The sequence below is a fragment of the Ranitomeya variabilis genome, chromosome 5 (assembly GCF_051348905.1).
Source record: "Ranitomeya variabilis isolate aRanVar5 chromosome 5, aRanVar5.hap1, whole genome shotgun sequence".
Lineage (NCBI taxonomy): Eukaryota > Metazoa > Chordata > Amphibia > Anura > Dendrobatidae > Ranitomeya > Ranitomeya variabilis.
Window position 1 is genome coordinate 215,808,939 of NC_135236.1, and position 72,089 is coordinate 215,881,027.

The 72,089-nt window shown below is 47.6% G+C and overlaps 1 protein-coding gene across 1 annotated transcript; it reads right to left on the reverse strand.

Annotated features, from left to right (window-relative positions):
- Window positions 1–26,503: 26,503 nt before the first annotated feature.
- On the reverse strand, window positions 26,504–60,192 carry LOC143774940 (retrovirus-related Pol polyprotein from transposon 17.6). The gene is made up of 3 exons (XM_077262755.1): window positions 59,476–60,192; window positions 31,854–31,992; window positions 26,504–26,847 (listed from the first exon to the last, which is right to left on the reverse strand). The coding sequence occupies exons 1-3, from the start codon at window positions 60,190–60,192 to the stop codon at window positions 26,504–26,506; spliced, it is 1,200 nt and encodes a 399-aa protein (XP_077118870.1).
- Window positions 60,193–72,089: the final 11,897 nt, after the last annotated feature.

The window sequence follows — 72,089 nt, forward strand, 5'->3', positions numbered from 1 at the left end:
CTCCTCTGTTATTGGGGTTCAGTAACGTCAGCTGTTCCCCTGCTGTGTGTGTGGCAATCCCTCCTACCTCCTCCAACCTCCTCCAACCTCCTCCTCCTCCACCTGTCCCTGGGCTCCAACACCGCCAGTTGCCGTCCAGAAGTGCTGTACGCACAGTCAACAGTCGCTCCTCTGTTATTGGGGTTCAGTAACGTCAGCTGTTCCCCTGCTGTGTGTGTGGCAATCCCTCCTACCTCCTCCAACCTCCTCCAACCTCCTCCTCCTCCACCTGTCCCTGGGCTCCAACACCGCCAGTTGCCGTCCAGAAGTGCTGTACGCACAGTCAACAGTCCCTCCTCTGTTATTGGGGTTCAGTAACGTCAGCTGTTCCCCTGCTGTGTGTGTGGCAATCCCTCCTACCTCCTCCAACCTCCTCCAACCTCCTCCTCCTTCACCTGTCCCTGGGCTCCAACACCGCCAGTTGCCGTCCAGAAGTGCTGTACGCACAGTCAACAGTCCCTCCTCTGTTATTGGGGTTCAGTAACGTCAGCTGTTCCCCTGCTGTGTGTGTGGCAATCCCTCCTACCTCCTCCAACCTCCTCCAACCTCCTCCTCCTCCACCTGTCCCTGGGCTCCAACACCGCCAGTTGCCGTCCAGAAGTGCTGTACGCACAGTCAACAGTCGCTCCTCTGTTATTGGGGTTCAGTAACGTCAGCTGTTCCCCTGCTGTGTGTGTGGCAATCCCTCCTACCTCCTCCAACCTCCTCCAACCTCCTCCTCCTCCACCTGTCCCTGGGCTCCAACACCGCCAGTTGCCGTCCAGAAGTGCTGTACGCACAGTCAACAGTCCCTCCTCTGTTATTGGGGTTCAGTAACGTCAGCTGTTCCCCTGCTGTGTGTGTGGCAATCCCTCCTACCTCCTCCAACCTCCTCCAACCTCCTCCTCCTCCACCTGTCCCTGGGCTCCAACACCGCCAGTTGCCGTCCAGAAGTGCTGTACGCACAGTCAACAGTCCCTCCTCTGTTATTGGGGTTCAGTAACGTCAGCTGTTCCCCTGCTGTGTGTGTGGCAATCCCTCCTACCTCCTCCAACCTCCTCCAACCTCCTCCTCCTCCACCTGTCCCTGGGCTCCAACACCGCCAGTTGCCGTCCAGAAGTGCTGTACGCACAGTCAACAGTCCCTCCTCTGTTATTGGGGTTCAGTAACGTCAGCTGTTCCCCTGCTGTGTGTGTGGCAATCCCTCCTACCTCCTCCAACCTCCTCCAACCTCCTCCTCCTCCACCTGTCCCTGGGCTCCAACACCGCCAGTTGCCGTCCAGAAGTGCTGTACGCACAGTCAACAGTCCCTCCTCTGTTATTGGGGTTCAGTAACGTCAGCTGTTCCCCTGCTGTGTGTGTGGCAATCCCTCCTACCTCCTCCAACCTCCTCCAACCTCCTCCTCCTCCACCTGTCCCTGGGCTCCAACACCGCCAGTTGCCGTCCAGAAGTGCTGTACGCACAGTCAACAGTCCCTCCTCTGTTATTGGGGTTCAGTAACGTCAGCTGTTCCCCTGCTGTGTGTGTGGCAATCCCTCCTACCTCCTCCAACCTCCTCCAACCTCCTCCTCCTCCACCTGTCCCTGGGCTCCAACACCGCCAGTTGCCGTCCAGAAGTGCTGTACGCACAGTCAACAGTCCCTCCTCTGTTATTGGGGTTCAGTAACGTCAGCTGTTCCCCTGCTGTGTGTGTGGCAATCCCTCCTACCTCCTCCAACCTCCTCCAACCTCCTCCTCCTCCACCTGTCCCTGGGCTCCAACACCGCCAGTTGCCGTCCAGAAGTGCTGTACGCACAGTCAACAGTCCCTCCTCTGTTATTGGGGTTCAGTAACGTCAGCTGTTCCCCTGCTGTGTGTGTGGCAATCCCTCCTACCTCCTCCAACCTCCTCCAACCTCCTCCTCCTCCACCTGTCCCTGGGCTCCAACACCGCCAGTTGCCGTCCAGAAGTGCTGTACGCACAGAGCCAAACACCTCGCCAATGTGTTAGTGGGGTTCAGCACCGCCAGCTGTTCCCCTGCTGTGTATACGGCAACGTGTACTGCGACCGCCACGCAGACACAACAAGTTAAATGTAAGGGAACCTGACCCCCCCCCCCCCAGGCGTTTGTTACTGAAGGAGCCACCTTGTGCAGCAGTAATGATGCAAAGGGAAAAAGTGCCTCTTTTCGTGATGCTCCTTGCACATGCTGAACCTAACACTTATGAAATGTGTCCCCACACAGCGTTAAACCGTCCGGTAGGTGGAACTTTCCTTTGTCGTGTGACGCAGCACAGCCATCATTTTTACCCCCTTGGCGCCGTGCGCCCCCTCCTCAGCGTGGTTTGAATCTGTCCCGGAGCCTGCGCTGTTAGGTTAGCCCTTGGCCATGCACACATGTTGCGCTGCCCGTCTTCTGACCTCATTTGGTGTCAGGCTGGCTGCGCCTGTGCGGGTGCGCTGGCCGAGATCCCGCCTCGCAGTGTCGTCTAATGTAATCCCACCGCGGGCCTGTGATCCGTGCCCGTGCGCAGTGCATATCCTCTCCTCTCACTCCCCTCCCTACGGCTTCTTCAGACTGTGCGATGTCAGCTGGTCCCTAATAGCATGCCACGGCCGTGACACCGCACAGTCTGAAAAAGCCGTAGGGAGGGGAGTGAGAGGAGAGGATATGCACTGCGCACGGGCACGGATCACAGGCCCGCGGTGGGATTACATTAGACGACACTGCGAGGCGGGATCTCGGCCAGCGCACCCGCACAGGCGCAGCCAGCCTGACACCAAATGAGGTCAGAAGACGGGCAGCGCAACATGTGTGCATGGCCAAGGGCTAACCTAACAGCGCAGGCTCCGGGACAGATTCAAACAACGCTGAGGAGGCGGCGCACGGCGCCAAGGGGGTAAAAATGATGGCTGTGCTGCGTCACACGACAAAGGAAAGTTCCACCTACCGGACGGTTTAACGCTGTGAGGAGACACATTTCATAAATGTTAGGTTCCGCATGTACAAGGACCATAATTAAAAGAGCTAAGTTTACCTTTTCCAGCATTAGTGCTGTACACAATGGCTCTTTCAGCTACAAACGCCTGGGGGGGGGGGGGTTAAAGGTTTCCTTTCAACTTGCTCGAGTGCAGGCTTCGGCCTACACTCCGCTCCCCCTGCTCCTCCTGCTGACCCTGGGCTCTAACACCGCCAGTTTTTGCCCAGATGTGCTAGCTGCACAGAGAAAAACACCAGCCAATGTGTCAGTGGGGTTCAGCACCGCCAGCTGTTCCCCTGCTGTGTAGCCGGCAACGTGTCCTGCGACCGCCACGCAGACACAAGAACTGAAATTGAAGGGAACCTGTCCCCCCTCCCCCAGGTGTTTCTATGTTTTACAGCTACCTTGAACAGCAGTAATGCTGCATGTGTTCAAGGTGGCTCAGAAACTTATTCTCCTTGCCCATGTTGAAGTGAACACGTCTAAAATGTGTCCTCTGTGACCATTAAAACGTCCCTCAGGTGTGATTTGACTTTGTATTGACACACGCAACAAGCTCCTTGGTAACGCTGCCCGTCTTCTGGCATCATTGTTTGGCTGGCTGCGCCTCTGCGGCCGCCCTGACCCACACAACGCCCCTCGGTGTCTTATTTATTGGGACTGCGAGGGTGTGATTGATGGGCAGGATCAGTGCATCAGTTCGCCTGTCCCTCCTCTCCTTCCGCCTTCTTCGGACTGTGCGGCTTCATGGCCGTGGCATGCGATAAGGGATCAGATGACGCCGCACAGTCTGAAGCGGGTGTAAGGACCCGAGTGTGAGAGGCCAACATATGTGCTGCGCCAGGCCCTGAATCCCAGCCCCGCAGTGTTTTAACAATGTTAAGACACTGCGGGGCTGGGATTCATGGGCATCGCGAACCGCACCGGCCGACATTACATGATGCCAGAAGATGGGCAGCGCTAACGGCGCTAGGCCAGGGGATAACACGACAGCGCAGACTCCTGTACAGCAAATAACAACGCTCGGGAGGCTGCACCCAGCACCAAGGTGGGATTCTTGACACCTGTGCTGCGTCTCATTACAAAGGGAACTCTCGCCTCCATTACACAGTTTGACTGTATAAAGGGCTGAATGTTATACGTGTTCCATTCAGCGTGTGCAAGGAGAAAAATTACAAGAGCAACCTTTGACTTGCGCAGCACTGCTGCTGCATAAGCTGTGGCTCTTCTACTTTGTAACCCCTGAGGGGGGGTTAAAGGTGACTTTTGAAATCGGTTCAAGTAGGCTTCGGCCTACACTCTGCTCCCCCTGCAGAGCCCGGGCTCCAACAACGCTAGTTGCTGTCCGGAAGTGCTGGCTGCACAGAGCCAAACACCTCGCCAATGTGTCAGTGGGGTCCAGCACCGCCAGCTGTTCCCCTGCTGTGTAGCCGGCAACGTGTCCTGCAAAAGCCACGCAGACACAACAGACCCAAAGCTGCCGCCAGTGCAGGCTTCGGCCTACACTCCCCTCCCCCTGCTCCTCCTCCTCCTGCTCCTCCTCCTGCTGTCCCTGGGCTCTAACACACCGCCAGTTGGGGCCCAGATGTGCTAGCTGCACAGAGAAAAACACCAGCCAATGTGTCAGTGGGGTCCAGCACCGCCAGCTGTTCCCCTGCTGTGCAGCCGGCAACGTGTCCTGCAAAAGCCACGCAGACACAAGAACTGAAATTGAAGGGAACCTGTCCCCCCTCCCCCAGGCGTTTTTACGTTATCCAGCCACCTTGTACAGCGGTAATGCTGCATGTGTGCAAGGTGGCTCAGAAACGTATTCTCCTCGCACATGTGGAACTGAAAACACGTCTGAAATGTGTCCTCTGTGTGACCATTTAACCGTCCCGGTGGTGTGACTTTCCTTTGTAATGACACGCTGCAACCCCCTTGGTAGCGCTGCCCGTCTTCTGGCATCATTGTTTGGCTGGCTGCGCCTCTGCGGCCGCCCTGACCCACACAACGCCCCTCGGTGTCTTATTTATTGGGACTGCGAGGGTGTGATTGATGGGCAGGATCAGTGCATCAGTTCGCCTGTCCCTCCTCTCCTTCCGCCTTCTTCGGACTGTGCGGCTTCATGGCCGTGGCATGCGATAAGGGATCAGATGACGCCGCACAGTCTGAAGCGGGTGTAAGGACCCGAGTGTGAGAGGCCAACATATGTGCTGCGCCAGGCCCTGAATCCCAGCCCCGCAGTGTTTTAACAATGTTAAGACACTGCGGGGCTGGGATTCATGGGCATCGCGAACCGCACCGGCCGACATTACATGATGCCAGAAGATGGGCAGCGCTAACGGCGCTAGGCCAGGGGATAACACGACAGCGCAGACTCCTGTACAGCAAATAACAACGCTCGGGAGGCTGCACCCAGCACCAAGGTGGGATTCTTGACACCTGTGCTGCGTCTCATTACAAAGGGAACTCTCGCCTCCATTACACAGTTTGACTGTATAAAGGGCTGAATGTTATACGTGTTCCATTCAGCGTGTGCAAGGAGAAAAATTACAAGAGCAACCTTTGACTTGCGCAGCACTGCTGCTGCATAAGCTGTGGCTCTTCTACTTTGTAACCCCTGAGGGGGGGTTAAAGGTGACTTTTGAAATCGGTTCAAGTAGGCTTCGGCCTACACTCTGCTCCCCCTGCAGAGCCCGGGCTCCAACAACGCTAGTTGCTGTCCGGAAGTGCTGGCTGCACAGAGCCAAACACCTCGCCAATGTGTCAGTGGGGTCCAGCACCGCCAGCTGTTCCCCTGCTGTGTAGCCGGCAACGTGTCCTGCAAAAGCCACGCAGACACAACAGACCCAAAGCTGCCGCCAGTGCAGGCTTCGGCCTACACTCCCCTCCCCCTGCTCCTCCTCCTCCTGCTCCTCCTCCTGCTGTCCCTGGGCTCTAACACACCGCCAGTTGGGGCCCAGATGTGCTAGCTGCACAGAGAAAAACACCAGCCAATGTGTCAGTGGGGTCCAGCACCGCCAGCTGTTCCCCTGCTGTGCAGCCGGCAACGTGTCCTGCAAAAGCCACGCAGACACAAGAACTGAAATTGAAGGGAACCTGTCCCCCCTCCCCCAGGCGTTTTTACGTTATCCAGCCACCTTGTACAGCGGTAATGCTGCATGTGTGCAAGGTGGCTCAGAAACGTATTCTCCTCGCACATGTGGAACTGAAAACACGTCTGAAATGTGTCCTCTGTGTGACCATTTAACCGTCCCGGTGGTGTGACTTTCCTTTGTAATGACACGCTGCAACCCCCTTGGTAGCGCTGCCCGTCTTCTGGCATCATTGCTTGGCTGGCTGCGCCTCTGCGGCCGCCCTGACCCACACAACGCCCCTCGGTGTCTTATTTATTGGGACTGCGAGGGTGTGATTGATGGGCAGGATCAGTGCATCAGTTCGCCTGTCCCTCCTCTCCTTCCGCCTTCTTCGGACTGTGCGGCTTCATGGCCGTGGCATGCGATAAGGGATCAGATGACGCCGCACAGTCTGAAGCGGGTGTAAGGACCCGAGTGTGAGAGGCCAACATATGTGCTGCGCCAGGCCCTGAATCCCAGCCCCGCAGTGTTTTAACAATGTTAAGACACTGCGGGGCTGGGATTCATGGGCATCGCGAACCGCACCGGCCGACATTACATGATGCCAGAAGATGGGCAGCGCTAACGGCGCTAGGCCAGGGGATAACACGACAGCGCAGACTCCTGTACAGCAAATAACAACGCTCGGGAGGCTGCACCCAGCACCAAGGTGGGATTCTTGACACCTGTGCTGCGTCTCATTACAAAGGGAACTCTCGCCTCCATTACACAGTTTGACTGTATAAAGGGCTGAATGTTATACGTGTTCCATTCAGCGTGTGCAAGGAGAAAAATTACAAGAGCAACCTTTGACTTGCGCAGCACTGCTGCTGCATAAGCTGTGGCTCTTCTACTTTGTAACCCCTGAGGGGGGGTTAAAGGTGACTTTTGAAATCGGTTCAAGTAGGCTTCGGCCTACACTCTGCTCCCCCTGCAGAGCCCGGGCTCCAACAACGCTAGTTGCTGTCCGGAAGTGCTGGCTGCACAGAGCCAAACACCTCGCCAATGTGTCAGTGGGGTCCAGCACCGCCAGCTGTTCCCCTGCTGTGTAGCCGGCAACGTGTCCTGCAAAAGCCACGCAGACACAACAGACCCAAAGCTGCCGCCAGTGCAGGCTTCGGCCTACACTCCCCTCCCCCTGCTCCTCCTCCTCCTGCTCCTCCTCCTGCTGTCCCTGGGCTCTAACACACCGCCAGTTGGGGCCCAGATGTGCTAGCTGCACAGAGAAAAACACCAGCCAATGTGTCAGTGGGGTCCAGCACCGCCAGCTGTTCCCCTGCTGTGCAGCCGGCAACGTGTCCTGCAAAAGCCACGCAGACACAAGAACTGAAATTGAAGGGAACCTGTCCCCCCTCCCCCAGGCGTTTTTACGTTATCCAGCCACCTTGTACAGCGGTAATGCTGCATGTGTGCAAGGTGGCTCAGAAACGTATTCTCCTCGCACATGTGGAACTGAAAACACGTCTGAAATGTGTCCTCTGTGTGACCATTTAACCGTCCCGGTGGTGTGACTTTCCTTTGTAATGACACGCTGCAACCCCCTTGGTAGCGCTGCCCGTCTTCTGGCATCATTGCTTGGCTGGCTGCGCCTCTGCGGCCGCCCTGACCCACACAACGCCCCTCGGTGTCTTATTTATTGGGACTGCGAGGGTGTGATTGATGGGCAGGATCAGTGCATCAGTTCGCCTGTCCCTCCTCTCCTTCCGCCTTCTTCGGACTGTGCGGCTTCATGGCCGTGGCATGCGATAAGGGATCAGATGACGCCGCACAGTCTGAAGCGGGTGTAAGGACCCGAGTGTGAGAGGCCAACATATGTGCTGCGCCAGGCCCTGAATCCCAGCCCCGCAGTGTTTTAACAATGTTAAGACACTGCGGGGCTGGGATTCATGGGCATCGCGAACCGCACCGGCCGACATTACATGATGCCAGAAGATGGGCAGCGCTAACGGCGCTAGGCCAGGGGATAACACGACAGCGCAGACTCCTGTACAGCAAATAACAACGCTCGGGAGGCTGCACCCAGCACCAAGGTGGGATTCTTGACACCTGTGCTGCGTCTCATTACAAAGGGAACTCTCGCCTCCATTACACAGTTTGACTGTATAAAGGGCTGAATGTTATACGTGTTCCATTCAGCGTGTGCAAGGAGAAAAATTACAAGAGCAACCTTTGACTTGCGCAGCACTGCTGCTGCATAAGCTGTGGCTCTTCTACTTTGTAACCCCTGAGGGGGGGTTAAAGGTGACTTTTGAAATCGGTTCAAGTAGGCTTCGGCCTACACTCTGCTCCCCCTGCAGAGCCCGGGCTCCAACAACGCTAGTTGCTGTCCGGAAGTGCTGGCTGCACAGAGCCAAACACCTCGCCAATGTGTCAGTGGGGTCCAGCACCGCCAGCTGTTCCCCTGCTGTGTAGCCGGCAACGTGTCCTGCAAAAGCCACGCAGACACAACAGACCCAAAGCTGCCGCCAGTGCAGGCTTCGGCCTACACTCCCCTCCCCCTGCTCCTCCTCCTCCTGCTCCTCCTCCTGCTGTCCCTGGGCTCTAACACACCGCCAGTTGGGGCCCAGATGTGCTAGCTGCACAGAGAAAAACACCAGCCAATGTGTCAGTGGGGTCCAGCACCGCCAGCTGTTCCCCTGCTGTGCAGCCGGCAACGTGTCCTGCAAAAGCCACGCAGACACAAGAACTGAAATTGAAGGGAACCTGTCCCCCCTCCCCCAGGCGTTTTTACGTTATCCAGCCACCTTGTACAGCGGTAATGCTGCATGTGTGCAAGGTGGCTCAGAAACGTATTCTCCTCGCACATGTGGAACTGAAAACACGTCTGAAATGTGTCCTCTGTGTGACCATTTAACCGTCCCGGTGGTGTGACTTTCCTTTGTAATGACACGCTGCAACCCCCTTGGTAGCGCTGCCCGTCTTCTGGCATCATTGCTTGGCTGGCTGCGCCTCTGCGGCCGCCCTGACCCACACAACGCCCCTCGGTGTCTTATTTATTGGGACTGCGAGGGTGTGATTGATGGGCAGGATCAGTGCATCAGTTCGCCTGTCCCTCCTCTCCTTCCGCCTTCTTCGGACTGTGCGGCTTCATGGCCGTGGCATGCGATAAGGGATCAGATGACGCCGCACAGTCTGAAGCGGGTGTAAGGACCCGAGTGTGAGAGGCCAACATATGTGCTGCGCCAGGCCCTGAATCCCAGCCCCGCAGTGTTTTAACAATGTTAAGACACTGCGGGGCTGGGATTCATGGGCATCGCGAACCGCACCGGCCGACATTACATGATGCCAGAAGATGGGCAGCGCTAACGGCGCTAGGCCAGGGGATAACACGACAGCGCAGACTCCTGTACAGCAAATAACAACGCTCGGGAGGCTGCACCCAGCACCAAGGTGGGATTCTTGACACCTGTGCTGCGTCTCATTACAAAGGGAACTCTCGCCTCCATTACACAGTTTGACTGTATAAAGGGCTGAATGTTATACGTGTTCCATTCAGCGTGTGCAAGGAGAAAAATTACAAGAGCAACCTTTGACTTGCGCAGCACTGCTGCTGCATAAGCTGTGGCTCTTCTACTTTGTAACCCCTGAGGGGGGGTTAAAGGTGACTTTTGAAATCGGTTCAAGTAGGCTTCGGCCTACACTCTGCTCCCCCTGCAGAGCCCGGGCTCCAACAACGCTAGTTGCTGTCCGGAAGTGCTGGCTGCACAGAGCCAAACACCTCGCCAATGTGTCAGTGGGGTCCAGCACCACCAGCTGTTCCCCTGCTGTGTAGCCGGCAACGTGTCCTGCAAAAGCCACGCAGACACAACAGACCCAAAGCTGCCGCCAGTGCAGGCTTCGGCCTACACTCCCCTCCCCCTGCTCCTCCTCCTCCTGCTCCTCCTCCTGCTGTCCCTGGGCTCTAACACACCGCCAGTTGGGGCCCAGATGTGCTAGCTGCACAGAGAAAAACACCAGCCAATGTGTCAGTGGGGTCCAGCACCGCCAGCTGTTCCCCTGCTGTGCAGCCGGCAACGTGTCCTGCAAAAGCCACGCAGACACAAGAACTGAAATTGAAGGGAACCTGTCCCCCCTCCCCCAGGCGTTTTTACGTTATCCAGCCACCTTGTACAGCGGTAATGCTGCATGTGTGCAAGGTGGCTCAGAAACGTATTCTCCTCGCACATGTGGAACTGAAAACACGTCTGAAATGTGTCCTCTGTGTGACCATTTAACCGTCCCGGTGGTGTGACTTTCCTTTGTAATGACACGCTGCAACCCCCTTGGTAGCGCTGCCCGTCTTCTGGCATCATTGCTTGGCTGGCTGCGCCTCTGCGGCCGCCCTGACCCACACAACGCCCCTCGGGGTCTTATTTATTGGGACTGCGAGGGTGTGATTGATGGGCAGGATCAGTGCATCAGTTCGCCTGTCCCTCCTCTCCTTCCGCCTTCTTCGGACTGTGCGGCTTCATGGCCGTGGCATGCGATAAGGGATCAGATGACGCCGCACAGTCTGAAGCGGGTGTAAGGACCCGAGTGTGAGAGGCCAACATATGTGCTGCGCCAGGCCCTGAATCCCAGCCCCGCAGTGTTTTAACAATGTTAAGACACTGCGGGGCTGGGATTCATGGGCATCGCGAACCGCACCGGCCGACATTACATGATGCCAGAAGATGGGCAGCGCTAACGGCGCTAGGCCAGGGGATAACACGACAGCGCAGACTCCTGTACAGCAAATAACAACGCTCGGGAGGCTGCACCCAGCACCAAGGTGGGATTCTTGACACCTGTGCTGCGTCTCATTACAAAGGGAACTCTCGCCTCCATTACACAGTTTGACTGTATAAAGGGCTGAATGTTATACGTGTTCCATTCAGCGTGTGCAAGGAGAAAAATTACAAGAGCAACCTTTGACTTGCGCAGCACTGCTGCTGCATAAGCTGTGGCTCTTCTACTTTGTAACCCCTGAGGGGGGGTTAAAGGTGACTTTTGAAATCGGTTCAAGTAGGCTTCGGCCTACACTCTGCTCCCCCTGCAGAGCCCGGGCTCCAACAACGCTAGTTGCTGTCCGGAAGTGCTGGCTGCACAGAGCCAAACACCTCGCCAATGTGTCAGTGGGGTCCAGCACCGCCAGCTGTTCCCCTGCTGTGTAGCCGGCAACGTGTCCTGCAAAAGCCACGCAGACACAACAGACCCAAAGCTGCCGCCAGTGCAGGCTTCGGCCTACACTCCCCTCCCCCTGCTCCTCCTCCTCCTGCTCCTCCTCCTGCTGTCCCTGGGCTCTAACACACCGCCAGTTGGGGCCCAGATGTGCTAGCTGCACAGAGAAAAACACCAGCCAATGTGTCAGTGGGGTCCAGCACCGCCAGCTGTTCCCCTGCTGTGCAGCCGGCAACGTGTCCTGCAAAAGCCACGCAGACACAAGAACTGAAATTGAAGGGAACCTGTCCCCCCTCCCCCAGGCGTTTTTACGTTATCCAGCCACCTTGTACAGCGGTAATGCTGCATGTGTGCAAGGTGGCTCAGAAACGTATTCTCCTCGCACATGTGGAACTGAAAACACGTCTGAAATGTGTCCTCTGTGTGACCATTTAACCGTCCCGGTGGTGTGACTTTCCTTTGTAATGACACGCTGCAACCCCCTTGGTAGCGCTGCCCGTCTTCTGGCATCATTGCTTGGCTGGCTGCGCCTCTGCGGCCGCCCTGACCCACACAACGCCCCTCGGTGTCTTATTTATTGGGACTGCGAGGGTGTGATTGATGGGCAGGATCAGTGCATCAGTTCGCCTGTCCCTCCTCTCCTTCCGCCTTCTTCGGACTGTGCGGCTTCATGGCCGTGGCATGCGATAAGGGATCAGATGACGCCGCACAGTCTGAAGCGGGTGTAAGGACCCGAGTGTGAGAGGCCAACATATGTGCTGCGCCAGGCCCTGAATCCCAGCCCCGCAGTGTTTTAACAATGTTAAGACACTGCGGGGCTGGGATTCATGGGCATCGCGAACCGCACCGGCCGACATTACATGATGCCAGAAGATGGGCAGCGCTAACGGCGCTAGGCCAGGGGATAACACGACAGCGCAGACTCCTGTACAGCAAATAACAACGCTCGGGAGGCTGCACCCAGCACCAAGGTGGGATTCTTGACACCTGTGCTGCGTCTCATTACAAAGGGAACTCTCGCCTCCATTACACAGTTTGACTGTATAAAGGGCTGAATGTTATACGTGTTCCATTCAGCGTGTGCAAGGAGAAAAATTACAAGAGCAACCTTTGACTTGCGCAGCACTGCTGCTGCATAAGCTGTGGCTCTTCTACTTTGTAACCCCTGAGGGGGGGTTAAAGGTGACTTTTGAAATCGGTTCAAGTAGGCTTCGGCCTACACTCTGCTCCCCCTGCAGAGCCCGGGCTCCAACAACGCTAGTTGCTGTCCGGAAGTGCTGGCTGCACAGAGCCAAACACCTCGCCAATGTGTCAGTGGGGTCCAGCACCGCCAGCTGTTCCCCTGCTGTGTAGCCGGCAACGTGTCCTGCAAAAGCCACGCAGACACAACAGACCCAAAGCTGCCGCCAGTGCAGGCTTCGGCCTACACTCCCCTCCCCCTGCTCCTCCTCCTCCTGCTCCTCCTCCTGCTGTCCCTGGGCTCTAACACACCGCCAGTTGGGGCCCAGATGTGCTAGCTGCACAGAGAAAAACACCAGCCAATGTGTCAGTGGGGTCCAGCACCGCCAGCTGTTCCCCTGCTGTGCAGCCGGCAACGTGTCCTGCAAAAGCCACGCAGACACAAGAACTGAAATTGAAGGGAACCTGTCCCCCCTCCCCCAGGCGTTTTTACGTTATCCAGCCACCTTGTACAGCGGTAATGCTGCATGTGTGCAAGGTGGCTCAGAAACGTATTCTCCTCGCACATGTGGAACTGAAAACACGTCTGAAATGTGTCCTCTGTGTGACCATTTAACCGTCCCGGTGGTGTGACTTTCCTTTGTAATGACACGCTGCAACCCCCTTGGTAGCGCTGCCCGTCTTCTGGCATCATTGTTTGGCTGCCTGCGCCTCTGCGGCCGCCCTGACCCACACAACGCCCCTCGGTGTCTTATTTATTGGGACTGCGAGGGTGTGATTGATGGGCAGGATCAGTGCATCAGTTCGCCTGTCCCTCCTCTCCTTCCGCCTTCTTCGGACTGTGCGGCTTCATGGCCGTGGCATGCGATAAGGGATCAGATGACGCCGCACAGTCTGAAGCGGGTGTAAGGACCCGAGTGTGAGAGGCCAACATATGTGCTGCGCCAGGCCCTGAATCCCAGCCCCGCAGTGTTTTAACAATGTTAAGACACTGCGGGGCTGGGATTCATGGGCATCGCGAACCGCACCGGCCGACATTACATGATGCCAGAAGATGGGCAGCGCTAACGGCGCTAGGCCAGGGGATAACACGACAGCGCAGACTCCTGTACAGCAAATAACAACGCTCGGGAGGCTGCACCCAGCACCAAGGTGGGATTCTTGACACCTGTGCTGCGTCTCATTACAAAGGGAACTCTCGCCTCCATTACACAGTTTGACTGTATAAAGGGCTGAATGTTATACGTGTTCCATTCAGCGTGTGCAAGGAGAAAAATTACAAGAGCAACCTTTGACTTGCGCAGCACTGCTGCTGCATAAGCTGTGGCTCTTCTACTTTGTAACCCCTGAGGGGGGGTTAAAGGTGACTTTTGAAATCGGTTCAAGTAGGCTTCGGCCTACACTCTGCTCCCCCTGCAGAGCCCGGGCTCCAACATTGCTGTCCGGAAGTGCTGGCTGCACAGAGCCAAACACCTCGCCAATGTGTCAGTGGGGTCCAGCACCGCCAGCTGTTCCCCTGCTGTGTAGCCGGCAACGTGTCCTGCAAAAGCCACGCAGACACAACAGACCCAAAGCTGCCGCCAGTGCAGGCTTCGGCCTACACTCCCCTCCCCCTGCTCCTCCTCCTCCTGCTCCTCCTCCTGCTGTCCCTGGGCTCTAACACACCGCCAGTTGGGGCCCAGATGTGCTAGCTGCACAGAGAAAAACACCAGCCAATGTGTCAGTGGGGTCCAGCACCGCCAGCTGTTCCCCTGCTGTGCAGCCGGCAACGTGTCCTGCAAAAGCCACGCAGACACAAGAACTGAAATTGAAGGGAACCTGTCCCCCCTCCCCCAGGCGTTTTTACGTTATCCAGCCACCTTGTACAGCGGTAATGCTGCATGTGTGCAAGGTGGCTCAGAAACGTATTCTCCTCGCACATGTGGAACTGAAAACACGTCTGAAATGTGTCCTCTGTGTGACCATTTAACCGTCCCGGTGGTGTGACTTTCCTTTGTAATGACACGCTGCAACCCCCTTGGTAGCGCTGCCCGTCTTCTGGCATCATTGTTTGGCTGCCTGCGCCTCTGCGGCCGCCCTGACCCACACAACGCCCCTCGGTGTCTTATTTATTGGGACTGCGAGGGTGTGATTGATGGGCAGGATCAGTGCATCAGTTCGCCTGTCCCTCCTCTCCTTCCGCCTTCTTCGGACTGTGCGGCTTCATGGCCGTGGCATGCGATAAGGGATCAGATGACGCCGCACAGTCTGAAGCGGGTGTAAGGACCCGAGTGTGAGAGGCCAACATATGTGCTGCGCCAGGCCCTGAATCCCAGCCCCGCAGTGTTTTAACAATGTTAAGACACTGCGGGGCTGGGATTCATGGGCATCGCGAACCGCACCGGCCGACATTACATGATGCCAGAAGATGGGCAGCGCTAACGGCGCTAGGCCAGGGGATAACACGACAGCGCAGACTCCTGTACAGCAAATAACAACGCTCGGGAGGCTGCACCCAGCACCAAGGTGGGATTCTTGACACCTGTGCTGCGTCTCATTACAAAGGGAACTCTCGCCTCCATTACACAGTTTGACTGTATAAAGGGCTGAATGTTATACGTGTTCCATTCAGCGTGTGCAAGGAGAAAAATTACAAGAGCAACCTTTGACTTGCGCAGCACTGCTGCTGCATAAGCTGTGGCTCTTCTACTTTGTAACCCCTGAGGGGGGGTTAAAGGTGACTTTTGAAATCGGTTCAAGTAGGCTTCGGCCTACACTCTGCTCCCCCTGCAGAGCCCGGGCTCCAACAACGCTAGTTGCTGTCCGGAAGTGCTGGCTGCACAGAGCCAAACACCTCGCCAATGTGTCAGTGGGGTCCAGCACCGCCAGCTGTTCCCCTGCTGTGTAGCCGGCAACGTGTCCTGCAAAAGCCACGCAGACACAACAGACCCAAAGCTGCCGCCAGTGCAGGCTTCGGCCTACACTCCCCTCCCCCTGCTCCTCCTCCTCCTGCTCCTCCTCCTGCTGTCCCTGGGCTCTAACACACCGCCAGTTGGGGCCCAGATGTGCTAGCTGCACAGAGAAAAACACCAGCCAATGTGTCAGTGGGGTCCAGCACCGACCAGCTGTTCCCCTGCTGTGCAGCCGGCAACGTGTCCTGCAAAAGCCACGCAGACACAAGAACTGAAATTGAAGGGAACCTGTCCCCCCTCCCCCAGGCGTTTTTACGTTATCCAGCCACCTTGTACAGCGGTAATGCTGCATGTGTGCAAGGTGGCTCAGAAACGTATTCTCCTCGCACATGTGGAACTGAAAACACGTCTGAAATGTGTCCTCTGTGTGACCATTTAACCGTCCCGGTGGTGTGACTTTCCTTTGTAATGACACGCTGCAACCCCCTTGGTAGCGCTGCCCGTCTTCTGGCATCATTGTTTGGCTGCCTGCGCCTCTGCGGCCGCCCTGACCCACACAACGCCCCTCGGTGTCTTATTTATTGGGACTGCGAGGGTGTGATTGATGGGCAGGATCAGTGCATCAGTTCGCCTGTCCCTCCTCTCCTTCCGCCTTCTTCGGACTGTGCGGCTTCATGGCCGTGGCATGCGATAAGGGATCAGATGACGCCGCACAGTCTGAAGCGGGTGTAAGGACCCGAGTGTGAGAGGCCAACATATGTGCTGCGCCAGGCCCTGAATCCCAGCCCCGCAGTGTTTTAACAATGTTAAGACACTGCGGGGCTGGGATTCATGGGCATCGCGAACCGCACCGGCCGACATTACATGATGCCAGAAGATGGGCAGCGCTAACGGCGCTAGGCCAGGGGATAACACGACAGCGCAGACTCCTGTACAGCAAATAACAACGCTCGGGAGGCTGCACCCAGCACCAAGGTGGGATTCTTGACACCTGTGCTGCGTCTCATTACAAAGGGAACTCTCGCCTCCATTACACAGTTTGACTGTATAAAGGGCTGAATGTTATACGTGTTCCATTCAGCGTGTGCAAGGAGAAAAATTACAAGAGCAACCTTTGACTTGCGCAGCACTGCTGCTGCATAAGCTGTGGCTCTTCTACTTTGTAACCCCTGAGGGGGGGTTAAAGGTGACTTTTGAAATCGGTTCAAGTAGGCTTCGGCCTACACTCTGCTCCCCCTGCAGAGCCCGGGCTCCAACAACGCTAGTTGCTGTCCGGAAGTGCTGGCTGCACAGAGCCAAACACCTCGCCAATGTGTCAGTGGGGTCCAGCACCGCCAGCTGTTCCCCTGCTGTGTAGCCGGCAACGTGTCCTGCAAAAGCCACGCAGACACAACAGACCCAAAGCTGCCGCCAGTGCAGGCTTCGGCCTACACTCCCCTCCCCCTGCTCCTCCTCCTCCTGCTCCTCCTCCTGCTGACCCTGGGCTCTAACAAACCGCCAGTTGGGGCCCAGATGTGCTAGCTGCACAGAGAAAAACACCTCGCCAATGTGTCAGTGGGGTCCAGCACCGCCAGCTGTTCCCCTGCTGTGCAGCCGGCAACGTGTCCTGCAAAAGCCACGCAGACACTTGCTCTTGTACCTTCTGCTCCCCATCCTGGTTCCAGTACCGTCAGCTGGTTCCGGGCAGAGCCTTTGGCTTAGGTGCCTCCCTTTGGTATCCGAGTTCCACCAACGTCAGGTGGTCCTTGGTAGTGCTTTCAGGCACGGGTACCTCCTGCTTAGTAACCGGGTTCCAGTAACGTCAGCTGGTCCTCGGTAGTTCCATTGGCTCTTGGACCTTCGGCTACCCATCCGGGTTCCAGCACCGTCAGCTGGTTCTCGGCAGTGTCTTTTGCTCTTGTACCTTCTGCTCCCCATCCTGGTTCCAGTACCGTCAGCTGGTTCCGGGCAGAGCCTTTGGCTTAGGTGCCTCCCTCTGGGTATCCGAGTTCCACCAACGTCAGGTGGTCCTTGGTAGTGCTTTCAGCACAGGTACCTCCTGCTTAGTAACCGGGTTCCAGTAACGTCAGCTGGTCCTCGGTAGTTCCATTGGCTCTTGGACCTTCGGGTAGCCATCCGAGTTCCAGTTCCATCAGCTGGTTCTCGGCATTTTCTCAGCCTTCTTGTACCTTCTGCTACATTTCCAAGTTCAAGAGACTAAACACAATGACCCAGAAGACCACCCCTAAGATGACGACGACACCAGAGACGACAACCACCGTGATGACGACGACCCTGGAGACGATGACCCCGAAGACCACCCCGATGACGACGACCCCGGAGACGACGACCCTGAAGACCACCCCGATGACGACGACCCCGGAGACGACGACCCTGGAGACGACGACGACCTGGAAGACCGAGAAGCAGAAGAACAAGAGGCTGCAGAACAAAGAGCAGAAGGACATTAAGCATAACACAAAATATCAGAGCAAAAAATATTATGTAAATTATAAGCAGAAGAAGACTAAGCAGTGTATGGGGGTGAGTCCGTTCCTCCTCGTGGTGCCCCTGGATAAAGCCTGATGCTGCAGGCCAAACTGAACGCGGACAAATGTAACTGTTTTTTGATAGGCAGAACGGAAGGTGTAATCTTCAAACTTTTATAGATAACAACTACGGGAATGCCTGTCACAAATAAGAATATGATGAAGAAGTTGAATATGATGAAGATAATAGTAAAATAAAAAGAATATGAACAATGTAACCCAAAAAATAATAGGTAGAAGATGAAGAAGAAGATGAATAAGGTGAAGAAGTTGATGTCAAAGAAGCTGATGATGAGGATAATTAAGAAGAAAGCGTGGGAGAAGTAAAAAAGAAGGTGAAGGGCGTGGAAGTAGTGAAACATCAATATCTGACATAAAAAAAAAAAAAAAAACATAGTCAAATTCTTTCTAACGCCGAACTTCATAAAAAAAAAAAAAAAAATCCTGCTATTCTATTACATTGGGCTAAACCTCTGTCCCTTTAATATCTCCGCCACGTCCCCCAATACATCCTACAATATTCTTAGTTGTTTTCCTTCATGTAGAATGAACCTACAAGTGTATAAAGGGTTTATTTTGATTCCGATATTTTCGTCCCATTGACTTGCATTGGGATCGGGTATCGGTATCGGATTGGATTCCGATACTGTGACGGTATCGGCCGATACTTTCCGATACCGATACTTTCCGATATCGGAAAGTATCGCTCAACACTAGTCATCAAATAAAAAAGTTTAATGTCAACATAGAAAGAGATGTAGTAATCCTTAACTTGTCACACAGCACAATACTTTATTAACATAGCCATGTTGCATGTCATACTCATCTGACATACTTGTACAGGATGAGAATCAATAACTGTACAAAATACAGCACCAAAATTATCATCAGCAAATGAATTCAGCATCAGAATACAGCACCAGAACCACCATCTGCACATAATTAAAGTACCACAGCCATCATTAGTACATGAATGCAACATTAAAACCACCATCAGTACATGAATACCACCATCAGTACCACCTTCAGTGTATGAATTGTGGTAGATCGGCTCGCTTGGTTGCTCATAGAGGTAGACACAGAAACGCTGTCGCTTTAAAATTTTCACTGATTTATTTAGGTACAGCATAAACCAGGGCAGTGTTTGCAACATAAACACGGTCTTCCTGGCATAATGGGAAACAAAACATAAACAAATGGCACAGTTCATGTTGCTGCGGGGATCCACCCACTCATGAAACAAACATAGGGAAAAAAAGGTCTAACTGTCCTTTATCTTCACACATAGCTGTGGAGTCCACATCTCCAAGCACACTCAACACCAAATGACTAAGAAGGTTGACTACCTCCGAAATTACACCCTGGAGTGGAGATATGGTGAACAGCCTCCCTCCCATTCTACAACTGTGTACTAAACCATGTCCTTAACATGGCTGATTAACCCGTATCAGCACTTAATGTGCAGGGCATTTTTCTGGGTTCATATCACTGAAGTTAACAGTCTCAGTAATACATATCTCCCATCTATTACTTTGCCAGTAATTTTGTCACAGAATATATAACCGAAACCAGTGTGAATACAAGCATGTAACACAGAAAAACCTTCAGTACATGAAAAAGCACCAGAACCACCATCAATACATGGTTACCGCAAAAACACAAGATAAACTGACTAGCACCTTTTAATAATGAATCAAGTGTGAATAGGTGCATACTGTTGTGACTATACTGCAAATTTAAAGGGCAGGAAGAAGAGCAGAAGAGCTCAGACAAAGAGGCAGTCACAACCTACAAATGAATACTACAAAAACACAACAGGAACTAGGCAGGACTTTTGCTTTGCAGTGCTTGGGCCCTAATCTCCAACAAGGACATCTGCAAGGGTTTCCCATTGGTTCTCCAGTCTCCTCCCAGCCTCCAAAGATATGCTGACAGAGGGTTTAGATTGTTAGTCCTCTATAGATTGAGAAAGGCTCACAGTTCGAAGAGAAAAAACATGGAACATATATGGGTGAATAAAGAGCACAATTTTCTCACTACTCCATGTCTGGAGAGCTGGTGTTTTGTTTTTTTTGCTGCATGTATATGGAGGGTACTAGGTCAGTATTCTGATGCTTGCACAAATTTGGTATAGTAGTTTTGTGTAGTGCGACTTTTTTGAGGATGGTTAGATAGGTAGATAGATTGATTGATAGATATTCAGTTTTTATTTTGCACTTATCTAAATCCATGGCGTACTGTGCTCCAAATCAGATTCTTTTATGTGGTTTATATAACATGCATCTACTGCTTCTGTGACCTGCTTATTTATCAACTATTTGCTGTACTATTATTTAGAGACTGTTCAAATTATTCTGCAATCATCTCAACAAACTTATGTGGATTCTACAACTTGCATCTATTACTTCTCAGACCTGCTGGTAAACCCATCTTCTACTGTACTGTTACTTAGAGCCTGTACACATTATGCTGTAATCATCAATGCAAACCGCTGTGATTTCAGTAACTTGTATCTTCTAACTCTGTGAACTTTAGATTAACCAATTGCCTGCTGTATGGATTTTGAACTGTTACTTAGAAATTGTTCACATTACACCCCAATCATCTCTGCTATCTCTTGTGAATTTTTCATCCTGGTTCAGACATTCTGGTCAATTCTTCATCTGCTCGGCCGTGTTTGTCTACACTCCTGACTTTAAGCGTGTCTTTCTTTTTATTCTTGCTTGCCTTCCAGCATATGCCGTTGTCCAGCTCCTCACTGTTGTGCCATTGCACTTGGTCCATGTGTTCACCCTGTTCTGCATCTTAGTGGATCCAGATCACCAGGTGAACCTTAGCACTTTTATGCTAATGACAATAAATTACTAAACTTTGTGGAAACTCCAAGTGTAAAGAATCAGTACTTGGATACAACTGGAAATTAATATTGTCTTATTAACTATAAGGTCTTTTGAGACTAATTTTCCAGATTTGTTTACTGACTGTTAATTATGCTAAGCAGACATTTTGACTGTTGTTTAATTCTCTAACTTATTTTTTTGTTTTTTAGTTATTGAAAAGTGAAATATTGAAGACATTTTTATAATTATTCACAATCACTTTAACTATTCCATTTTTAGCTCTTGCAATGTAAGACAATAATTTATGTACCTGCTTCTTTTCCCAAGAGATGTTTGCTTTAAATATAACTATTGATGGCAATGACTAGAAATGTTTTCTCAACCTCATTATACTGAACACCTGTATTGATGCAACTTTACTTTTGGAATACAATAAATAATACTGAACTCAAATTTTTAATTTCTCATCAGTTGTCTATAAATTTTGTTAGTAAATTATTATTAAGAAAGTAGGTCAAGTACCAGACACAGATGTTCTGTATCTCTATCAGGCAATGATCCTAAAATAGCATTACCCAGAAGACATTTGTTTTTAATATAATTATATACTTGGATTTAAGCTGCCAGCGATAACACATTATTCTTCCTACTTCTTCAATAAAATAATCAAACATGGCAAGTATTGCAATTTCCAGACAGGGATTTATTATACACTAGATGGTGGCCCGATTCTAACACATCGGGTATTCTAGAATATGCATGTCCACATAATTATATTGCCCAGCCACGTAGTATATTGGCCAGCAACATAGTATATTGCCCAGCCACATAGTATATAGCCCAGCCACGTAGTATATTGCGCAGCCACGTAGTATATTGCCCAGTGACATAGTATATTGCCCAGTGAAGTAGTATACAGCACAGAGCCACGTAGTATATTGCCCAGCCACGTAGTATATTGTCCAGTGACGTAGTATATTGCACAGCGACATAGTATACAGCACAGAGCCACGTAGTATATTTCCTAGCTACGTAGTATATTGCCCAGCAACGTAGTATATTACCCAGCCACGTAGTATATTGCCCAGTGACGTAGTATATTGCCAAGTGATGTAGTATACAGCACAGAGCCACGTAGTATATTACACAGCGACGTAGCATATTGCCCAGTGACGTAGTATATTGCACAGCGACGTAGTATACAGCACAGAGCCATGTAGTATACAGAACAGAGCCACATAGTATATTGCCTAGCTATGTAGTATATTGCCCAGCCACGTAGTATATTGCCCAGCTATGTAATATATTGCCCATCCACGTATGTCACAGGTTAAAAAATAACAAATAAACATACTCACCTTCCGATCCTAGGGCCCCTTGTAGTTCTAACATACTCACCATACTTGTAGTTCTGTCGCCTGTGCGCGGTACAGGCGTCAGCTTCCGGTCCCAGGGTGTGATGATGTCGTGGTCACATGACCGTGATGTCATGGCAGGTCCTTCTCCCATACGATCCTTGCTACCGGAACCTGCCGCTTGCACGGAGCGGTTACCAGAGGGTCGCGAGGAGCAGGAAAGGCGGCGGAAGGTGAGTATATAATGATTTTTTTTTTTTTTAATTATTTTTAACATTAGATCCTTTTACTATTGACGCTGCATAGGCTGCGTCAATAGTAAAAACTTGGACACACAGGGTTAATAGTGGCGGTAACGGAGTGAGTTACCCGCAGCATAACGCGGTCCGTTACCGCTGGCATTACCCTGTGTGAGTGGTGACTGCGGGGAGTATGGAGCGGGCGCCGGGCACTGACTGCAGGGGAGTAGGGAGGGACTAATCGGACAGGGGTCGTCGCTGATTGGTCGCGGCAGCCATGACAGGCAGCTGGCGAGACCAATCAGCGAATGAATATCCGTGACGGAAGTTGCCGACAGACAGAAGGACAGAAGGACGGAAGTGACCCTTAGACAATTATATAGTAGATACTCTATTTCTTTGTTAAATACAGAATATAAAGATAAATATGTGTATGAAGTGTAAGAATTATAGTTGCTGAATATGAGGCAGCATTTGAAAAGTCCACATCCACCAGGTTAGATATCATGTGCCACATGTTAATAAGAACTATTGTGTAATTTATTGACTTTGATAACATGGCTAATATAGTTCAGCACACATTAGTATGTGAGCTATATGACACAGACCATAGCAGTAAGAAACTAAAGCAAAATACGAAAGGAGCAAAATCAGGTGTACTCGGTATTTTTTAAGTGAAGTACTTCTTGACTAGTAGTGAAAAAATGTACCTATTTGGGTATCTGCAATATGTTTTCTATTCTCCCAATAAGCAAACATTTATAAAGGCTTTTATCATCAAGCTTTTGAAAAAAATATACATTTTTCTTTAGTAAGCTTGAACATGCAAGCAACTACAATGCGTGACATCAGAAATCTTCATATTAACGTATTGGGGGCCTTTCAGGCCCCGATGCAAATCATATTAACAAACACACTTATATAACTTTTACAAGTTTATTTTAAAACTGCTAAATAAAATATGATTAGTAAACAAAATTGTAATAATAATTTTTCACCAAAAACACCCCAACATTTTTTTCTCCAGATTTCACACAAACATATGAAAAAACGCACAAAAACGCATAGAAATCTATACCAAACTAGCTGCAGCTACATTTCTATAATGTTTCTTTTCTATTATATTAGTCTTCCAAACAATTTTGACAAGTTATTTGTTTCGGAAGAATGTTCTTTGCAGACATTTTACTTACAAATCGAACAAAATCTCTCAGTTTTCCTTTCTAAATTTCTTGGACACATGAAACAGCGCTTTCTTTTTCTTTCTCCTGACCCTGGAATCATCTGAAACTGTACGCCACACTGTTTCATTGCTTCTTTAGTTTGCTTTAGCAAGCCTTTCACGTCGCTTCGCTGTATCATGTGAAGCATTACAAGTTAATGACAAAGGTCCTTCAAAAATAGGCATCTCCTGTCCTTCCTCCGTGCATGGAATTCTGGATGAGTTTCTGTATAAATGATGAATGAAATTAGGGCTGCTGCATCAAGCGTATTTGAAAAAAGTACTACAGGCCATCGTTTTGTTTGCCTCTTGCATGAATATTCTACCACCATCTCATCCATTTTGTCTACACCTCCTTTTGTTTTATTGTAATGCAGGATGATTTCTGGTTTGAATTTTCTGTCATTGCTGTCAATACTGCAATTGTGATGCATGCTACTGAGTAAAATCACTGATTTCTCCTTCTTCACTTTGTTATTGAATCCAAAGACACTCTCATAAAGTGCTCGCTGACGATTGTGTTTCAGTGCTTCTGGAATTTCTCGTCGGTTTGGCTTGATAGTACCAACAAGTGTAATAGCTTTTAGAAGCAGAAAATAAATACAAACGAATAAACAATTAACCAGAGGGCGCTGCACTGATACCTGAAATAAATTGCAGCAAATATAAGGACGAAAACCACTCTGTTCGTCCAAAAAATAAACAATATAAAAATATTTTAAATATTTGAGCTAAAAATTCAGTAAAAAACATAAATATAACACCGTGTTAACCCCTCACTGATAATAACATGGGGGCAAGTGGATGGTTACCTCGATCCTTTAGACTGTGTTTAGATAATCCCTCCTGCATCCTGGATGGTCCTTCAGATAGCGTTCGCTCGGTTTCTTATGTCCCAATTGTGCCAAATGCTGGAAAGTGGTGGGCAATGATATTGAGGAAAAACAGTTGTCCGGAGGACACCGTCCCGGCCGGTTACTGGCGTACCTCCCGGAAAAAACAAGTCTGCCGTGCACTGGTAGTAGGGGCTCAATCCTAGGATAGAGCTGGCAAGGCACAGTGTAGATGCAGGACCTTGCATGACGTCACTAACACGTGACCGGCTACAGGCTGTGTGCGCCCTGTAGCCGGTCACGTGATCTATCACGTGTTAGTGACGTCACGCAAGGTCCTGCATCTACACTGCACCTTGCCGGCTCTATCCTAGGATTGAGCCCCTACTACCAGTGCACGGCAGACTTGTTTTTTCTGGGAGGTACGCCAGGCAACTCCGGACAACTGTTTTTCCTCAATATCATTACCCACCACTTTCCAGCATTTGGCACAATTGGGACATAAGAAACCAAGTGAACGCTATCTGAAGGACCTTCCAGGACGCAGGAGGGATTATCTAAACACAGTCTAAAGGATCGAGGTAACCATCCACTTGCCCCCATGTTATTATCAGTGAGGGGTTAACACGGTGTTATATTTATGTTTTTTACTGAATTTTTAGCGCAAATATTTAAAATACTTTTAGAAGCAGAAAATTGCCTAGTTCAACATTGGTGAAATAATTGTCCATGGTAATGTTTCTACCTGAATTGAATATTGGAACAGCAAGAGTTTTGACAATTTCAGACCCCAGATCCTTCTGTACAGTGTATACTGTCCTCATTACTCTCTACACAGCTTACTGTGTTCAGAAGGACCTGAGATGATGTCATGGCCTTATCTCTCCCTCCAAAAATCACATGACATCCTCTTATGGCATTATCCACACCCTGGCACCTCCACCAGCATTAGTGAGTACAAATAAAGTAACTTGAGACACAAACACTACTGAGAACATGATAAAAAATACATGGGGGCCTAAAAGTCCCCCAATCCGTACAGATGTGGTTTTCACCAAAAAAGCATTGTTACACCGAAATGCCTATGAAAAAAATTATATGAACAACTGGATATTACCAACATGACATACTTGAGGATTATCTGGAGTTTCAAAATTCTAACTTAAGTAATTTTGCAGATAATAGGCAAAAAATAAGCATGGGGGCCTAAAAGGTCCCCAATACGCATTCTAGGAGAAACAATGGATTTTGTCAAAAAGCCTTTAAAAAATAGCCTTACTTTGTAAGCTGTTTGGTGGTACTGCACCATCATAAAAGTTTTTTTTTTCTTTCTTATCATTATTACAGTCCATCAGTATAAAACACAGGAGATGTGTGGCTAGCATGGCTGAGCAGTAGCAGTGGCAGAAGTCGAAAGACAAACCAGACAATGAGATGTCTGGCAGTGGAGGACCTGCAACAGTAGTCCCAGAAGAGAATAGATGCCTGGCTGATGGTGGGTCATCAGCACTGGCATCAACAGGTGTAGAAGGCAAACAATGGACTATCAAACAGTCACAGCAGATTTAATGATTGGCATCAATTGTAGGTGAATTAAATTTTGGCACTGTTACATACCTGAATAAGTTTGACAAATGTGAAATTTTCTGCTTGGGTGTGACAAAGCCACTAGTCATGCTGAATACCCTCTCTGACATGATATTCGTGGATATACACAACAATACCAAGAAAACAAACCATGTCAATTCTTTACATTCGTACATTCTGCTGGCCCAGAAGTCCATTGGACCAGGGCTCAGGTATCTGCTTTGAGAAAGCACAAAGCCTTGTTAAGACTAATCTAAGCTCTTAATGCAATGTCTCTGTTTTGCTGAATTGCCACAGGTAGTCACAATGGCAGATAAAACATCTGGTCTTTCATGTCAAAGATAATACAATAATGTAGCTATTTCTGTTGCTCCTGAATCAGATACTTGCTGAAAATAAAACACTGTCAAAAGCTAGGGAACATTACATCTTCTTGGAAGCAGAGGGTCAGTTGTGCAGTTGGCAGGTGATTTTTGGCAAAAACTTTGCAGAACAAATAACACAGTTTATCCTGGTAAAAAGCTGGAAAAATTCCCCAATTTTTCATTTATAAAAAGGGTCTAAAACTATGGTAATCACATAGTCATCCCTTTGCTTGATGATAGTTATATTTTTAACATCCCATAAGCATCCCAGCATACAGTATGTCATGCTGGTTGGCATGACTCATTGCACGCTGGTGCATTTTCATCAACCTGCTATGGTGGGTAGTTGCATTGGCCAGTGTCGTCAACAGTTTCAGTCTGACAGCCATGTGCCCTGTCTGGGGCAACTTTATGTCCCCCTCCACATCCATCTGTTGCTGCTCATCTTCCTCCTCCTCTTTCTCCTTCTTATTCGAATTCTGCTGTAAGAAACATGAACCTTGAGTGTCCCCTACAGACAAAGGGCTGTGATAAACATCTGTAAGTTGCTGATCTTCCTCGATACCCTCTTTAATTGTGGGGAGTGTGTTTTCTAGGATAAATATGAGGGGAATTACATTGTTGATTTCACACTTCTCCCTACTGACAATTTTGGTTGCTTCTTCGAAGGGGTTCAGTAGGTGACTTCATCCCTCATCTGCTGCCAGTGGCAGCTCTCAATGTAACCCATGCATGCAGTTTGCATAACATAGTCAATCACTTTATGCTGCTCATACAGATGGTCCAATATATGCAGTACCAAATTCCTATAGGTTATGATGTTGCAAATAAGGCGACACTCTGGCTTATCGTTCTGATCATGCAAAGCATGTTTTGCCAGGTAAGAACAGTTGAAATGATCTGACACTTTTCTGGTCAAAGTTAGCATCCTCCTCAAGCAGGTATATTTCTGAAACAAATGTAGAATTACATTCAGGACAAGGGCTATGCAAGTAGCCTAAGATGCTATGCCTTACCATAAGGTAGCCAGAATACTTCGGGCATTGTTGTTCACAGCAATTATCAGCTGCAGTTCTTGCCATCATTTCTCAAAATAGGAGGTATTGGCGTGCACTCTGTTGTCTTGTGAGGTGCTGGTAGAATGGGGTGTGTCATCATTTCTCGAAAGCCTGTTGACTCCACAAGTCAGTGACTGCACCACCAGAAGCTTGAACAGGTGGGAGTTTAGTTGGCAAACCAATTTCTGGATATTGGATATTTGTTATTTGTATTCAATAAATGTATGTAAGGCTGCCCTGTCTGTGACACACAAGGTTTCAGTCTACTTTTTTAGTAACAAAGGGTAGTAAACTGCCCCTTTACTTTTCAAGTGCAGTGTGTGATCATTCAGAACAAAGTTTGTTATTAATGTGCTGTTAATGCAGTATCAAAGATCAATGAATCCACAGTCACATAAATTTGCAGGTACAGCACCTCCCTATCTCACGTGAATTTTCAGATTATCATAAACAGAATGACTACCACTCACATTTTTAATGTGCTTCAATATTAGTGCAGCAATTCAACATAATCGAATGTTGGCCTTTTTCTTTCCTTATATGGAATGGGCTGTGCATTCTGACCTCATAACCCTACACTGTAAAAGCATAAATGATAATGTTTGGCTGGCCCTCACCTTTTATACTAGCTGTTATAGTTAGCAGAGTATTTTGTAGTGGAGCCTAAAGACACGCCTTCATCATGTGATCAATGCTTCTTTGGTAAAGACCGTGAAAATTAGAATTTTAGTCATGCTAAACAAAAAAGCTCAAATTTCTGGAACTGTACTATAATTAAAAAAGACTATTAGTAATAGCATGGAAATAAAAATGACTGTGGATTGCGAACGTATTCAAATATCTGGGTGCTTGGATATGCTCAACGCTCGTCGTGCATTGTCTGTTGCTCAGACTGAATGCTTGAATCCTTAACATGTATATTTGGGACCTTTTTCACAGCCAATAAACAGGCGAGGTGCCTGTTTATTGCGTGCAATCACTGTTATATCCTAGCCATCTTGGTAGTGGCATTTCTGTGATGGGCTGGCCGCATAGCAAGGACTGGCGCTGCCACGCTTGGCACACTGATACCATTGCACAGCTCAGGGACAGTTCTTATTTGAGAGAGATAGTAGTTGGCCAGGCCTGTGTGAAGAGTTTTAGGAATCAGAGTTCTCTAGTGGTTACATTTTGCTGTACCATCATACTAAATGTCCTTCTTATGCCTAAACTTGTACTTTTCTGTTTCTAAGCGAGACATTCTGCATTTAGCCTAGTGACATCTGGAGCAGGGAGAGTGGTGAATACAGCCTCTGGAGGGTTAGTGGTTTGCAGTCCGTTGCTAAATATACAGCTCCTGCAGATGACATTTTTTCGGGGGTGAAAAGATTGACCATTGTCATCCATACAGTTTAACGTGCTTTTTGTGGAATTACGGTGGTTTGAAATTTTTAAAAGACTATTGGCCTGCTATAGTTCACAACATTTTTTGGTTCCAAAAATTGACTATTGTCATCCATACAATTTAACGTTCTTTGTGCGAAATTATGGTGGTTTAGATTTTTTTTTAAAAATGCTTGCTCTACTACATTTTACAAATTTTTTTGTTCCAAAATTATCTACAGTCATCCTGAAAGTTTAACTTGCTTTGTGTGAAAAAGGGACTGGGAAGTGCTGCTGTTGGTGCATACAGATGGCGAGGACATGGGGCAGATGCGACTACACCTGTTGCTGGAGCACAAGAAACATGCCCATCCATGACACATAGCTTCCTGCCTCACTTTGTAGCAAGGCACAGTACACCCCTTCTAAAGCCATTCCACTGCAAACAGATGATTGGTTGGATAGCCGATAATGCTTCCAGCATGCTTGACAGCACTACCCAATCTTCCACACTGTCCAGTCTCACCACCCAAGAGTCTGGATCACTTAATACTCACCCTCCTACCTCCCACGATCTTTAGTCACAGGAGACCAATGGAACACTCCGAGTAGGTCTTTAAATCATGATTTCTTGATTGTGGCCTCTCACCCTGCATGTTCCAGTAGGGACTGGAAGACATGCTGCTAGTGATCCACAAAACTTTGAGCAGATAGTTTTTTTTTAAAGAGAGTTCTGACACAAAGAAATGGTCATTTGCAACCTGTGCTATGTCAAGATCAGCAGGAACCTGTCCACTAAAAGCCTAACAGCCATCAGCATGATTGGCCACATGTCATTAAAGCACCGGACTCGATGGGCCGAATGCCTTGGTTAACAATTGGTGCCAGCAGATGACACCACTGCCTCTTCCTATGTGCTAGCTTCTTGCCAATCCCCTGTCTATGACACTGGTACAAATGCCTCCCGTCTTGTACATTCTGAGGCACGATCATTAGGCACTTCCAAATTCATGTCCCAGCACAGCTTTCGGCTGTCTCTAGCTCAGGCCATGGACCTAAAAAGAAAGTTCCCAGCCACCCACCCACAGGCCAAAAGGCTAAATGGGCAAATTTTCAGGCTGCTTGCCATGGAAAAGTTTAGGCTTGTAGACACGGGAGATTTCCACCAACTCATGGCGGCAGCCATCTCTCGGCACCCAGTCCCCAGTCTCCACTATTTCTCCCGATGTGGTGTTCTCGCCATGTACCTTGTGCTTTGCATTGTGTGCAGAGCTTTTATCAGTGTAGGAGTACCACAACTATACTTTGTTCACAATATTTGAATGAGGTTCTACAATTGTTTCCTTGAATAGGTATATGGATAACCGTGCTTGTAATTTTTGGAAGGCTTTGCACTGTGTGTAGAGCTTTAATATGTGTAGGAGTATCAAAACTACGCTTTGTTCACGTTACTTGAATGAGGCTCAACAGTTGGTGCCTTTTAGGGTGTATGGCTGACCTTGCTTGCAATATTTGGCATGCTTAGTATTGGGCGTAACTGTGTCCCTCTTCCATCAAATTTTTTGCATTTCTTGCTTCCTTCATAAATTACACTGAGATTTCCATTTTTTTAATAAAAATTTAAATTTTGGATTAGTTAAAATATTAGTTTTACTAAATTCTTTTAAAATTGTGCTTTATATACAAGTCACTTTACAGGAAAGAATGTTTCTTAACATTTTTTCCCTGTAAACTAAAATTTCTCTTCCATTTTGAATGTTTTATTTTCAGTCTTTAAAGTGGAGTAAAAGTGTGACACAATTTTTGTCAGCAGAGATCTGGGAGTCAGAGATGCTTCCAGGGGTGTTCCCCATGCTGTTCTCCTTCCATTTCAACATTTTCACTGCCTCCTAGACCTCCTTGTTGGGTCTGAAAGAAAAATGGTCAGATTTCCTAGACTCCCATTATATTCTTTACTCGAAACGAGTATCCTAGCTTTAGGAATTGCTCAGTTAGAATAAGAAGCATCAGAGTATTTTAGTGCTTGCTCATCCCTAATCAGCACCTAATAATAGTCTAAGTTGGTGAAGTGAAGAGAGAAAAATATAGGCATACATTTATGGGATAAAAAAACTAAAAATTTACATTTGCAAATGCATTTACCCCTTTTACTATAAAGCCCATAAAAATTTCAGGTGCAAGCAATTACCTTCATACATCACATGCTTAATGAAAATAAGTTCACCTGTGTGCAATCTAAGAGTCACATGGTCTGTCTGTAAATACACACCTTTTCTAAAAGGCAACAGAGGCAGCAACACCATAAAGCAAAATGCACCACTAACCAAATAACACTATGAAGACCAAGGAGATCTCCAAACATGTCAGGGACAAAGTTGTTGAGATGTACAAGTCAGGGTTGAGTTAGAAAAAAAAGTCTCAATCTCTGATGATCCCCCGGAGCACTATCAAGTTGATTATTGACTAATGGAAGAACATGGCACCACAACAGACCTGCCAAGAGAGGGCCACCCACCATCTCTCAGCCCAAATAAAGAGGGCAATAATCACAGAGGCATCACGTAGACCAAAGGTAACCCTGAAGGAGCTGCAGAGTTCCCAAGCAGAGACTAAAGTATTTTTCCATACGACCACAATAAGCCATACACTCCATGGAGGTGAACTTTATGGAAAAGTTTGTAGAAAAAAGCCTTTACTTGCACACAAAAAATGTAAGGCTTTTTTTGATTTTGACAAAAGATATTGGAAATTCCTCAAATGTATGGATGAAGGTGCTGTTGCCACATGAGACCAAAATTAAACTTTTTGGCTACCAAGGTAAACTCTATGTCTGGCGACAAACCAAGACAGCTCATCATCCCAGGAATACATCCCCACAGTGAAAGATGCTGGTGGCAGCATCATGTTGTGGGGATGTTTGTCAGCAGCAGTGAAAGGGAAAATGGTCGTGGTTGAGGGGAAGATAAATGGTGTGAAATACAGGGATATTCGTGAGCAAAACCTGTTTAATTCTGTCAGTGATTTGAGACGGGGACAAAGTTTCGCCTTCCAACAATATAATGACCCAAAGTATACTGTTGAAGCAACACTCGAGTGGTTTAAGGGGAATTGTGCAAATGTTTTGCAGTAGCCTAGTCAAAACCCAAACCTTAATCCAATAAAAAATCTGTGGTCAGACTTGAAGATTGCTGTTCAACAAAGGAAACGATCTGACTTGAAGGAACTGGAGCAGTTGTGCCTTGAGGAATGGTCAAAAATCCCAGAGGAAAGCTGTTGAATTCTCTTGGAGACTTATCCAAAGCTTGTAGCTGTAATTGCTAAAAAAGGAGGTGAATAGGGTGAATAGTTATGCACACTGATGTTTTCAGTTATTTTGTGCTATTTATTGTTTGTTTCATATTAAAAAGCAAGCCAAAAGTTCATAGCTGTAGGCATGTTCTTTACATGAACTGATTCATACCTGCAGAAAAACAGTGAAATTCCATGTTGTGAGGTAGCAAAAAAAATGCCGGGGAGGTGAATAATTTTGCAAGCCACTGTAGAACTGAAACTGGCCACTTTTGACCTGGTGAAAGATCATTTTTTAAAAAGTAGATACTCTAGCCCTTTTGTAATAGATGTCTTAAACCTGAAGAAGCTGGTGCACTTATTGTGAAAAAATTGTGCTGAACTTTTTAACAAGTCTTTTACCTCAACCTAGTTTTATCTATAACCAAACAGATCAGGACTGCTGTATAATGCTGCTGCTTCTGTCGGTGTGCTTACTAAGGAATGAGGAGCAGGAATCTATCCCTGTGTGCTGTGATTTGTATGATAGATATCCTAGCCCTCCCTCCAGATCAGAGCCAAATGTAAATTAAGGGCTCATGCATATAGGTAGATTATATGTAAATGTACTGTCCATGTTAGAATTAGATAGCAAACAGATAGCACAGGATCAATTGCTACAAGTGTCATGTCCCCCTGGAAGACTTGGAGTTAGACAGTCGCATCGGGTAATGAATCAAGGTCCTCTTTGGAGATGGTGTGATTCATGTCCTAATTTAAATTGATTTCCCTTTCCTTCAGTACTGAGAGGGTTAAGGACTCTTTCCATGCTGGCTGAGACCATACCACCTGATTGTTCTCAACTGCAATTGCTTACCCTTTACTCCCTTTATATATACAGGCTCTGGGCATTTATTTCCTGCTGGTAAAAGATTTATCTCCCTGTGCTGTGTGCTAAAGCTAAGTAGTTGAATTTGGAGTTGGAGTTGCAGTGTTTTGTAGTCTGCTGTTGTAGTTGTTTGAAAAAAATGTAATAGTAGGATGCAATTTGGTTGGTCCATTTGTATAACAAATACTTTGTAATTGTTAACATAGGAAACTGTATTTGGTCTGGTAAATTTGATTTACAGCTGATATATAAAAACAGATGCAATATAAATGCCATATGGACCTTAACCCCTTAATGAACACTGATACACCTTTTAACGGCGGCAGTTGAGGGGCCGTATTCCTCAGCGCAGCATTTTAAAGGCACTGAGAAATAAGTGTATAGCGCCCCCCAGCATTGGAAAATCTCTGTTGTCTCGGCTATCAGAGGTAGCTGAGACCCCAAATGACATGATTCAGGCCATAAAAAAGAGTCCACAGAGATACAACCACTGATATCTGCTGGCCGGGACCTGGTAACAATAGCAGATTTTTCCTATTGGTTCATTTTGATCACTGTGATAGACCATATCACAATGATCAAAACAAAAAAAATTGTAAATCAAACTCACATTTGTCACTCCCTTAGTTAGATAAAAATAAAAAAAATTGTATTTTTTTTTCAATTCTTTGCAGTTAGGGTTAGGATTGGGGCTGGGGTTAGGGATAGGATTGCGGTTGGGGTTAGATCTAGGGTTAGGGTTGGGGCTAGGGTTGTCTTTGCATTAGGGTTGTGTTGGTGTTACAGTTGTGTTGGGGTTACAATTGTATTGGGGTTATGGGTATGTTGGGGTTAGGGTGGTGTTGGGGTTGTGGTTAGGGTTAGAGTTGTGTTGGGTTTATGGTTGTGGTTAGGGTTAGGTTTGGGATTAGGGTTAGTGATGTGTGGGGGTTAGGGTTGGAGTTAGAATTGGGGGGTTTCCACCTCAGGGATTCTCCAAATGCGACATTGTACCCACCATCAATTTCAGCCAATGTTGCGTTCTAAAAGTCAAACGGTGCTCCCTCCATTATGAGCCCTGCCATTCGCCCAAACAGTGGCTTTCCCCTATGTACAGGGTATTAGAGTACTCAGGAGAAATTGTGCAACAACTTTATGATCCATTTTCTCCTGATACCCTTGTGAAAATAAAAAAGTTTGGGTCTAAAGTAAATTTTTTGTAAAAATTTTAATTTTTTCCTTCCACATTGTTTTAGTTTTCGTCAAGCACCTGAAGGGTTAAAAAAAACTTCTTGAATGTGGTTTTCAGTACCTTGAGGGGTGCAGTTTTTAGAATGGTGTCAGCTTTGTGGTATTTTCTGTCTTATTGACCCCCCAAAGTTACTTCAAATGTGAGGTGGTCCCTAAAAAAAATAGTTATGTAAATTTTGGTGGAAAAATGATAAATCGCTAGTCAACTTTTAACCCTAACAAAAAAAAATAATGTTGACATGTGGGAAATGCTATTTATTAAATATTTTGTGTGACACGACCATCTGATTTATGGGCACAAAAATTAAAATTTAAAAAATTGCAAAAATTTTCAAGATTTTTGCCAAATTTCTGTTTTTTTCATAAATACGCGCGTCATATTAAAGAAATTTTTACCACTAGCATGAAGTACAATATGTCACTAAAAAACAATCTCATAATCAGTGGAATCCATTGACGCTTTCCAGAGCTATAACCTTATAAAGTGACAGTGGTCAGAATTGTAAAAATTGGCTTGGCTATTAAGGTCAAAATTGGCTCGTTCTCTAAAAGGTTAAAAAGGACATAGGAATGACAATATGGATTAAAATAATCAAAACCCTTATTATACAAGTTGTTCATATCATGGTCCTTAGGCCACTACAATTTTAAGCAGGTTCCAAAATAAATATGGAATAGGTCTGAAGAGTTTTCAATACTTACATAGTTTTGGCGACACAAGGTAGAAGGGGGTAGATATTAAGAATTGTGCAACCATGGATCAGGTGCCTATTTTGACTCTTCACTAGAGACCCTGATGGTGGGTTAGGCTTGGCTCCTGATGGACACACGGCAGCTGATCCCCAAGGGACAGGTAGCTGGAATGGCTCAGTAGGGGAGTACAACTGAAATACAGATTGGCACAGCGGATGCAGGCATGTCCCGATGATATACAGACTGGCTTGGTGGGTGCAGGGGGGTCCAGCTGATATATAGACTGGCACGGCAGGTGCAGGCAGCTCAGAGGGGGCCACCTGGAGCCACGCTACTGCAACTGCATCAGTGCACTGCGCACGCCGATACTGTTACATTCTGCTGCAGAGCAGGGAGAATCGATCCCCCTGCTCTGCCACCCACCCGCTATGGGGCCCCTTTAGCAGGCGGGGAGCGGTGCCAGCAGTGGGCCCCCCACCCATCACCGCAAGGTCAGCTGTACCATTATTTAGCCAATACAGCTGACCGCATTGATGAGGGAAAGAGAGCTACGCTCCTTCTCCCATCACCTCCTGTCAGCGTCTGACATCACCGACGCCGACACTGACAGTGGGCACGATAACATCACCACCCAGTGCCCGCTGTCAGGAGATGAGCGGGAACTCGAAGCACCGCTGGAGCAAGGAGGAAGAGAGGTGAGTATTTATTGTTTTTGTAAGGGAGCTGCCTTATACTACAGGGTCTGCCTAAGGGGGTGCTGCCTTATACTACAGGACCTGCCTATGGGGGTGCTGCCTTATACTACAGCATCTGCCTATGTGGTGCTGCCTTATACTACTGGGTCTGCCTATGGGGTGCTGCTTTGTACTACAGGATCTGCCTATGGAGTGCTGCCTTATACCACAGGAACTGCCTATGGGGTGCTGCGTTATACTACAGGGTCTGCCTATGGAGGTGATGCCTTATACTACAGGATCTGCCTATGGCATTGCTGCTTTATACTACAGGGTCTGCCTATGGGGGTGCAGACTTATACTACAGGATCTGCCTATGGAGGTGCTGCCTTATACTACAGGCTCTGCTTATGGGGTGCTACGTTATACTACAGGGTCTGCCTATGGGGTGAAGCCTTATACTACAGGGTCTGTGAAGCCTTATACTACAGGGTCTGCCTATGGGGACGCTGCCCTACACTACAGGGTCTGCCTATGGGGTGCTGCCTTATACTACAGGGTCTGCCTATGGCGGTGTTGCCTTATACTACAAGGTCTGCCTATGGGATGCTGCCTTATACTACAGAATCTGCCTGTGGGGGTGCTGCCTTATACTACAGGGTCTGCCTATGGGGTGCTGCCTTATAATACAGGGTCTGCCTATGGGTTGCTGCCTTATACTAAATAGTCTGCCTATGGGGTGCTGTCTTATACCACAGGGTCTTCCTATGGGGGTGCTGCCTTATACTACAGGGTCTGCCTATGGGGTGCTGCCTTATACTACAGGGTCTGTCTATGGAGGTGCTGCCTTATACTACAGGGTCTGCCTATGGGGGTGGTGCTTTATACTACAGAGTCTGCCTATGGGGTGCTGCCTTATACTACAGAGTCTGCCTATGGGGTGTTGCCTTATACTACAGAGTCTGCCTGTGGGGGTGCTGCCTTATACTACAGGGTCTGCCTATGGGGTGCTGCCTTATAATACAGGGTTTGCCTTTGGGGTACTGCCTTATACTACAGGGTCTGCCTATGGGGGTGGTGCTTTATGCTACAGAGTCTGCCTATGGGGTGCTGCCTTATACTGCAGAGTCTGCCTATGGGGTGTTGCCTTATACTACAGAGTCTGCCTGTGGGGGTGCTGCCTTATACTACAGGGTCTGCCTATGGGGTGCTGCCTTATAATACAGGGTTTGCCTTTGGGGTACTGCCTTATACTACAGGGTCTGCCTATGGGATGCTGACTTATGCTACAGGGTCTGCCTATAGGGTGCTGCCTTATACTACAGGGTCTGCTTATAGGGTGCTGCCTTATACGACAGGGTCTTTCTATGTGGGTGCTGTCTTATACTACAGGGTCTGTCTATGGGGGTGCTGCCTTATACTTTGAAAGAAGGAATATAAACCAGCTCATCCGTGATGCATAAACCAATCCTCAGGAGCACGGACCCGCTGTGTTCAGGCGTATAGAGTCCAAAAAAAAAAAGAATGTCCAGCTTCACCGAATCCGTAAAAAAGAGTTTTCTTTATTCACATACTTTTAAGCATAGAGGATACAGACTTCAGCACAAGCCATATGGGTAAGAATCTCAACGCGTTTCTGGAGACTAAGCTCCCTTAATCATGACGGATTCGGTGAAGCTGGACATTCTTTTCTTTTTTGGGCTGCCTTATGCTACATAGTCTGTATATGGTATATCTTTAAATAACAACCACACATATTGAAATTGAAATCATAATCATGTGCTTTAGATTATCTGGACTATTTCAACCGATCATCAAAACTAGATATGCATACTACACAAAAGATGATACCAAGGTCATTTGTTGGTTATAGAAAAATACAAAAACTTTATTGGTAAAATATAGTGTATGGGGATATGGGAAATATATGTACAGAAATAATCACATCGTGAAATGCATTAAAACAATTGGCCACGCCAGGACCTGGTACCATATACAGGGGATAACAATATTAGCAAATTTCAAGGTGAGTCACCCTCCCCTACACCTTCCCTTATACAAGACATCTTCTAGTAAGACCCGCTGGTGTTGCACAGAATTTTAATCTGACCATGATATGACCACAGTATCTTATTTCAAAGAAAATCTGGGTGCTATAATTATATATACAATAAGTCCTCACTAACAATAAAATAGCCTGAGCGCTAGATAGTAGACAGAAAAAACAGCGCCATCCTATATGTATAGCTCAGCTTCAACCACCCAGACTTAGCATAATGAGTGGTAATGGCGGTGAAAGAAAATATTTACCAGCTGAGTATGGGATAGTGGATATGGACTGGTACACCAGCGCGTCCGCCCCGACGCGCGTTTCAGACCTTCCTTCCTCGGGGGGCCTGTGTGTCGCTGCATAAAAGCCTCTTTTATACTACCGCCGCAGCTGTAGTCATCTTAGTGAAGACCGGAAGTGACACACCATACCTCTGATGACGCGCACCTCCCCATGACAACCGCGACGCCGGATGGCATCGGCGTCATGTGACCGCAGGTCCTGGAGGACACTGTTGATCACACTAAGACGCCGAAAGCCACCCGGGGTGGCGGAGGCAGGAGGAGATGCGTGTCAAGGCGTGGGGCACATCCGATCGCATAATAGATGGACTAAATAGTAACCGGAGTACCACATCATTGCAGCCATATAGAAAACACATTGACATAGAGGCAGACATATGAAATACTAGTAGAAACCAGGTAGACCAATGCTACGTATATTAAACCACAATTAACATGAATATAAATAAAAATATCGGCGTCCCAAAAAGGCATAGTTTCTCCAGCAGGTCCTATGATCATTGATTTCCAACTTCATCACATACAGTATGTCAGATGGTTTTTTGATTTTTTTCAATAGAAGGAATTATATAGCTCGCAATATTCAAGGCTGCAGGACATAGCGTACAGAAAGACATATTCACATATCACTATAAATAAAAAGATAATAAAAACATATAAGTCATTTAAAAATAGCACTCACATGTTGATCAAAACAATACAAATACCCAGGCCACATAGATATAATAATGCTCATAAGGGGTTACCGATCACAGGAATGGGGTGAAACTTATGTTTTCATTGAGCCCAGATGGATGGACCGTGTAAAGGGTCCAAATCCATCTGGACTCCATTTGTGCCAATCTTTTTGACGCTTCTCCACCCTGAATTCCAACCTCCAGCATGTCAATGGCAGGAACCCTCGAAAGGGTTCCATCACAATTATGATATTCCCTAAAATGACGTGGGAGAGTCTTCAAAGTGGATATATCTTCCTGGGTCGCTGCCGCTTCAATACCCCTGACGTGTTCCCTAATACGTATTTTAAATTGTCTTGTGGTCAAGCCCATGTAGATTTTCTTACACGGGCATACTGCATAATAGATAACATATTTATCAGAACAGGTGATCTTCTTTCTGATTTCAAATTGGCGGGTACCACTAGAATTTGTAAATGTACTACAGGAATCCACGTTGGGGCAAACGATGCAGCGACCACAGGGAGCACATCCATTTCTCCTAACCATAGTATCCAAAAAGGTGGTTCTAGGCTCCCCCACGTAGTGGCTATGCACCAAGTAGTCACGGAGATTTTTAGCACGCCTTGCTGTAATAGATGCCTTCTCTGGCAGGAACTTGGCGACAATTGGCTCGGCTCTTAGGATATGCCAGGACCTTTCCAATGCCCTTCTCATGTGGGGAAAATGTGAGTGAAAGTTGGTCACGAAACGGACTATGTCCTGGTCCTTACTCACCCTCTTTCCATACAGGAGAGAGCTCCTGGTGTAAATCTAGCCCTATTATACGCTTTTTTGATTTGCCTGTTGCTATAACCACGTTCCCTCAGCCTGTCCTTGAGATCCTCGGCCTGTACCTTAAAATCATCATCCATAGAACATAATCTGTGAAGCCGCAGAAATTGTCCGGTGGGGACCGACTGGATCATATGACCCGGATGGGAGGAGGAGGCGTGCAGAAGTAAATTAGTGGAGGTGGGCTTACGGAAGATATTAGTTTGTATTTCTTCCTGCCCATCGCGTCTGAGTATCACATCTAAGAACTCTATTTTTTCTTCATCACATTTATAGGTGACAAAAATGTTACGATCATTAATTTTGAGAGATGACATAAAGTCATGTAATTGTTTTTCCGAGCCCTGCCAGATCAGAAGGATGTCGTCGATATACCGTGTCCATGATAGGACGCGGCCTACCGACGACAACTGATCCGGCAGGGGGAGGTCCCTCTCCCACAGCCCCAGGAACAGGTTAGCATACGCAGGGGCAAAAGATGCCCCCAGAGCTGTTCCCTGGAGCTGCAGGAAGAAGGACCCCTTAAAAACAAAAAAATTATGGGTTAGGGTAAACCTCAACAACTCCAATATTAATTTCCTAATTGTTAGGGGCAAATTTGAAGTTTCTAGAAAAAATTCCACTGCCCTTAGGCCATCCTCGTGTCTAATGCTTGTATAAAGCGACTCAATGTCCGCTGTGACGAACATTGTATCCACGTCCAAGCATATGCCATCAACCTGCCTCAGTAAGTCCCCGGTATCCTTAAGGAATGACGGTAAAGCCTCAACCAGGGGCTGTAATTTTGAGTCAATCCAGCGATTAATATTTTCTAGAAAGTTCCCCCTACCCGAAATTATAGGGCGACCTGGAGGCGTCTGCACGTCCTTGTGGATCTTAGGTAATAGATAGAAGGTGGGGACTGTAGGTTCAGCCACCAAAAGGGCACCAGCCGCTTACTTAGTGATTGTCCCCACCTCCTTTGCATTTAGGACAATAGTCCGTAGTTGTGCCAGGTAGGCGGACAAGGGGTTAAATGTGAGTCTCTTATAACATGTGGAGTTATTCAATTGCCGAGCAGCCTCCTTCTCATAAAGGGTCTTTGGCCATACCACAATGTTACCCCCCTTGTCCGCCGGCTTGAACACCACATCAGGTATATCCTGGAGGACGCGCAGACGCCTCCTCTCCTCCCCAGATAGATTATCCTGATGTATGTATCGTGGAATATCTAAGAATTCCTTATTTACAATTTGCACAAATAAGTCCACATTTGGACAGGAGGATAAAGGGGGAAATTTCCTAGACTTGGGGCGGATACTAGGGGGCATCTTACCTCCCTCCGTTGTATTGTGTTCAACCGCCAAATCCTCCAGGGCCTGCAACGCTATCTGTTCTTCCTCTGTAGGGAATAATTCAAATAGTCTGTATATGGGGTGCTGTCTTATACTGCAGGGTATGCCTATGGGGTGCTGTCTTATGCTATAGAGACTTCCTATGGGGTGCTGTCTTATACTACAGAGTCTGCCTATGGGGTGCTGTCTTATACTACAGGGTCTGCCTATGGGGTGCTGTCTTATACTACAGGGTCTGCCTATGGGGTGCTGTCTTACACTACAGAGTCTGCCTATGGGGTGCTGTCTTATACTATATACTATGGGGAGTGCATTATACTATATTTAGGATGATCTGGTGCATTATACTATATGGAGGCTATCTAGGGGGCCATCATACAGTGTGAAGATTACAGTGAAGGGGCCATCATACAGTGTTGGAGCCATCAAACAGTTTGGGGGCTACTAAGGGGTCAGTATACAGTATACAGAGACAGTTTTAGTCGACAACCCCAGAGCCCTTCCTCCCAACTCCCCAGCCCTTCACCTCAAAAACCAACTTCTCCACCATTACAGAAGATCGACTCTCCACTCTACTCTCAAAATCGCATCTCACCACCTGTGCACTTGACCTGATCCCTTCCCACTTCATCCCAAACCTCGCCACAGTCTTCTTCCCAACTCTAACCCATCTCTTGAACCTATCATTAACAACTGGTGTTTTCCCCTCAAGCTTTAAACATGCCTCAATCACACCTATCTTCAAAAAGCCCTCTCTTGACCCATCCTCTGTATCTAGCTATCGCCCTATATCACTTCTCCCCTATGCCTCAAAGCTACTGGAACAACACGTCCATCTTGAACTGTCCCCTCATCTATCTTCCTGCTCCCTTTTCGACCGCTTACAATCAGGCTTCCGGTCACACCACTCCACTGATATAAGATACTAGCTGCTTCCAGCCAGCTAACGCTCGGCACGCTCATTGCTATCTAATTAACGCTGCTGGTGATTATGCAATTAAATGTATGTTTACCTTGGCTGAAGTGGTTGAATTACATAGAAAAGAAGTGCTGCATGTGGTAATGTGGGGGGAGGAGCCTCGTGTGGTAATGTGTGGGGACGGAGCCTCGTGTGGTAATGTGAGGGGAGGAGCTTCGTGTGGTAATGTGTGGGGACACAGCCTCGTGTGGTAATGTGAGGGAACGGAGCCTCGTGTGGTAATGTGTGGGGACAGAGCTTCGTGTGGTAATGTGGGGGGATGGAGCATCGTGTGGTAATGTGTGGGGGACAGAGCCTCGTGTGGTAATGTGTGTGGACGGAGCCTCATGTGGTAATGTGTGTGGATGGAGCATTGTATGGTAATGTGTGGGGACGGAGCGTCGTGTGGTAATGTGTGGGGATGGAGCCTCGTGTGGTAATGTGTGGGGACGGAGCCTCGTGTGGTAATGTGGGGGTAGGATTATGTGTGGTAATGTGGCGGGGGGGCAGGATTATGTGTGGTAATGTGGTGGGGGGGTGGGATTATCTGTGGTAATGTGGTGGGGAGTGGGATTATGTGTGGGATGTGGTGGAGGGCGGGATTATGTGTGGTAATGTGGTGTGGGGGCAGGATTATGTGTGGTAATGTGTTGGGGGGGCGGGATTATATGTGGTGATGTGGTGGGGGGTGGGATTATGTGTGGTGATGTGGTGGGGGGCTGGATTATGTGTGGTGATGTGGTGGGGGGCAGGATTATCTGTGGTAATGTCGTGGGGGGTGAGATTATGTGTGGTGATGTGGTGGGGGCGGGATTATGTGTGGTAATGTGGTAGGGGCGGGATTATCTGTGGTAATGTGTGGGGGGCGTGATTATGCATGGTGATGTGTTTGGTGGAGGGATTATGTGTGGTAATGTGGGGGGAGGAGCCTCATGTGGTAATGTGTGGGGACGCAGCCCCGTGTGGTAATGTGGGGGAACGGAGCCTCGTGTGGTAATGTGTGGGGACGGAGCTTCGTGTGTTAATGTGGGGGGACGGAGCATCGTGTGGTAATGTGTGGGGATGGAGCCTCGTGTGGTAATGTGCGGGGATGGAGCCTCATGTGGTAATGTGGGGGGCAGAGCCTTGTGCGGTAATGTGTGGGGGACAGAGCCTCGTGTGGTAATGTGTGTGGACAGAGCCTCGTGTGGTAATGTGTGTGGACGGAGCATCATGTGGTAATGTGTGGGGACGGAGCCTCATGTGGTAATGTGGGGGTGGGATTATGTGTGGTAATGTGGCGGGGGGCAGGATTATGTGTGGTAATGTGGTGGGGTGGGATTATCTGTGGTAATGTGGTGGGGAGTGGGATTATGTGTGGTGATGTGGTGGAGGGGCGATATCATGTGTGGTGATGTGGTGGGGGTGGGATTATGTGTGGTAATGTAGGGGGCGGGATTATCTGTGGTAATGTGTGGTTGGCAGGATTATGCGTGGTGATGTGTTTGGCGGCAGGATTATGTGTGGTGATGTGGTGGGCCAGTGGGATTATGTGCGGTAATGTGGTGGGGGGTGGGATTTTGTGTGGTAATGGGGTGGGGGGGCGGGATTATGTGTGGCAATTCTTTGGGGGCAGGATTATGTGTGGCAATGTGGTAGGGGGGCAGGAGTATCTGTGTTAATGTTTTGGGGGCAGGATTGCGGTGATGTGGTGGGGGGTGGGATTATGCATGGTGATGTGGTAGGGGGCGGGATTATCTGCAGTAATGTCATGGGGGGGCGAGATTATGTGTGGTGATGTGGTGGGGGCGGGATTACATGTGGTAATATGGTGGGGGGTGGGATTATGTATGGTAATGTGGTGGGGGGCGGGATTATTTGTGGTAATGTGGTGTGGGGGCGGGATTATGTGTGGTAATGTGATGGGGCGGGATTATGTGTAGTAATATGGTGGGGGCGGGATTATGTGTGGTGATGTGGTGGGGGGCAGGATTATGTGTGGTGATGTGGTGGGGGGAGGGATTATCTGTGATAATGTCGTGGGGGGCGGGATTATGTGTGGTGATGTGGTGGGGCGGAATTATGTTTGGTAAAGTAGTAAGAGGCGGGATTATCTGTGGTAATGTGTGGGGGGTGGGATTATGCGTGGTGATGTGTTTGGTGGCAGGATTATGTGTGGTGATGTGGTGGGGGAGCAGGATTATGTGTGGTGATGTGGTGGGGAGTGGGATTATGTGTTGTAATGTGGTGGGGGGCAGGATTTTGTGTGGTAATGGGGTGGGGGGGCGGGATTATGTGTGGTGATGTGTTGGGGGCAGGATTATGTGTGGTGATGTGTTGGAGGGCGGGATTATGTGTGGTAATGTGGTGGGGGGCGGGATTATGTGTGGTGATGTGGTGGGGGTGGGGTTTTCTGTGGTAATATGGTGGGGGTGGGATTATGTGTGGTGATGTGGTGGAGGGGCAGGATTATGTGTGATGATGTCGTGGGGGCGGGATTATGTGTGGTAATATGGTAGGGGGTGGGATTATCTGTGGTAATGTGTGGGGGGCGGGATTATGCGTGGTGATGTGTTTGGTGGCGGGATTATGTGTGGTGATGTGGTGAGGGGCAAGATTATGTGTGGCGATGTCGTGGGCCAGTGGGATTATGTGTGGTAATGTGGTGGGGGGCGGGATTTTGTGTGGTAATGGGGTGGGGGGGCGGTATGTGTGGTTATGTGTTGGGAGTTAGACTTTGTGTGGTAATGTGGTGGGGGTGGGATTACGTGTGGTAATATGGTGGGGGGTGGGATTATGTGTGGTAATGTGGGGGGGCGGGATTATTTGTGGTAATGTGGTGTGGGTGCGGGATTATGTGTGGTAATGTGGTGGGGGAGGGATTATGTGTGGTAATGTGGTGGGGGCGGGATTATGTGTGGTAATTTGATGGGGTGGGATTATGTGTGGTGATGTGGTAGGGGGTGGGATTATGTGTGGTGATGTGGTGGGGGTGGGATTATGCATGGTGATGTGTTTGGTGGCGGGATTATGTGTGTTGATGTGGTGGGGGGCAGGATTTTGTGTGGTAATGGGGTGGGGATGTGGGATTATGTGTGGTGATGTGTTGGGGCAGGATTGTGTGTGGTAATGTGGTGGGGGCAGGATTATGTGGTGATGTGGTGGGGGGCGGGATTATGTGTGGTGATGTGGTGGGGGGGCGGGATTATCTGTGGTAATGTTGTGGGGGCAGAATATGTGTGGTCATGTGGGGGGTAGGATTATGTGTGGTTATGTGGTGGGGGGCGGGATTATGTGTGATAATATGGTGGAGGGCGGGATTATCTGTAGTAATGTGGGGGCGGGATTGTGTGTGGTGATGTGGTAGGGGGATGAGATTATGTGTGGTGATGTGCTGGGGGGGCGGGATAATGTGTGGTGATGTGATGGGGTGTGGGATTATGTGTGGTGATGTGGTGGGGGGCGGGATTATCTGTGGTAATGTCGTGGGAGCGGGATTATGTGTGGTGATGTTGTGGGGGGCGGGATTATGTGTGGTTATGTGGTGAGGGGGTGGGATTATTTGTGGTAATGTGGCGTGTGGGGTGGGATTATGTGTGGTAATGTGATGGAGGATGGGATTATGTGTGGTGTGGTGGGGGCGGGTTTATGTGTGGTGATGTGGTGGGGGGCAGGATTGTGTGGTGATGTGGTGGGGGGGCGAGATTATGTGTGGTGATGTGGTGGGGGGCAGTATTTTCTGTGCTAATGTCGTGGGGGCGAGATTATGTGTGGTGATGTGGTGGGGGGCGGGATTATTTGTGGTAATGTGGTGTGGGGGCGAGATTATGTGTGGTAATGTGATGGGGCGGGATTATGTGTGGTAATGTGGTGGGGGCGGGATTATGTGTGGTGATGTGGTGGGGGCAGGATTATGTGTGGTAATGTCGTGGTGGGCGGGATTATGTGTGGTGATGTGGTGGGGGTGGGATTTTGTGTGGTGATGTGGTGGAGGGCGGGGTTATCTGTGGTAATGTCGTGGGGGGCGGGATTATGTGTGGTGATCTGGTGGGGGGCGGGATCATGTGTGGTAATGTTGTGGGGGGTGGGATTATGTGTGGTGATGTGGTGAGGGGGCGGGATTATTTGTGTTAATGTGTTGTGGGGGCGGGATTATGTGTGGTAATGTGGTGGGGGCGGGATTATGTGTGGTGATGTGGTGGGGGCGGGATTATGTTTGATGATGTGGTGGGGGGCGGGATTATGTGTGGTGATGTGGTGGGGACGGGATTATGTGTGGTGATGTGGTGGGGGCAGGATTATCTGTGGTAATGTCGTGGGGGGCGAGATTAGGTGTGGTGAAGTGGTGGGGGTGGGATTATGTGTGTTAATGTGGTAGGGGGCGGAATTATCTGTGGTAATGTGTGGGGGGTGGGTTTATGCATGATGATGTATTTGGTGGCGGGATTATGTGTGGTGATGTAGTGGGGGGCAGGATTATGTGTGGTGATGTGGTGGGGGGCAGGATTATGTGTGGTGATGTGGTGGGGGTGGAATTATCTGTGATAATGTCGTGGGGGGCGGGATTATGTGTGGTGATGTGGTAGGGGAGCAGGATTATGTGTGGTGATGTGGTGGGCCGGTGGGATTATGTGTTGTCGTGTGGTGGGGGGTGGGATTTTGTGTGGTAATGGGGTGGGGGGCGGGATTATGTGTGGTGATGTGTTGGGGGCAGGATTATGTGTGGTTATGTGTTAGAGGGCGGGATTATGTGTGCTAATGTGGTGGGGGCGGGATTATGTGTGGTGATGTGGTGGGGGCGGGGTTATCTGTGGTAATGTGGTGTGGGTGCGGGATTATGTGTGGTAATGTGGTGGGGGCGGGATTATGTGTGGTAATGTGGTGGGGGCGGGATTATGTGTGGTAATTTGATGGGGTGGGATTATGTGTGGTGATGTGGTGGGGGGTGGGATTATGTGTGGTGATGTGGTGGGGGCGGGATTATCTGTGGTAATGTTGTGGGGGGTGAGATTATGTGTGGTGATGTGGTGGGGGTGGGATTATGCATCGTGATGTGTTTGGTGGCGGGATTATGTGTGGTGATGTGTTGGGGGCAGGATTATGTGTGGTTATGTGTTAGAGGGCGGGATTATGTGTGCTAATGTGGTGGGGGCGGGATTATGTATGGTGATGTGGTGGGGGCGGGGTTATCTGTGGTAATGTGGTGTGGGTGCGGGATTATGTGTGGTAATGTGGTGGGGGCGGGATTATGTGTGGTAATGTGGTGGGGGTGGGATTATGTGTGGTAATTTGATGGGGTGGGATTATGTGTGGTGATGTGGTGGGGGGTGGGATTATGTGTGGTGATGTGGTGGGGGCGGGATTATCTGTGGTAATGTTGTGGGGGGTGAGATTATGTGTGGTGATGTGGTGGGGGTGGGATTATGCATCGTGATGTGTTTGGTGGCGGGATTATGTGTGTTAATGTGGTGGGGGGCAGGATTTTGTGTGGTAATGGGGTGGGGATGTGGGATTATGTGTGGTGATGTGTTGGGGGCAGGATTGTGTGTGGTAATGTGGTGGGGGCAGGATTATGTGGTGATGTGGTGGGGGGCGGGATTATCTGTGGCAATGTTGTGGGGGGCAGAATATGTGTGGTGATGTGGGGGGTAGGATTATGTGTGGTTATGTGGTGGGGGGCGGGATTATGTGTGATAATATGGTGGAGGGCGGGATTATCTGTAGTAATGTGGGGGCGGGATTGTGTGTGGTGATGTGGTAGGGGGATGGGATTATGTGTGGTGATGTGCTGGGGGGGCGGGATAATGTGTGGTGATGTGATGGGGGTGTGGGATTATGTGTGGTGATGTGGTGGGGGGCGGGATTATCTGTGGTAATGTCGTGGGGGCAGGATTATGTGTGGTGATGTTGTGGGGGGCGGGATTATGTGTGGTGATGTGTTGAGGGGGTGGGATTATTTGTGGTAATGTGGTGTGGGGGGTGGGATTATGTGTGGTAATGTGATGGAGGATGGGATTATGTGTGGTGTGGTGGGGGCGGGTTTATGTGTGGTGATGTGGTGGGGGGCAGGATTGTGTGGTGATGTGGTGGGGGGGCGAGATTATGTGTGGTGATGTGGTGGGGGGCAGTATTTTCTGTGCTAATGTCGTGGGGGCGAGATTATGTGTGGTGATGTGGTGGGGGGCGGGATTATTTGTGGTAATGTGGTGTGGGGGCGAGATTATGTGTGGTAATGTGATGGGGCGGGATTATGTGTGGTAATGTGGTGGGGGCGGGATTATGTGTGGTGATGTGGTGGGGGCGGGATTATGTGTGGTAATGTCGTGGTGGGCGGGATTATGTGTGGTGATGTGGTGGGGGGTGGGATTTTGTGTGGTGATGTGGTGGAGGGCGGAGTTATCTGTGGTAATGTCGTGGGGGGCGGGTTTATGTGTGGTGATCTGGTGGGGGGCGGGATCATGTGTGGTAATGTTGTGGGGGGTGGGATTATGTGTGGTGATGTGGTGAGGGGGCGGGATTATTTGTGTTAATGTGGTGTGGGGGCGGGATTATGTGTGGTAATGTGGTGGGGGCGGGATTATGTGTGGTGATGTGGTGGGGGCGGGATTATGTGTGATGATGTGGTGGGGGGCGGGATTATGTGTGGTGATGTGGTGGGGACAGGATTATGTGTGGTGATGTGGTGGGGGCAGGATTATCTGTGGTAATGTCGTGGGGGCGAGATTAGGTGTGGTGGGGGTGGGATTATGTGTGTTAATGTGGTAGGGGGCGGAATTATCTGTGGTAATGTGTGGGGAGTGGGTTTATGCATGATGATGTATTTGGTGGCGGGATTATGTGTGGTGATGTAGTGGGGGGCAGGATTATGTGTGGTGATGTGGTGGGGGCAGGATTATGTGTGGTGATGTGGTGGGGGTGGAATTATCTGTGATAATGTCGTGGGGGGCGGGTTTATGCATGATGATGTATTTGGTGGCGGGATTATGTGTGGTGATGTAGTGGGGGGCAGGATTATGTGTGGTGATGTGGTAGGGGAGCAGGATTATGTGTGGTGATGTGGTGGGCCCGTGGGATTATGTGTTGTCGTGTGGTGGGGGGTGGGATTTTGTGTGGTAATGGGGTGGGGGCGGGATTATGTGTGGTGATGTGTTGGGGGCAGGATTATGTGTGGTTATGTGTTAGAGGGCGGGATTATGTGTGCTAATGTGGTGGGGGCGGGATTATGTGTGGTGATGTGGTGGGGGCGGGGTTATCTGTGGTAATGTGGTGTGGGTTCGGGATTATGTGTGGTAATGTGGTGGGGGCGGGATTATGTGTGGTAATGTGGTGGGGGGCGGGATTATGTGTGGTGATGTGGTGGGGGGCGGGATTATATGTGGTGATGTGGTGGGGGGCAGGATTACCTGTGGTAATATCTTGGGGGGGTGAGATTATGTGTGGTAATGTGGTGGGGGGGCGGGATTATGTGTGGTGATGTGGTGGGGGGCGGGATTATGTGTTGTGATGTGGTGGGGGGCGGGATTATGTGTGGTGATGTGGTGGGGGGCGGGATTATGTGTGGTGATGTGGTGGGGGCAGGATTATCTGTGGTAATGTCGTGGGGGGTGAGATTATGTGTGGTAATGTGGTGGGGGTGGGATTATGTGTGGTAATGTGTAGGGGGCGGGAATATGCGTGGTGATGCGTTTGGTGGTGGGATTTTGTGTGTTGATGTGGTGGGGGGCAGGATTTTGTGTGGTAATGGGGTGGGGGGGCGGGATTATGTGTGGTGATGTGTTGGGGGCAGGATTATGTGTGGTGATGTGTTGGGGGCGGGATTATGTGTGGTGATGTGTTGGGGGGCGGGATTATGTGAGGTGATGTGGTGTGGGTGTGGGAATATGTGTGGTGATGTGGTGGGGGGGCGGGATTACGTGTGGTAATATGGCGGGGGGGTAAGATTATGTGTGGTAATGTGGTGGGGGGGCGGGATTAAGTGGTGATGTGGTGGGGGCGGGATTATGTGTGGTGATGTGGCGGGGGCGGGATTATCTGTGGTAATGTTGTGGGGGGCGGATTATGTGTGGTGATGTGGTGGGGGGATAGGATTATGTGTGGTTATGTGGTGGGGGGTGGGATTATCTGTAGTAATGTGGTGGGGGCGGGATTGTGTGTGGTGATGTGGTAGGAGGGTGGGATTATGTGTGGTGATGTGGTGGGGGGGCGGGATTATGTGTGGTGATGTGGTGGGGGGCGGGATAATGTGTGGTGATGAGGTGGGGGTGCAGGATTATGTGTGGTGATGTGGTGGCGGCTGGATTTTCTGTGGTAATGTCGTGGGGGTGGGATTATGTGTGGTGATGTGGTGGGGGAGGGATTATGTGTGGTAATGTTGTGGGGGGCGGGATTATGTGTGGTAATGTGGTGGGGGGTGGGATTATGTGTGGTGATGTGGTGGGGGGCAGGATTGTGTGGTAATGTGGTGGGGGGGCGAGATTATGTGTGGTGATGTGGTGGGGGGCGGGATTATCTGTGGTAATGTCATGGGGGGTGAGAGTATGTGTGGTAATGTGGTGTGGGGGTGGGATTATGTGTGGTAATGTGATGGAGGGCAGGATTGTGTGGTAATGTGGTGGGGGGCGTGATTACGTGTGGTAATATGGTGGGGGGTGGGATTATGTGTGTTAATGTGGTGGGGGGCGGGATTATTTGTGGTAATGTGGTGTGGGGGCGGGATTATGTGTGGTGATGAGGTGGGGGCGGAGCTACTGTGCAGGGGGCAGGATTAGCGAGTAATCACGATGCCTCTTATATATATAGATACTTAGGCACACTCTGGGGTGTCTAATGCAACAAAGTGTTTAATACATGCAGTATTCACAATTTTCACAAGCGTTTCGGTCTGCAAACGACCTTCATCAGTGTGCTCTATAACTAATCGGAGAAGGGTTTGTGAAATAAATCCTTGAGAAAAATATATTGCATCAAAAAGATATATTTGGATAAACAGTAGTGTTGAGCGATACCGTCCGATACTTGAAAGTATCGGTATCGGAAAGTACCGGCCGATACCGGCAAAGTATCGGATCTAATCCGATACTGATACCCGATACCAATACAAGTCAATGGGACACCAAGTATCGGACGGTATCCTGTATGGTTCCCAGGGTCTGAAGGAGAGGAAACTCTCCTTCAGGCCCTGGGATCCATATCAATGTGTAAAAGAAAGAATTAAAATAAAAAATAGGGATATACTCACCCTCTGACGCGCCCTGGACTTCACCGCCGTAACCGGGAGCCGTTGTACCTAAGAATGCGCGCTTAAAGGGCCTTAGATGACGTCACGGCGCTCTGATTGGTCCGTAGCAGTCGCGTGACCGCTACGCGACCAATCACAAAGCCGTGACGTCACCTAAGGTCTTTCAAGCGCTTGAAATACCTTAGGTGACGTCACGGCTTTGTGATTGGTCGCGTAGCGGTCACGCGACCGCTACGAACCAATCAGAGGGCCGTGACGTCATCTAAGGCCCTTCAAGCGCGCATTCTTAGGTACAACGGCTCCCGGTTACGGCGGTAAAGTCCAGGGGCCGCCGGAGAGGTGAGTATATCCCTATTTTTTATTTTAATTCTTTCTTTTACACATTGATATTAATCCTGATACCACAAAAGTATCGGATCTCGGTATCGGAATTCCGATACCGCAAGTATCTGCCGATACTTGCGGTATCAGAATGCTCAACACTAATAAACAGGAAATCCTGTGGATAGAGGGCTAAGCCAGCCGATCAAGTTGGAAACAGCTGGAGACCAGAAGGGAGACGCGGTATCCACTGCAAATCTGGTATTGTGAACATTGTGAATTCTGTATGTATTAAACACTTTGTTGTATCAGACTCCCAGAGTGTACCTAAGTATATCTTATAGCATATTTTATGGTCTGGGCACCAACTATTAGGCACCTCTACTATTGGGCTGTGCTGACCATTTACTGTACCACACCACTCCACTGAATCTGCCCTAACTAAGGTCACCAATGACCTATTAACCACCAAGAGCAAGCGACACTTCTCTATCCTCCTCCTCCTGGTCCTGTCCTCTGCCTTTGACACAGTGGACCATTCCCTATTACTACAGACCCTCTCATCTCTTGGCATCACAGACTTGGCCCTATCCTGGATCTCATCATACCTAACTGACAGAACATTCAGCATCTCCCATTCACATACCACCTCCTCACCTCGCCCCCTATCTGTCGGAGTCCCGCAAGGTTCAGTTCTAGGGCCCCTGCTCTTCTCCATTTACACTTTTGGCCTGGGACAGCTCATAGAATCTCACGGTTTTCAGTATCATCTCTATGCTGATGACACACAGATCTACTTTTCTGGACCAGATATCACCACCCTACTAACTAGAATCCCTCAATGTCTATCCGCTATTTCATCCTTCTTCTCCACTAGATTTCTAAAACTTAACATGGACAAAACAGAATTAATTGTCTTTCCCCCATCTCACGTAACCCCCCCAACGAACCTATCCATTACAGTAAATGGCCGCCCACTTTCCCCAGTCCCACAAGCTCGCTGTCTCGGGGTAATCCATAACACTGATCTCTCTTTAAAACCTCGTATCCAAGCCCTTTCCACTTCCTGCTGCCTTCAACTCAAAAATATTTCACAGATCCGTACATTCCTAAACCAAGAATCTGCAAAAACCCTCGTCCATGCCCTTATCACCTCCCACCTCGACTACTGTAACCTCCTGCTCTGTGGCCTCCCCTCTAACACTCTTGCACCCCTCCAATCTATTCTAAACTCAGCTGCCTGCCTAATCCACCTGTCCCCCCGCTATTCCCCGGCCTCTCCCCTCTGTCAATCCCTTCACTGCCTCCCCATTACCCAGAGACTCCAGTACAAAAGCATAACCATGACATACAAAGTCATCCACAACCTGTCTCCTCCATACATCTGTGACCTCGTCTCCCAGTACTTTCCTGCACACAACCTCCAAAACTCACAAGATCTCCTTCTCTACTCCCCTCTTATCACAATCGCATACAAAATTTCTCTCGCGCATCACACACATCACCCCTACTCTGGAACGCTCTACCACAACATATCAGACTCTCACCTACCATCGAAACCTTCAAAAAGAACCTGAAGACCTACCTCTTCCGGCAAGCCTACAACCTGCAGTTACCACCGATCGACCAAACCACTGCACGACCAGCTCTATCCTTACCTACTGTATCCTCACCCATCCCTTGTAGATTGTGAGCCCTCGCGGGCAGGGTCCTCTCTCCTCCTGTACTAGATGTGACTTGTATTGTTCAAGATTATTGTACCTGTTTTTATTATGTATACCCCTCCTCACATGTAAAGCGCCATGGCATAAACGGCGCTATAATAATAAATAATAATAATAATAATAATAATAATATAAGAGAGCATCATGCTGTGCATAGGGGAGCTGTACAGGGGGGAGTTCGGGACATTATTAAATGTAAAGTTGGGACTTATTGTTATAGGGGGACTCAGGTTACTGTGACTACCAAAGGGGCACACAGGGATTTACTATTTTCTAGGTGGCAAAATGTGGGCACTGTTTTCTAGGGCACTTGCACCTGGCATTACTATATTATAGAGGGGTGCTTTAGAATTTAGAAGGCACAGGGAACCACACAGCAGGTGCAGTAATAGGGACACATAAAGCAGCAGCGGCTCAGTATTGGGATATCAGCAGGATGAGGAGTTTGTGCAGGTTGGGAATAAATGAGGATGGGATTGGAATATGAGAAGTGAAATGTCTTTGTTGTATTCTCTGCAGCCGAGTCGTGACTGGAAGAAGTTGTCATGTCGGTCTGGGCCAGATGGAAAAGACGGGAAAAATGAACAATTCCATCAGAAAGAACGTCAGCGGTAAGTCATTATCTGTAACTGTGCTGTGATCTCTTATATGTTCTGTAGGACTGGTAGCTACCACTGACCATATGGCGGTAATATCTATGCTGGTCTTAAAATAGAGATTATCTTCAGTAATAGCGCAGTCATCTGCTGAGATTCTCCTCCACTATTAGGATGTGTCACCGAGTTGTAATCAAGGTTAACTGGTTAGGGGCCCACGCAGACTTTTTTTTATACTTTGAAATAGTCTCATTCTCCTATAAGTTTATACAGAATATCATATAATAACCTTACAGCCCCCACATAGTATTATGGCTCCCATAGAACAAACACGGTATGATGGTCCACATACCCACCATATACACAGTATCATGGCCAAATAGACTCCAACACAGTATAATGGCCCTCATAGTCCCTGTACATTGTGATGAGTCCAACAGTCCCCCTACATACAGTATGATGGCCCCCACAGCTCCCTATACACAGTATTATGGTCCCAACAGACCATATATATGCAGTATGATGGCCCTAACAGCTACCCATACATAGCATGATGGCCACCACAACCACTTAAACAAAAGATTATGGTCCCCCACAGCCCCTATATATAGTTTGATAGCCCTCACAGGTACCCCAAATACAGTATGATGTCCCCCACATCTGCTACATACTGTTTAATAAAAAAACAAAGACAGAAACATAATGATTAAATACAAGGCAGTAAAGAAATAAATAGCATAGCGTATGAAAATAATATACGGTATTTAGTTAACATGTTTTTTGATTAAAAAATGAGAAAGCCATCCCACCACTTAACGGTGACCATAATTGGAACTCTAACATTAAAAATCTTAACATTTGTCAAGTGACATGCATGTGGATAAGGTGTCATGATCTGCTTAGTTTGTGGGATTAGGTAGTTATTATTATTATTTATTTTATACAGGAATATGGATCCCAGGGCCTGAAGGAGAGTCTCCTCTCCTCCAGACCCTGGGAACCATACGCACCGCAAACTTCCGATTCCGATTTCCGATATCACAAAAGTATCGGAACTCGGTATCGGAATTCCGATACCGCAAGTATCGGCCGATACCCGATACTTGCTGTATCAGAATGCTCAACACTACTGTAGATACATTGCAGAAAAGCTTTACAGCATATGCCTTAGTAACTATATTTTACTTCCCTTGCACCTCTGTTTCACATTATCAAGTAGGTATTTTAATCTGGACAGCCTCACTCTGGGATTCTGGGAGGCTTCTTATAGCCTCATTGTGGGGTCATTCTTTGTTGCTTATACTTTGACCCTTGGCCGAGTGTGTGTGAGCCTGTTGTGCCTGTGCCTGTGCCTGTGCTTTGTGCCTGTGTTACTTTATGCTTGTCTGGTTCTGATCTGGTTCTGTCCCTGTTAAGAGTTCTGCCTGTCCCTCCTGTAATGCTCTGCTATCTCCGTGTATGACTCCTTGCCTATTTTCTGACTATTCTCTGCTCCCGCCTCCTATACCGCACCGCCCTCTCCATGTATGACCCCCGTTTGTCCGACCTGAGTTCCCCTATCCTCTTCTCCAGGGTCCCTGTAGCATCCTGCACTCATCTCCAGCAGCAGGACGCTAAGCCCCGCTCCCTGTGATCATATAATCGTAGGTCCTTCTGCTTTCTGCTATCCTCACCATCTCCTCTCAACACGCTGCTCAGGTCCCGTTTGCCTGAGCTTTCCCCACGGCATCTGACCCCGGGCTCTCCCGCAGTGTGGGTGAGTCACCCTGCTCAGCCATGGCAGTTTACCGGTGCTGACAGGATCCTGATATAAGGGCTGAGAAGGACTGAGCCCAACTAGTGGACACATAGCCTTTGGAGACCACATCAATATAATGCCCAGATCAAAAGAAAGCCAGGCCACACATTTACATGCATATAATGCAAACAGACTGAAAAAAATAATATTAGGGTTAGAACCGTCCCAATTATGGTCACTGTGAAGTGGTGAGATGGCTTTGCACTATCTGAAAGGCCTTCAACAGGCTGAAGGGTGGAAGTAGCCTGCCATTGTACATGGCAGACTAGGGAGCTAATGACTCTGAGGTCCGCCTAAGTGTTTGCTGTGTGACAGAGAGAAGCTGTACTGTTGATTTAGAACCATCCAGCAACTATAGGGATTAAAATGGTTATAGCAGACAGGGAGTGGTTAGCTCAGCCCCAGGGAATACTGGGAAAGCTGTTATTGTCTCCGGGAGATCCAAGAGTAAGGTGTGCTAGAGAGTCTCCTTACAAACTGAAATCAGACAAGCTGTATAGACCAGTTCTTCCACAGAAGTGATTGCTGTAATGAAGGAAGCAGTCAGGACAGCCAGGAGCATCTTTATTACCTTAAGATAGAAGTGAGAGAGCTACAGCACCGGACTCACCCTCCTGCCCCCACCTAACTGAATGAGCAAGGTACCATTCTGCTTAGGTTCAAACACTGTGCATGAAGAGAAGTTATCTGTGAAGAGACTTTCATATATGTTAATAGAGCATTGAATAAAGAGAAGTGATTCTGGGTGATGAAAAGAAGCTTGAATAAAACCCCTGTGATCAACTTCAGCTCAGAACTGTGTCACAGCTGTGTGCCTGTAAAACATTACCTCTCCTCTGCTGTGAATAACTATGAATAATGGGTGCCCTGAGTGAGATTTCCCCAGTATTCCAAAGAACTCATGATTTTTTGTATCGTCTTCATATACTGAGTGGCGTGCAAGCAAAAGCTGTTCTAAGAACGCCTCCACAGTTGTTAACAGTATTGGCATCTTAACAGTCCAGATCTATGTGACCCTCAAACCCAGTCTAGATATTGTGACTTTCTCTTTTGAGTATGAATATTGGATGTTAAAAATGATAATAAAGTAATCTTTTCTGTCTGCATTTCCTTCCTTCCTCCCCACTTTCCTGCCCCTATTTTTAAACCATCAATGGTTCAAGTTTTTATAAATGTAACTATAGATTAGTGTTGAGCGATACCTTCCGATACTTGAAAGTATCGGTATCGGATAGTATCGGCCGATATCCGAAAAATATCGGATATCGCCAATACCGATACCCGATACCAATACAAGTCAATGGGACACAAGTATCGGAAGGTATCCTGGATGGTTCCCAGGGTCTGAAGGAGAGGAAACTCTCCTTCAGGCCCTGGGATCCATATTCATGTGTAAAATAAAGAATAAAAATAAAAAATAGGGATATACTCACCCTCTGACGCGCCCTGGTAGTAATCGCTGTAACCGGCAGCCTCCGTTCCTAAGAATGAGCGCCTGAAGGACCTTCGATGATGTCGCGGCTTGTGATTGGTCGTGTGAGCGCTCATGTGACTGCTCACATGACCAATCACAAGCCGCGACGTCATCGAAGGTCTTTCACCCCTGCATTCTTAGGAACGGAGGCACCGCTAAGAGCAGGGGCCGCCGGACGGGTGAGTATATCAATATTTTTTATTTTTATTATTTATTTTATACAGGTATATGGATCCCAGGGCCTGAAGGAGAGTCTCCTCTCCTCCAGACCCTGGGAACCATACGCACCGCACACTTCCGATTCCGATTTCCGATATCACAAAAGTATCGGAACTCGGTATCGGAATTCCGATACCGCAAGTATCGGCCGATACCCGATACTTGCTGTATCGGAATGCTCAACACTACTGTAGATACATTGCAGAAAAGCTTTACAGCATATGCCTTAGTAACTATATTTTACTTCCCTTGCACCTCTGTTTCACATTATCAAGTAGGTATTTTAACCCCTTAACGACTGTCAATATGACTTTTAACTGCGGCAGTTAAAGGTACTTATTCCTCAGTGCTGCTTTTAAATGGCATTGAGAAATAAGAGTATAGCACCCCCAGTGTCGGAAATTCTCTGGGGTCTCAGCTACCGGGGGTAGCCCAGACCTCGGGGAACATTATTCGGTTTGGTTTTTACCGACCCCAGTGTTGCGATCACCATTATTCACGGAATAATGCCAACCCCCAAAAAAGTCTGATTTCCCATTTAATTTCTCCTCTGACATGATCTAGCACATCAGAGGAGAGAGAAATGGGGTCCCCCGAGCCCCCGATACTTGCAGTGTCTTCCAGTCCCTCCTGCATCCCCGTGTGATGTTCCTCGGTTATCTGCATCTTCTTCCAGGAAGAAAATGGTGGGCACATGCGCAGTACGCTCGCCGAGACCTGCTAGCCAGCACTCGGCATCAATAGGAAATTTTTCCTATTGACTCATTTTTATCACTGTGTAGACCCTATCACAGTGATCAAAATAAAAAAAATAATAAAACAACACCCCTTTATCATCCTCTTAGTTAGGTAAAAATAATAAAAAAAAAGTATTTCCATTTTTCCATTAGGGTTAGGGCTGGGCCTATTGTTAGGGTGGGGGTTAGAGTTAGGATTATAGTTTGGGTTAAAGCTAGGGTTCTGGTTGAGGATAGGGTTAGGATTATGGCTGGGGTTATAGTTGGGGTTATAGCTAGGGTTATGGTTGGGATTATAGCTAGGGTTATGGTTGGGGTTATAGCTAGGGTTAGGGTTGGGCTAGGGTTGGGCTAGGGTTGAGGTTGGGCTAAGGTTAGGGTTGGGGCTAGGGTGAGGGTTAGGGTTGTGATGGGGTTAGGGTTGTGTTGGGGTTAGGGTTGTGGTTTGGGGGCTAGGGTTGGGGTTGTGGTGTTGGGGCTAGGGTTGTGGCTAGTGTTAGGGTTGGGTTTAGTGGAATGGGGTTAGAGTTGGGGTTAGAGCTGTGTTAGGGTTGAAGCTAGAATTGGGGGGTTTCCACTGTTTAGTTACATTAGGGGCTCTCCAAACGTAACATGGCGCCCACGATTGATTCCAGCCAATTGTGCATTCAAAAAGTCAAACTGCGCTCCTTCCCTTATGAACCCTGCCTTGGGCCCAAACAGTAGCTTTACCCCACATATGGGCTATCGGTGTACTCAGGAAAAATTACACAACTAATTTTGTGGCCATTTTCTCCTGATACCCTTGTGAAAATAAAAAAGTTTGGTTCCAAATAAATTTTTTGTGAAAAAAGTAAAATGTTCATTTTTTCCTTCCACATTGCTTTAGTTCTCTTGAAGCACCTGAAGGCTTTATAAACTTCTTGATTATGGTTTTGCGAACCATGAACACTTTTGGGTATATTCTGTCATATTGACCCCCAAACTCACTTCAGATGTGAGTTGGTCCCTAAAAAAAATGGCTTTGTAAATTTTGTTGGAAAAATGAGAAATCACTGGTCAACCTTTAACCATTATAACGTCCTAACAAAAAAAAATATGTTTTCAAAATTGTGCCAATGTAAAGTAGACCTGTGGGAAATATTATTTCTTAACAATTTTGTATGAAATGACTCTCTGACTTAAGGGTACAAAAATTGAAAGTTTGAAAATTGCAAAATTTTCAAAATTCTTGCCAAATTTCCATTTTTTTCATAAATAGACGCTGTGACAAAACACTCCGGGATCGCCTTTGCTGGGGTCAAAGGTCACGTGGTTTGTGCATTAAACTCTGAGGCGGACAGCAGGATTCTGATCAGACTGACCGTAGGTCAGATTTATTAACGTGAAAGCAATCATAAAACAAAACATAAACATAAATCCTTGCCTGTCCGGCACTAACTAAACAAACACGTTCCTAACTAACAACTGGGGGGCTTCTCCCACCCAGCTAACATCACATAGATCATGAGCATAGCTCTCACTCATGTTTGTCTCACACAGACAGGCATTCTGTGTGCCCCAGGCTGACACCTGACACCTCCAGCTGGTCAGCCTTTATTCCTGCACTTATTAACCCCCGAGTATCCTGAAAACACTGAGCGGCCTAATTCACATAGGACAGATATCTAGGCGAGATATACCTGCCCCCAACTACCAGACCGACATGACTCTTACATATCCGCCCCCCTGCTCAGACCACTCCGGTCGAGCAAGGACACCCCCAAAACAGTGCACTCGGGATAGGGCATCGGCGTTTCCCATCTGCGCCCCTGGGCGATGCTCTACTGTGAAAGAGTAAGCCTGCAGGGCAAGGAACCAGCGAGTTACCCTGCTATTACGGTCCTTGTGGAGGTGCATCCACTTGAGAGGGGCATGGTCCGTGACCAGCTTAAACTTCCTACCTGCCAGGTAATACTTGAGGGAGTCGAGAGCCCATTTAATGGCTAGACACTCTTTTTCAACCACAGCATACCTCTGCTCATGTACATTTAATTTCCAGCTGAGGTAGAGGACCGGGTGTTCCACTCCGTCCTTCACCTGGGAAAGTACAGCTCCGATACCAGTATCAGAGGCATCAGTTTGCACCACAAACTCGCTGCTGAAATCGGGAGTCACTAGTACGGGCTGAGAGCACAAAGCCCGTTTCAGGCTGTGGAAGGCCTCTTCGGCCGCTGAAGTCCACTTTACCATGACGGAATCCTTCCCTTTGGTAAGATCCGTCAAGGGGGTGGCAATGGCTGCAAAGTTGGGTATGAACCGGCGATAATAGCCGGCAATCCCCAGGAACGCTTGAACTTGTTTCTTGTTCACTGGCTGCGGCCAGCTCTGAATAGCCTGAATTTTGTCGATCTGGGGCTTAATCACTCCTCTGCCTATCACGTAGCCCAAATATCGGGCTTCTTCAAGCCCGATGTGACATTTCTTGGGGTTCGCAGTTAAGCCTGCTTCTCGCAGGTCATCAATCACCACCTGTACTTTCCGGAGGTGAGTCCCCCAGTCCATGCTGTAAATTACGATGTCATCGAGGTAAGCAGAAGCGTACTGCCTGTGGGGCCTCAAGACTCGATCCATCAGTCTCTGGAACGTTGCTGGTGCTCCGTGAAGTCCAAATGGCATGTAGATATACTGGAACAGACCTTCCGGTGTAGCAAATGCCGTCTTTTCTCTGGCCGCCTCGGCCAGAGGGATCTGCCAGTACCCCTTTGTTAGATCCTGGGTCGTAATGTATCGGGCTTTACCAAGCCGGTCGATCAACTCATCGACCCGGGGCATAGGATACGCATCAAATTTAGAAGCCGCATTCAGTTTCCTAAAGTCATTACAAAATCTTATGGAGCCATCCGGCTTGGGTATCAACACGATTGGACTGGACCAAGCGCTGTGCGACTCCTCAATGACTCCTAAGTCCAACATTGCCCTCACTTCCCGGGAGACGGCTTCACGTCGGGCTTCCGGAATCCGGTAAGGCTTCACATGGACTGTGACCCCGGGTTCTGTGACGATCTCATGTTTCACCAGCTTAGTCTGGCCAGGTTTTTCCGAGAAAAACTGTCGGTTCTGTAACAAAAACTGCTTCACCTCAGATTTTTGTCGTTCCGAGAGAGTCTCGGCAATCTGCACCTCCGGTACGGTAGGTGCACAAACCGGGCGGGGTATATCCACCGCTAGGGCAGAGCGGTCTTTCCAGGGTTTTATCAGATTCACATGGTAAATCTGTTCTGGCTTTCTTTTACCAGGCTGGTATACTTTATAGTTCACTTCACCAACCCTCTCCATGACCTCAAAGGGGCCCTGCCATTTCGCCAGAAATTTACTATCCACCGTAGGGATTAGGATCAACACCCTATCCCCAGATGCAAAGGTACGGACCTTAGCACCTCTATCATAACTTTGCCTCTGGGCTCCCTGGGCCTGTAACATATGGTCCCTAACAATGGGCATGACCGCGGCAATACGGTCTTGCATTTGTGTTACATGGTCGATCACCGTTTTAAAGGGAGTGACTTGACCTTCCCAGGTTTCTTTTGCGACGTTCAACAGACCACGGGGACGATGTGCGTACAATAGTTCAAAAGGCGAGAATCCTGTGGAAGACTGGGGAACTTCCCTAATGGCAAACAGCAAATAGGGTAACAAGTAATCCCAGTTCTTCCCGTCTTTGTCTATCGCCTTCCGGAGCATTTGTTTTAAGGTTTTATTGAACCGCTCAGCCAACCCATCTGTTTGAGGGTGATAGACAGATGTACGCAATGGGTCTATTTGTAGGAGCCTACAGAGCTCCTTCATTATCCTTGACATAAAGGGAGTCCCCTGGTCGGTGAGTATCTGTTTAGGAATTCCCACCCGACTAAACACTTGTACCAACTCTTTAGCAATCGTTTTGGTAGCCGTGTTTCATAAAGGGATGGCTTCCGGGCAGCGAGTGGCATAGTCCACGATGACGAGAATATGTTGGTGCCCACGTGCGGACCGGGGAAGGGGCCCAACCAAATCCATCCCAATTCTCTCAAATGGGACTCCAATGACAGGGAGAGGTACCAAAGGGCTACGGAACCGACTTTTAGGTGCGGAGATCTGGCACTCTGGACAGGACTCACAATAGTTACGCACATCACTATGTAAGCCAGGCCACACAAAACAATGGGATATCCTTTCTGTGGTTTTCTGCACCCCCAGATGTCCCCCCATTATATGTCCGTGGGCCAGGTCCAGTACCTTCCGCCGATAAGTTTTGGGTACCACTAACCGTTGCACAGTGTCCTCCCCTTTTTTCTCTACCTGGTAGAGCAAATCATTTTCAAGAACCATATACGGGTATGCTAGCCTGGTGTCAGGTTCTACGGGTACCCCATCTATTATTTTTACGTTTTTCCTAGCCGGAGCCAGAGTAGGATCTTTCATTTTCTCGCTGTGAAAGTCATCCACCTGGACTTCCAAATCTGGCAGGCAGGGGGCTGGATGGCTACCTGCCCCCGCCTCTCGCTGAGTTTCCTCAGTTTCCTCAGTTTCCCCCGCCATAACTGAGAAGGGGTACTGAAGGTTAGATTCACTAATCTCCCCAGCAGCATCTTCCTGTGGGGTCTCCTCCAGGAGCTCGGGACCTCCAGATAGCATGGGAGAAGATTCACGGTTACAGCTACCGTGAAGGAGCAACTGATTCTCCCACAACTGCCAGAAATTAGGAAAATCCCTGCCCAGGATTATATCATGTAACAATGCGGGAACGAGTCCCACTTTGTGTTGCACAGACCCATAGGGAGTGGAGATACATATGACCGCTGTAGGATATGAGCAGGTGTCACCATGCACACACGTTACAGAAAATTTATCAGACGGACCAGATGGAAGTGCCACCAGACTGGCTTTCACCAGAGTCACCACACTTCCAGAGTCTAGTAATGCCACAACATTTTTCCCATCAACAGATAATTCACACAGGTGTTTCGCTGTATCATTTTGACCCGCATTCACACTTACTAGCCGTATAACCAAAGACATGCATTTCTTAGAGTCCGTAACGTCGCACTGCATGGGTTCAGTGGTAACAGGACAGTTCGCAGAAACATGGCCCTTCTCATGGCAACGGAAACACCTAACAGGCCCCCTATTGAAACCAGAGTCCGACACCCTTGATCTCGGGGTGCGAGCAGTCCCGTGTTCCTCCCCCACAGTTTTTGGCAATTTTCCTTCCCCTGCAGTCCCTGGAACAGTCTTACCGGTTCCACGAGGAGGAGGTACAGTTCGGGTAGTAGCGGTATCATCAGGAAGTCCTTCCGCCACGGAATAACGCTCCACCAAGTCCACCAATTGATCCGCTGTCGCGGGATTTCCTTGGCTCACCCACTTTTCAGCGCCGGTGGTAGTACTCTCATGTACTTGTCCAGAACGATCCGCTGGATTATCTCCGGAGTTGTCAGTACCTCGGGTTGCAGCCATTTCTTTATCAAGTAGATCAGGTCGAACATCTGCGATCGCGGCGGTTTATCTGGCTGATAGGTCCACTGATGTACCCTCTGTGCACGGACAGCCGTCGTCACACCCAGCCGGGCCAGGACCTCAGCTTTCAGCCTCTCAAAGTCCTGAGCGACTTCCGGGTCCAAGTCATGGTAAGCTTTTTGGGCCTCACCGGAGAGAAACGGAGCAATTAGATCGGCCCATCATTCCTTCGGCCCCTTCTCTCTCAACGCTGTCCGCTCAAACGTTGTCAGGTACGCCTCGACGTCATCTTCTGCGGTCAGCTTTTGCCAGTACCGACTCACATGGATTCTCCTGGACTCTGCTTCCGGGTTAGCCTCAGGCATGCTCACCAAGCGCTGCGCCACCTGTTGGAGAAGCTGGCGGTCTGCAGTCATCACGTCCACCAACTCCTTCAGCTGTGCGGCCATCAAGCGGTTAGCTTCCTGCTGTACGGCAGCGGACTGTACTAGGGCTTTCACCATGTCTTCCATACTGTCGCCTGTGCCACGGAGTGCCCGCGTTCTCCACCACAATGTGACAAAACACTCCGGGATCGCCTTTACTGGGGTCAAAGGTCACGTGGTTTGTGCATTAAACTCTGAGGCGGACAGCAGGATTCTGAGCAGACTGACCGTAGGTCAGATTTATTAACGTGAAAGCAATCATAAAACAAAACATAAACATAAATCCTTGCCTGTCCGGCACTAACTAAACAAACACGTTCCTAACTAACAACTGGGGGGCTTCTCCCACCCAGCTAACATTACATAGATCATGAGCATAGCTCTCACTCACGTTTGTCTCACACAGACAGGCATTCTGTGTGCCCCAGGCTGACACCTGACACCTCCAGCTGGTCAGCCTTTATTCCTGCACTTATTAACCCCTGAGTATCCTGAAAATACTGAGCGGCCTAATTCACATAGGACAGATATCTAGGCAAGATATACCTGCCCCCAACTACCAGACCGACATGACTCTTACAACGCATCATATTAAAGAAATTTTACCACTAACATGAAGTACAATATGTCATAAAAAAGTCTCTGAATCACTGAGATCTGTTGAAGCGTTCCAGAGCTATAACTTCATAAATTGGCAGTGGTCAGAATTGTAAAAATTGGCTTAGTCAATAAGTACCAAATTGTCTCTCTCACTAAGGGATAAATACAGGTAATCTGTACATATACATTTGTAGCATATGCAAGTCAATAAATTAAGATTTAAAGAAACATTCGTGTTATAATCATTACAATCAATTTACCATATTTAGCTATGTAACAAGCTGAAAAATGATGCCTGCTTATTTGTGAGATTGCTAAATATGAAGAAGCATTGCATATGGAGTGTGTGATCCAACCGGTGCAATTACACAAACATCCCAATCATAAAGTGCAGATGTTCAATCTAGTCTGCAGACTTCTATATTTGACACTAATGATTTTCCATTCTAATGTCTCCCTTTAGTGCTATTATAGCGTATCACTAAACACATTGTAGTAATGTCAGGTATCAGGTTCCAATGAAAGCAGAATTGTAAAGTCTCGTAAATTAGAGAGCCATTAAAATCTAATATTAAAGATGCCATATATAATGAGATCTCTATAATGTGAGTGCAACAATCAAATATAAATGCCTGTGTCTGTCTACAAATTAATTTATTAATGAACAAGTAATCATAGTAAAACTGGAAATAAAATCTGAATAAAGGTTGGAGAACAAGTATCAGGAGACAGCTAACAAAATATAGTACGAAAATGAATGATGAACAAGTAATGCATAGTTTTATTAATAGACTGCAATATTTGTTTTCCAAAGGGATTCCCAATATTAACTTTATCTCAGTGAACACTTCCAATGAAGCATCAGAAAAAGGATGTTCTTTGCTTTGTCATAAATTTCCTTCAATGTGACATCTCTCAAACACTGTCCTTATATACACCTGTCCTACGGCTCATGCACATGGATGAATTATGGCTCCCTGCAAGTCTATGGCACCCTACTGTACTTCTGAATCCCTCTGATTTCATACAATGTGGCAATTCATGATGCGGTCTTAAGGTGATATATATGAATATATGCAAATTGCCTCTTCAGAGAGAAAGAGGACTGGAACTCTATAGCGCCACCTGTTGGTAGCAGCGATCCTACAAGTCACAATCAACCCTTTAACGTGTCTTGCAATATGACTTAGGAGAAAAGATAAATCAGAATCTCAATTTGCAGACACGGTGTTTTGGGCTATTGGCCCTCGTCAGTGCAAAGTATGAAAACTGATTTGGCTAGATGAGAGGCTCTTGACTGAGGTCTAAGGTCTTTCCTTGTGGAGAGTGACACAAGTGACACAATATAATAATCTATTGTAGAGTGGTCTATACAGCACTGTAAAAGCCTATGAACTGACCAAGTAGGACGTTGTATTGTGTATGAAGCCCGGATTAAGGTGATCATAGACCAACAATGTTTTTAGTGAAAAACCTTTTTAAGATTATTAAGGTCAAGTGAAAAATGAAATGTTCCATCAGGCTTAATCTTATTTATTACGTTATTCACCTTGCTGCACATATTAAGTATTATTTTTATTCTGTGGGTCAGAACAATTAGAGCAATGCCAATATTGTCTATGCTTTTATTTACCATATCTTCTATTATTTTTCTATAATAAGTACACTATGAAAAAAGTAGTTGTTTCTGGGACATGATGTTCTGAGAGACATAAGCTTCTAGGACAGCTTATTTTTTATGATATGCTATAGTTTTTATTGGTGCAATTTTGAGGGAGATGCTTCTTTTTAATCACTTTTTATAACACTTCTGGGAACCAAAATGAACAAAAAAGACAAGCTGTAGTTTTTATTGGAACCATTTTGGAAAACATACGACTCTTTGATCACTTTTATTTTGCTGTTTTACTTTTTACTTTTTTAAAATTTTTATTTATTTATTTAGAGCCAAGATTAACAAAATGAGCGATAATAGCATAGTTTGTAATATTTATTTTTAATGGCATTCACCGTAATTGATTAGAATAAAATAGTTTTATAAGACGGTTTATTACAAAAGCAACATCAATTATTTGTCTTTTTTGGGTGATTGTTTTTTCTTCACAAATGAATTGTTTTTTTTTTGGTTTTTTAATTACTTAAAAGGGACCTTGGGTTCTTTTATTTTTACATCTTTTTGCACTTAAAAACAATTTCTTTACAATACTTTTTAATCTTACAAAGGGAATTGAACATGCAATCCTTTGATCCAAATAATAATGCACTGTACACCCTATGTTATTCAAACCTGCCAGACCTGTCAACCATACAAATGTTTACAATTCATGTATGTGCAATATACTGTAGTGACTTACAGATGACGTTCTTTCAGATTTGGTTCATTAACTTTTCTTATCTTTTTCTTCTATTGCACACCAACATAATTACATTTTCCAGCCATGAGTCTGCAGAGTTTGTAAGAAAAACACATTTGACTTCTCAAATTTCCAGTACCATCTCTATCTATTCACATACTACAAAAACTTCTCACCCTGATTGCACCTGGGGCATATAACAATGACCTCAATAATGAAAGAAAATGTGTCATTGCTATAATTATCAACTCCCCCCCCAAAAAAAAATGCTACACAAACAGTAAGTCAGATAAAAAGTACCTCTAAAACTAAGTTCCCATGGAAAGCACTTATTCCCCAACTGTGCTACCTAGAAAATAATACTGCACCATGTGCTCCTTTGAAGGTTATAATGTCCAAAGTGTCCACTTCATGCACGAAATACCATTGAGCGCTCACTTTAAGAAACAATTCACTACAATAAAGTAATAATGTCCTGTGAGTGTGATAATGAAAACGAATAATGCCCCTATTTAAAACAAATAATGTTCTTTGAGTGCCCCATCTCCGAGTATACAGTATGATGGCCTCACGGTCCCCTATTTAAAAGTAAGATGCCCCCTCAGCGCCCTATATACAATAAGATTGGCCCCACAGCTCCTATACACATTATGAGAACTCACATAACTACTATATATAGACTATGCTGTCCCCACAACCAGATATATTTATTAAGAGGCCCCCACAGCTCCCTATACACAATATGATTGTCCCACAGCTCCTATTTGCAGTTTGATAGTCCCCCATAGCCCATTGTGTACTCACTTTTCAGTTTTTGAATTTCCACAAAAATTTAAAATAACCAATAAATTTTGTTCAACTTCATAATTGTGTTCTACTTGTTGTTGATTCTTCACCAAAAATTTACATTTGGTATCTATATGCTTGAAGCTTGATAAGTGGGAAAAGGTTGAAAAGTTCCAAGGGGCCAAATACTTTCACAAGGCTCTGTATGTAAAACAACATCGCAGAAAAAGGAACAGCTTTACTAACCCCACATAAGATTACCAATGTATTAGCAGTATGCAGTTGACCCACATGATAAAGTCGGAGACAGCACAGGTGCAAAATATTGATGGAGCAACTATTAACAAACCTACCAATTAATCGAGGGGATGGTTGCCTAGTATTAAAAATGCACACAAGTGAGGCTTGCATAAGGTGCCAGTCACACAGGTACGTGTGATGCACAGTGTATGGCTTAGAGCCTATTGATGACACCCATACTATTAGATCAGGCGGGCTACCTAGCACTATATGTGGACACCCCAATTCACCCAACAAAAAATAAAGTGTGACGCTAGTCACTTCTCACGGCTAAGCCATGAGTCAGAGTGCTCAGGGAGTCCAAGGTCAGAAGCTAGGAAGGTATGTCATAAACAGAAGGAAGAGACAAAAGCGAAGTCGCGTAGTGTTTCAAGGTCAGAGTACCGGGAGGATAACGGATCACAGTTGAAGGCGTTAAGCAGGCGGATGGTCAGAAAGAAGTCCAAAGTCAGGCAAAAGATCAAGCATATAGAACGCAAGGCACAGGGAGCACAAAGCACAAACCTCACAAGATGAATGTACGTCTGGCAGTGGTCTGGGAGAAGCTACTCAGTTAGGCAGGCATGGCCATTACCCAGGATAGTGAACACCTGAGACAGACGATGTCTCCCAGTCACGGATTGGTTAGTTGAGCTGTCAATCAACACACCGACAGCTCAGCACGCCCCTGAACCAAACTGGATGGTCATGCTGTCAATCAAAGTACTGACAGCTTCAGCATGCCCCTGTACCAGATTGGATGGCCAAAATGTCAGTAACTGCATCCCAGACACCCTGAGTGGTGGAACCGTGACATAAAGGGCCTAGCTGTATACTGTAGAAAGATGGAAAAACGTGCAATAAAGAGATGAAAAATTATGTATAAAATACATGGGGTATTGGCCTAACCCCCTCTATATATACTGTTATGGCTCCTATATATAGTATGATATTGTTCACAGTCCCCTATATCTTGTATCATGTCCCCAAAGGTCCCCTATACACAGTATAATGTCCCCACATGTGCATTATCTATAGAATGATGTCTCTATGACTTCCTATGTATGATATGGTGTCCTCACAGACCCCTATATGTCGCATGATGTTCCCACAGCTCCCTATATACACTGTTATGTACTCCACGGCCCCCAATGCACCGTATGATGACCCCCACAGCTCCTTACATATATTGTATTATTTTATCACAGCCACTTTATATATAGTATGATTTCACCTCAGCTCTATATATAGCACTATGTGCCCCATATCTTCCTACATAATAAGACATTCCCACAGCCCCTCTACAGTATACATAGTATGATGTCCCCACAGGTCCCATATATACTATATTATGTTTCTCAAACACCTCTAGATATAGTGTGATATCCTCACAGTCTCCTATTAGAGATGAGCTAATCGACTGTGGAAGACTGAGTTTGAGTCAAATTTTCTGAAATTCTCAATTTTTTTGCAATTTTGAACATTTTAAGATTTTATAAAAAAACTTGTCTGCTACAATTTCCCACACTGCTGAAGCATTACAGAGAGTGTTAACCTACTTTTACATTGCTGCATGAACATCCACATAATGCCCTGCAGTTATGACATATTATGGATTATCATGCAGTACATTGTATAGTGGTGATCAGTACCTTAGTTATCCAACATCATTGGTTCTGAGTGGAGCATAGCTTGTATGGCACAGTCATTTTCCATGTCCAGAGTCAGTGGTGTCCTCTCTCTCTCTCACCTGTAGAATGTAAACTCTTATGGTCAGTTGAGCACTCTCTCTCTTGCCTGTAAAGTGCAGGCTCTTAGGTTAGCTGGATTCTATCGCTCTCTCCTTTCCCTCACATGTATTTTCCAAGCAATTACAAGCTTTCCAGTATTGAGATTCACGCTAAATTATTCACCACAAATCAATTTTTTGGGGAATATAAATTTCAAAAGATTTGTTCACCTCTACCCCTATATAATTTGATGATCCCCCACATCCCAATATATATTATGATGCCCCGCAGCTCCCTGTATATAGTACGATGTCCCTCCAGGCCTTCTATAAATAGTTTGATAGTTTGAACAGTCCCCCTATATACAGTATGATGTCCCCACAGCCCCCTTTATATATGTATATAATGATATTCCCATGGTCCTCCTATGTATAGTATGATGTCCCAACAGCCCCCCTATATAGAGAATGATGTCCCAAAATGCCCTACTATATATAGTGTGATGTCCCTACAGCTTCTCTTTATACTGTATTATGACCCCCACAACCTGATAATATACAAAACAATAAAGATTATAGTTGTCTAATTATTCTTCCCTTCACTGCAGCCTCCGACTCTTCTTCTGATGTCTACAGCGGGCTTGCAGAAGTGTGGAGATGCAATAATGTAATCGTGCCACCTGCATAGGTATGCTGACATCCTGTAAATTGCAGGCCTGTAGCAGTCTGCATCCTATGAGATAGATAGTGATGAAGCAGGGAGTTGTGGCTTCTGGTTTTTGCATGATTGAACTGTATCTGCATGAGGTTAACACTACAACAGTACACTGTCATGATTGCCAGCAATTTGGGGACCTGGGCAAATAGTTGGGGAACTAGTCCCAGACCTTTGATGCTAGCAATGCTTTTGCTTTTATGTTAGGGGGCAATACATAGTATTATTCAAGCTATATGGGTATAGTAGGGGAGACTACACCAGATGATGACCCTTTTCTATTAAACAGTGCTAAGAGCCAATCACAAAAGCAACTCCCATTCCAGCAGGCTACGTCCATCTTTGTAGAATATAATTGGCTATTCACACACAGCTTCACATGCAATAACATCTGAAAAAGAGGGAATTCTGACTTGTTGGTCAGCACCATTTTTAAAAGGGGTTATCTCCACTACATCTTCATGATCTTTGAAAATATATGCAGTAGAATGATTTCTGAGATATGTTTGTTTTTTCTTACTAAAAGTAAGTACCAATTTTCCAAGACAGCTTAAAGGTACCGTCACACTAGGCGATATCGCCAGCAATCCGTGACGTTGCAGCGACCTGGATGGCGATATCGCTGTATTTGACACGCAGAAGCGATCTGGATCCCGCTGTGAAATTGCTGGTCGCTGCTAGAAGGTCTGCACATTATTTGGTCGCTAGGTCGCCGTGTATCGCCGTGTTTGACAGCAAAAGCGACGATACCAGCGATATTTTACACTGGTAACCAGGGTAAACATCGGGTTACTAAGCGCAGGGCCGCGCTTAGTAACCCGATGTTTACCCTGGTTACCAGCGTAAAAGTTAAAAAAACAAACAGTACATACTCACCTGCGCGTCCCCCAGCCTCTGCTTCCTGACACTAAAGCGCCGGCCCTAAACTGAAAGTGAAAGCAACAGCGGTGACGTCACCGCTCTGCTGTTAGGGCCGGAGCTCAGTCAGCGTCAGGATGCAGAGGCTGGGGGACGCGCAGGTGAGCATGTACTGTTTGTTTTTTTAACTTTTACGCTGGTAACCAGGGTAAACATCGGGTTACTAAGCGCGGCCCTGCGCTTAGCAACCCGATGTTTACCCTGGTTACCCGGGGACCTCGGCATCGCTGGTCGCTGGAGAGCGGTCTGTGTGACAGCTCTCCAGCGACCACACAGCGACGCTGCAGCGATCGGCATTGCTGTCGCTATCGCTGCAGCGTCGCTTAGTGTGACGGTACCTTAAGAGTTAAAAAGAACCAGAAGCAATGATCTAAAAGAACGATATGTTGCTTCTTTGACATGAGGGAATTTCACTTTTCGGCATCTGTGTTTGTTCTTCTGGACAAACAAACAAACACCTTTACTGTCTATTTTCTTAATTGGTCCTTGTGGACAGTGCTTCGATTTCTCCCACTGCCCAGGATTCTTTTACATTACTTTTCTTTTTAAGTTCTTAAATATAGCCTTTCTAAAAGTCTTTCTACTGAACATAGATGTGTGAATGTTTTGATTTATCTAATTAATGACAAAATCTACAATCAGAACTAATCCCCTGTAGAATGTATTGTCTTTATGACAATCTGTCACTTAAATTGAAGTTCACTTTAGTGAATCCATATTTTTTTATAAAAATAACTCTTGCTGATGCAGCTTAAAGACTGAATGGTTCTTGGGCAGACCTTAAATAGATTTTTCCCATCATTTCCCAATAAATAGCTATGCACCCTATCATGCCCTTGTGACTTAATGGCCACAATTTTTAAGATTTAGGCAGGCACAAGTCACAAACACATTAGAAGACACATTAATCTTTTGAGCAATGTGCCATGACGTGATAGGGACAGTTTCAGATTCTGCTGTTTCCGAAAATCCTAAAACACGTCATATTTCATGAAATGTATTTCCATTTAATAGGATTCTTCTGTCATCAAGACACCATCACACTGTACAATAATTAACGTTTTAAACTGTGCTATAACCGAAAATACAAGCACCATTGACATTTATCAATTGCAATGCAGTAAAGAACATCAGTGGAGATGAGAAAGGCCAAGTCT

Coding starts and splice junctions, on each gene's coding strand:
- LOC143774940 (XM_077262755.1), bottom strand. CDS start 60,192: ATGGACTGGGGGACTCACCTCCGGAAAGTACAGGTGGTGATTGATGAC. Junction 31,993..59,475: donor TGCAGGCTTACTCTTTCACA/GTAGAGCATCGC, acceptor CTCCTTTTTTAG/CAATTACAGCTACAAGCTTT. Junction 26,848..31,853: donor TGTTGAACAGCAATCTTCAA/GTCTGACCACAG, acceptor TATTTATCCTAG/AAAACACACTCCCCACAATT.